Below are 60,948 nucleotides of genomic sequence, written 5' to 3' on the forward strand. Positions count from 1 at the left end.
GCCTTGCTATGGTTTATTCCGTCGCCATATCCAGGGCCAAGGGAATTTTCTCCTGCAAGCAAATAGGCCAGCTTGCAGGTTTTTGCCTACCTCACATCAGCTTTCACAACTTTGGCAAATAAGGCATTGGTCTGGATACTTAATCACAGGGGTCCTGTAAAAGGGGTCCAGGAGGGGTGACTCTGTCCGAGAGTCCACTGGGGGACCAATGAACCAAAACACCCCTCCCAATGGCAGCCTGTGCAGGGTTGGGGCATCCAATCCATGTTGGGGGGTGACTCCCCAGCATAAGTTCCACCCCACCAGGTTCCTATCAGGAATTTGGATGCTAAGTTCAATACCTTTTCCTGTTTAGTGCTGATAGATTGTAGTCTTAGCACACTTAATAGGCACAACTCAGACAGTAGATCTGCTTCATGTTCAAAAGGTACAGTGGTACCTCAGGTTACAGACGCTTCAGGTTACAGACTCCGCTAACCCAGAAATAGTGCTTCAGGTTAAGAACTTTGCTTCAGGATGAGAACAGAAATTGTGCTCCAGCGGCATGGCAGCAGCACGAGGCCGCATTAGCTAAAGTGGTCTTCAGGTTAAGAACAGTTTCAGGTTAAGTACGGACCTCTGGAAAGAATTAAGTACTTAACCCAAGGTACCACTGTATTGGCTTGTCCACGGGAGGTGAATCAACAAGGCTTCATGGTAACATAGTGGCTTCAATGTTCTCTTGTTGAGTTGCCCTCACCTCTTGAGTTGCCCACTACTCTGCCAGGAGTCTTCTTCTTTGGCAATCCCTCGTAGCCGAGTAAGATTGTCTTCCATAAACATGGTTTTAACAACGAGTCCATAAGTGATTGTGGAGGCCAATTCTGGATCCACACGTCCTTCCACAGTGGGGACATTGGTTTCCAGGTGGGAGTTGATCACAGTGTGGATTTGCCAAGCGTGCCTTCCTCTTGGCACAGTTCTCCCTTGCGTCCTGAGTTCAAGCATCTTCAAAGCCCATGACACCTTTGGTGAAGGCTGTTCTCCAATTGGAGCGCTCACAGGCCAGTGTTTCCCAGGATTGATAATTTTGGCATCCCTAAAATCTGCTAGGATCGCTTCTCTTTCCCAGATTTTTTCGATTAGCTTGTGAAGTTGTTGTGCAAGTTCGATTCCACCCACTTTGAAGATTTTAGCAGGTATCCCATCAGGTCCACTGGCTTTGTTGTTTTTCATTTGGTTAATAGCTGTACACAACTCTCCTAGATTTGGAGATACTGCAAGCTCGTCTCTAATTTGTTTTTGTGGAATTTGTGAGAGGACTTCAGCAGCTACGGGGGAGATGCAGTTAAGGAGATGTTGGTAGTGTTCTTTCCAGAGCAGTGCAATAGCTTCTTTATCTTTTAGAAGTGTGGTACTATCTGCTGTCTTTGTCCATGGAGTTTTCTTGGCACGGATACTGGAGTGGCTTGCCGGTTCCTCCTCCAGGTGGATCACATTTGGTCAAAACTCTCCACTATGACCTGTTCATCTTGGGTGCCCTGCTCGGCATAGTTCATAACTTCTCTGAGTTCTTCAAGCCCCTTCGCCACGGCAAGGCAGTGATCCATGAAGGGGAACCTGGAATGTAAGAACCATGAACCTGGGTAAGTTGGATGTGGTCAAAAATGAGATGGCAAGAATAAATATTGACATCCTGGGCATCAGTGAACTAAAATGGACGGGAATGGGCGAATTCAGTTCGGATGACCATCATATCTACTACTGTGGGCAAGAAACCCGCAAAAGAAATGGAGTGGCCCTCATAGTCAAGAAAAGAGTTGTGGTCGTGGAAAGAAGCTTTCATCACACTTATACCGAAATCTGAATCTGAAAAGACACAACTTAAGAACTACCGTCCCATATCCCTTTTAAATGTGGATTACAAAATTTTTGCAGATATTTTAGCTAATAGATTAAAAAGAGTCCTAAATGAAGTGATACATAAAGATCAGGCAGGCTTTCTCCCAGGCAGACACTTGTCTGATAATACAAGGAACATTATTGATATTTTGGAGTTATTACAAGAGAATATTAATACAAAAGCAGTTATAATTTTTATTGATGCGGAGAAGGCCTTTGATAACTGTCAGAGCTGCCCGAGGTCCCAGCTCACAAAGGACCAACGCCAGTCCGTTGTTGTATACAAAAGTCTGTATTGAAACGCAGTTTCGATTTCAAAGCCGCGGCGTGCAGCCCTACGTCTTAAAGCCTAGACCGCTGAAGCTCCATCTGAATCTCCACCCCCCAGACACCAGTTTAAGACTCTAGCCTTGCTCCACCTCTTCCTTTGCTCTTTCCTCCTCTGGGTCTGCCTGTCCGCTGGGGTCTTGCCCTTTCTAGACTCTTCTGATGCTGAGTCCCCTGAGTCTTCCCCCTCCCTCCGGCGGGCTTTAGGACCTGGTTCCCAATCCGGGTTACCTGCTGTGCCGCGCGCCTGTACATTCGAACTCGGCCCCTTTGAGGGCCCCTTTGAGGATGAGCAGTCCGTCGCGTATCTGGAACTCGTCGTCCTTCGCAGTGCCTCTGCGCACCTCCTCCATTTTGGATTGTGCGAACGAATCCACCTGCAGCGCGCGACGTACAAATGTGCTTGGCCGTCACCGGTGCCGCTTCTTCAAGATACTGCGGCTTCCTGGACAGCGCATCCGCCATGACGTTGCTGTCTCCCGGGATGTATTCTATCCGGAAGTCGAAATCCGCAAAGAACTCCGCCCAGCGGATGTGTCTCTGGTTCAGGAACCGCGCCGTGCACCAGTACTCCAGGTTCTTATGGTCCGTGCGGACTTGCACTGTGTGCTTGGCTCCAATGAGGAAGTGCCGCCACGCTTTGAAGGCTGCATGAATGGCCAGCAACTCCCTGTCCCAGATGGTGTAGTTCTGTTCCGACTTGCTGAGTTTCCTGGAGTAGAATGCGCATGGCCTCCAGTCCCCTTGCGGATCTTGCTGCAACAGGACCGCCCCCACCGCTCTGTCCGAGGCGTCCGTCTCAACCCTCATTGGTTTGCTGGGGTTGACGTGTAGCAGATGTTCTTCGGACGCGAAGAGACGCTTGAGTCTCTGAAAGGACTGCTCCGCCTGGTCCGTCCAGGTGAACTTCTTCTTCTTGGAGCAGAGGGTGTCCGTGATGGCTGCCGTCTCCATCGCGAACCCCTTGATGAACTTGCGATAAAAGTTGGCGAAGCCGACGAACTTCTGGAACTCCTTCCGATTGCGCGGGCTCTTCCAGTCCAACACCGATCGGACCTTGGCGCTGTCCATGGCGAGTCCCTTGTCGGACAGCTTGTAGCCTAGGAAATCCACCTCCGTCATGTCGAACTGGCACTTCTCCAGTTACAGATAGGTAGCCGTGTTGGTCTGCCATAGTCAAAACAAAAAAATTCCTTCCAGTAGCACCTTAAAGACCAACTAAGTCAGTTCTTGGTATGAGCTTTCGTGTGCATGCACACTTCTTCAGATACACGGTATCTGAAGAAGTTTGCATGCACACGAAAGCTCATACCAAGAACTGACTTAGCTGGTCTTTAAGGTGCTACTGGAAGGAATTTTTTTGTTTTCACTATGGCACTTCTCCAGTTTGGCGTAAAGTCTGTGCTCCCGTAGTCTCTGCAGGACCTCCTTGACGTCTCTGTCGTGAGCCTCCTGCTTTTCCGAGAAAATCACGATGTCGTCTAGGAAGCAGACGCACTTCTTGTAGAGGAGGCCCGCTAACACGTGGTGCATGAAGGCTTGGAAACAATGGGAGCCATTTTGTAAACCAAATGGCATAACTCGGTATTCATAGGTGCCCAAAGGCGTAAACATGGCCGTCTTCCACTCATCGCCCTCCCGCATGCATATAAAGTTGTACGCCCCTCGAAGATCCAGCTTGGTGAAGATGCGTCCCTTCCTCACCGTTGCGAGCAGGTCGTCGATCTTGGGCATGGGGAATGCCGTGGGCTTCGTCCTGGAATTGATAATTCTGTAATCAACTATCAATCTCAGTTGGGGCGTGTTTTTTTCTTCACGAAAAACACGGAACTGCCCCCCGCTGCTTTGGATTCTTGGATGAATCCCCGCTTCAAGTTGTGATCTATGAACTCTCTGTCTTCAGACATGGAATACAGTTTCCCAGTCGGCAGCGTCGCCCCCGGCAGGAGGTCAATCTTGCAGTCGTAGGGCCTATGGGGAGGCAGCTTGTCCGCTTCCTTCTCGCAGAAGACCTCCAAAAACGCCTTGTACTTGTGGGGTACCGCTTGCAGCATGCCTAAATGTAGCTGCGGTTCATCCTCTTGCCCCTCGTCTTCCTGGCTGGTCAGGATGCAGTGTTCTGCGCAGTAGGAGGAACAGAAGGTCAACTGACGCTGGTACCTTGCTGTCAGAGCTGCCTCTAGGTCCCAGCTCACAGAGGACCAACGCTAGGCTGTAATAATGTACAAAAGTCTTTATTGAAGTTCAGTTTCCATTTCAAAGCCACAGCGTGCAGCCCTACGTCTTAAAGCCTAGATCGGCGAAGTCCCGTCTGAGTCTCCTCCCCTATGACACCAGTTTAAGATCCTAGCCCTGCTCCACCTTTTCCGCTGCTCTCTCCTCCTCTGGGTCCTCCTGCCCGCTGGGGCATTGCCCTTTCTGGACTCTTCCGACGCTGAGTCGCTTAGCTCCTCCCCCTGCCTCCGGCGGGCTTTAGGACCCGGTTCCCAATCCTCATTCTCTGCTGTCCCGCGCTCCTGTACATTTGAACTTGCCTCTCGCGCCAACCCAGTGACCTTTCTCCTAACCGATACACTTCTTCGGTCACTGCTTCCCTCTTCCGGGATACTGGCCGGATCTGACCTCTCCTCCGTTGTCCGACTTTCTGATGGAGGCGTGGTCAGCCCTGCCTTATCTTCTCTCCCTGGTGGGGAATGCACTGGCCCCGATCCTTGGGACTCTTCCCCCCCACTATGCTCCGGTGGGGAAGCTGGTCCTGATTTCCAGCTACTGCTCTGGGAGTCCCTGCTGCCCCCTTGCTCCTGGGGTGTTCCCCTTGGGAACCCCCTACCCCTGGCCCCTGGCGCCCCCTTCTGTGAATCTTCCGATTCGCTGGAGAGGCTCATGGAATCCCTCGGTCCACTGTCCTCTTCTCCTACGCTCCCCTCGGATTCTTCCCCTTCGCTCTCCATCTCCTCTCTTCCCTGTGCCCCTGCTCCTGAGCCCCTGACACATGCTAATGCCGGGCTGTGCCTGTGCAGCCAACTCATGCCCAATACTATGGGCGTGTCTGACAGGTGGGTGACATTGAAGCTGATGACTTCCCGGTGATTTCCAATTTGCATCACCATCAGCGGCGTTTGCTGTACCACCTGTCCTCCCAGTAACTCTCTTCCATCGACCGTGACGACGTTCAGGGGCATCGTGGCTGGCTGGAGCGCTATGCGATGTTGGTTGATGAAATCCACTCCTATAAAGTCTGCATTACTACCACAGTCAATGGTAATAGGGACTTCCATAGTGAGTCCATTGGGCAGCTGGAGCGATGCAGTGAGATGCACCACTGGTTTGGGCGGGAGTGGGTCTGTGGGCTGTAAAATCTCTGGGGACTGCTTCACTGACTCGCCTGGCTGGGCCCCAGTGCCTCTGCCTCCAACCAGGCTTCGTCGTTTCCCTGTAGCTGTTCCCCCTGCTGAACTGCTCCTTTTACTGTTGCTGAAGCTGCAGTGTGCTTTTGGAGCCTCTGGGGACACTCTTTGGCCATGTGCTGTGCACTGTTGCAGATGTAACACTTCCTGCTCCCTCTAGGAGGCTTCGCCTTGACTGCTCCTGGTGTTTGGGCTATGGTTGCTGTCTGAGCCCTGGCACCACCTATCTCCATCGGCTCTTCTCCCCCTCCCAGTGGAGGCATGGACCGGGTGCGCGCTGTCTCTCTGGGTAGGAAAGGAGTTGATCTGGCTGGTGTGCGTCCCAAACGTCCTTCATCCTTGCTCCAAGGGCGTTCTTCCAGACGCACCCCAATCGCCAGCGCTCTTTGGACGACTTCCGTGGTGCTGTTGGGTCTTCCCCCCCTCGCAATTTCATCTTTCACAGCCCCATTCAGCCCCTCCCAGAACAGGTCTCGGACGGCAGCTGAGTCCTTCTCCCAGCCCAGCGCATTTACCAACGTAAAAAAGCGGGAGTGATATTGTCTCACAGTGGCTTTCCCCTGCTTCAAACCATGCATTTCCCTTCTGGCCACATCTACATCAACCGTTGATTTAAAACAAGCGTCCATAGCCTTGATAAAAGCTGTTGTCAGGGGTTCAGGAGCAGAAGCACAGGGAAGAGGGGAGATGGAGAGCGAAGGGGAAGAATCTGAGGGCAGCGTAGGAGAAGATGACAGTGGCCCGAGAGATTCCATGAGCCTCTCCAGCGAATCAGAAGATTCACAGAAGGGGGCGCCGGTGGCCAGGGCAAGGGGGGTCCCAAGGGGGACACCCCAGAAGCAAGGGGCCAGCAGGGACTCCCAGAGCAGCAGTTGGAAATCAGGACCAGCTTCCCCACCAGAGCAGAGTGGGGGGGAAGAGTCACAGGTATCGGGAGTAGCGTCTCCCCCAGCAGGGAGAGGAGAGGAGTCAGGGCTGACCACGCCTCCATCGGAGAGTCAGGCAACGGAGGGGAGGTCAGATCCGGCCAGTATCCCAGAAGAGGGAAGCAGTGACAGAAGTAGTGTAACGGTCAGGAGGAAGGTCACTGGGTTGGCGCGAGAGGCAAGTTCAAATGTACAGGAGCATGGGACAGCAGAGAATGAGGATTGGGAACCGAGTCCTAAAGCCCGCCGGAGGCAGGGGGAGGAGCTAAGCGACTCAGCGTCTGAGGAGTCCAGAAAGGGCAATGCCCCAGCGGGCAGGAGGACCCAGAGGAGAAGAGAGCAGCGGAAAAGGTGGAGCAGGGCTAGGATCTTAAACTGGTGTCAGAGGGGAGGAGACTCAGACGGGACTTCGCCGATCTAGGGTTTAAGATGTAGGGCTGCACGCTGTGGCTTTGAAATGGAAACTGAACTTCAATAAAGACTTTTGTACATTACTACAGCCTAGCATTGGTCCTCTGTGAGCTGGGACCTAGAGGCAGCTCTGACAGTAAGTCCCGTCTCTCTAAAAACCTCGCAACGTGAGTGGACGCAGCCAGGGGCGAAGATTGGTACTTCGCGAGCTCACGAAAGCAGCACAAGATGACTACCGAAGAACAAATGGCAGCCCTGCAAAATGCAGTGACACAACTTAACGCAGAAATACTAGCGTCCAGGAGGAGAGAAGAGGAAGCAGCTGCTGTCTGCAAGGATCTGCAAGCCAGGTTCGAAATGTTGACTAAACAGGGGCTACCGGGAGCGAGACCAGAGGGGATTGGGCTGGGAAAGAGAGGAGGCAGCCTTGTGTCTCATTTCGATGGGAGTCTGCAGCACTATCCTAACTTCAGAGCAGACGTGGTTTTTGCGCTAAAGTTACTGGAGAAGGACTTTAGAGATGAGCAGGAGAAAGTAGGCTTCATACTAACGCATCTCCATGGAGAAGCTAAAGCGTGGTTGCGCAATCTGTGGAGAGATAATGATCCAGCCCTCCAAAACGCGAATGCCTTCATTAAGGCAATGGATGCTTGTTTTTTATCAGCGATAGATGTAGATGTCGCCAGAAAAGAGATACATGGATTGTAACAAGGCAGAGCCACTGTGAGGCAATATCACTCCCGCTTTTTTGCATTGGTCAACGCGCTGGGATGGGAAAAAGATTCAGCGGCCGTCAGGGACCTGTTCTGGGAGGGGCTGAACGGGGCTGTGAAAGACGAAATCGCAAGGGGGGAGAGACCCCAGAGCACTCAAGAAGTTGTCCAGAGAGCGCTGACGATTGGGGTGCATCTGGAAGAACGTCCCTGGAGCAAAGACGAAGGGCGTTGGGGACGCACACCAGCGAGAGCACCTCCCTTCTTTCCCAGGGACTCAGCGCGCGCTCAATCCACGCCTCCACTGGGAGGGGGAGAGGAGTCGATGGAGATAGGTGGTGCCAAGGCTCAGTCAGCAACCAGAGCCCTAACACCGGGAGCAGCCAAAGCGAAGCCTCCTAGAGGGAACAGGAAGTGTTACATCTGCGACAGTGCTCAGCACATGGCAAAAGAGTGCCCCCAGAGGCTCCACAAGCACACTGCAGCCTCAGCAACAGTAAAGGAAGCAGTTCAGCAGAGAGAACCACAGCAGGGAAACGACGAAGTCTGGCTGGAAGCAGAGCCACTGGGGCCCAGCCAGACGAGTCAGTGAAGCAGTCCCCAGGCATCTTACAGCCCACAGACCCCCTCCCGCCCAAACCAGTGGTGCAGCTCACCGCAGCACTCCAGCTTCCCAATGGGCTCACCATGGAAGTCCCTATTACCATTGACTCTGGTAGCAATGCAGACTTTATAGGAGTGGATTTCATCAAGCAACATAGCATAGCGCTCCTGCCTGCCACGATGCCCCTGAAAGTAGTGACAGTCGATGGAAGAGAATTGCTGGGGGGACAGGTGGTACAGCAAACGCCGCCAATGGTGATGCGAATTGGAAATCACCGGGAAGTCATCAGCTTCAATGTCACCCGCCTGTCAGACACGCCCATAGTATTGGGCATGAGCTGGTTGGACAGGCACAGCCCGACACTGGCATGGTACCAGCGTAAATTGACCTTCTGCTCCTCCTACTGCGCAGAACTTTGCATCATGACTAACCAGGAAGACGAGGGGCAAGAGGATGACCCACAGCTGCAACTGGGCATGCTGCAAGCGGTACCAGACAAGTACAAGGCATTTTTGGAGGTCTTCTGCGAGAAGGAAGCAGACAAGCTGCCTCCCCACAGACCCTACGACTGCAAGATTGACCTCCTGCCGGGGGCGATGCTGCCGACTGGAAAACTGTATTCCATGTCTGAAGATGAACTGCAAGAGCTCAGGGAGTTCATAGATCACAACTTGAAGCGGGGATTCATCCGGGAATCCAAAGCAGTGGGGGGCAGTCCTGTGTTCTTCGTGAAGAAAAAAGACACGCCCCAAAAGAGGTTGGTAGTTGATTTCAGAATCTTGAACTCGAAAACCAAGCCCACGGCTTTCCCGATGCCCAAGATCGACGACTTGCTCGCGACGGTGAGGAAGGGACGCATCTTCACGAAGTTGGATCTACGAGGGGCGTACAATCTTATACGCATGCAGGAGGGCGACGAGTGGAAGACGGCCATGTTTACGCCCTTGGGCACCTATGAATATAGGGTTATGCCGTTCGGTTTACAAAATGGCTCCCACTGCTTCCAAGCCTTCATGCATCACGTGTTAGCGGGGCTCCTCTACAAGAAGTGCGTCTGCTTCCTGGACGACATTCTGATCTTCTCGGAATCGCAGGAGGCTCACGAGAGAGATGTCAAGGAAGTCCTGCAAAGACTACGGGAGCACAGACTTTACGCCAAACTGGAGAAGTGCCAGTTCGACATGACGGAGGTGGATTTCCTGGGCTACAAGCTGTCCGACAAGGGAATCGCCATGGACAGCGCCAAGGTACGCTCGGTACTGGACTGGAAAAGCCCGCTGTCAGAGCTGCCTCTAGGTCCCAGCTCACACAGGACCAACGCTAGGCTGTAGTTATGTACAAAAGTCTTTATTGAAGCTTAGTTTCCATTTCAAAGCCGTAGCGCGCAGCTCTACGTCTTAAAGCCTAGACCGGCGAAGTACCGTCTGAGTCTCCTCCCCTATGACACCAGTTTAAGATCCTAGCCCTGCTCCACCTTTTACGCTGCTCTCTCCTCCTTTGGGTCCTCCTGCCCGCTGGGGCATTGCCCTTTCTGGACTCTTCCGACGCTGAGTCGCTTAGCTCCTCCCCCTGCCTCCGGCGGGCTTTAGGACCCGGTTCCCAATCCTCACTCTCTGCTGTCCCGCGCTCCTGTACATTTGAACTTGCCTCTCGCGCCAACCCAGTGACCTTCCTCCTGACCGTTACACTACTTCTGTCACTGCTTCCCTCTTCCGGGATACTGGCCGGATCTGACCTCCCCTCCGTTGTCTGACTCTTTGATGGAGGTGTGGTCTGTGAAGATCTGATAAGATCTTAATTGCACTGGCCATCTAATTGCTTTATGGCCCCAATTAGCCCCAGTGGTCCGGCACGCTCCCCAGCAAGCTGCGCAGACCCTCTCTTTCTCCGGTTTCGTCTTGCAGAGTAAAAACACAGCGGATCAAAACTGTTGTAGTCTGCTTCAGATCCAGACAAACACACGAAGCACCTGTGTGTGTCCAAATTTCATCAGTTCTTTATTGTAGCAAATATTTACAGCTCAGCATTTCCCAAAATCTCCTGGACTGCTAGCATTCATGGCTTCCGTCCGTCTCTCTCAGAGACACAGAGAGAACAACAAGTAGAGCTCCTCCCTCCTTTCAAAACGTCAGAATGCGAGGCGTCACAGAACATCTTAACCCTATAAGTTCTGAACCCCAACACCCCCTCTCGCTGAGCATTCTGACAAGACCTGTGGATGTACCTTTGCAGACCTCTGTGAGATCAATTCCTTCCCCAATGCCTTGCGCCCTCTCCTGGCGTCCCTGTCAGGCATCTGTGGAACATCCTCACAACTCTCAGATTCGCACTGTGCGAAACTTACCCACGCACCTGTGGCCTGATACCTCTCAGGTGGAATTCCCTTCGTTGTGCGACTGGACCTCCTGGGCACAAACTCAGGCACTGCCTCTGACTCACTGTGGTCAGCAGGTGTGTCCTTTGCATCCTGGGATTCCCCCTCTGACTTAACGCGTCTTCGAACCCTTGGAATTACCCTCACAGGAGAACTAGGCTCACTCTTGGGCTCCCTTTTTACAACTTGTGGAGATGCCCCATCCTGCTCCTGACTTTGGTCAGTGAGCTGATCGTCATCAGCAGACTCAGCCCCTGGCTCTCCTTCCTCCTCATCAGAACCTTCCTGCTCTGAATCGGAAAGACATTCTGAAAGAATATCGCGTCTGGCAGGGGTCTTTGACCTTTCCTCCTGCTTACAGAACTCAGCGTGTTTACTGATCAGCAGCTTACTCTGATCACCTGACGGGTACGCAAACCTCCATGCACGAGCCGTTGGCTCATATCCACAGAAGATCATTTTCTGGAACTTGGGTTCACCTGGCCCTCGCAAAGCTTCAGGCACCAGCAGCGAGGCCGTTGATCTGAACGCACGGAGGAAGTGAACCTGTGGTTTCCTCCCGTGAAGCATGAAAAACGGTGTGTCTCCTACCACTGAATTGTAGGACCTATTCCAGGTGAAGCTCACATATTTAACTGCCTCCATCCAAAACTTTGGAGATAACCCAGAATCTGACAGCATCACCTGTGCAGCTTTAACCAGAGCCTCACTTCTGAGCTCTGCCACCCCCCTCTGTTGAGGAGAAGTCACTGTGTGACTTATCCCTTTCTTGTGAAAGAACTTCTGCAAAGCAGACCCAGTAAACTGTGAACCTCTGTCACTAGCAATTTCCCTGACTCTGGTGGAGAACATTAGTTCCACCTCCTCAATCCAACACCTAATCAGCTGTGCTGCATCTTCCTTGGATTTGAGACCATGTGTCCAGGTGTTCTGCGAAAAATCATCCTGCAGTGTCAGCAGAAACCTGGCCCCTCCCAAACTTGGTTCCTTCATGGGACCCAACAGATCTATGTGCACAAGATCAAAAGGTTTTGTGGTTACCCTCTCCACCCTGGGGTAACTGCACCCTCTTACCTTTGCCTGTCTGCAAGCCTGACAATCTAGGACTCTTGCACATTCTTCAATTTTACAGCCTTTGGAAACCTCAGGTAGCACCTGTAGTTCTTCAAGACAGGCATGCGCTGTCTTCTTATGCCACACACACGAACATGAAACATGAGTGGGAACTGTAGCACGCAGGGCTTGTGCTTTCTCAACCTTCCCCTCACCCTCCAGGGACGTTTTAAGAATGAAGAGATCATTCTGCCCCTTTGCAACTCTGACCAGTTGCTTCCCTCCTTTGGAGATTGTACAAACATCGTGTTCAAAGCAAACCTTAAACCCCTTTTTCAACAAATAAGGCACAGATAAAATACAGTGTTGCACTCCTGGCACAATGCACACTTCCATCTGCTCCTGCAAAACAGAAAACAACACATTTACAATTTTATTCACATTTTTCTTTTCCCCACTTGCAAACTGAACAGTTTTTCCAGCCGGAATTGCCTTGCAATTCCACATCTCGACTGCAGGGGTCTCTGAGATCAGGTTGCAGTTAGCTCCTGAGTCGATTAAAAAACGAAAATTAGTGTGTCTCTCAGAGCTGTTCTCAAACAAAACCATACTGGCAGCCAGCTGATAAGCTTCCTCTTCGCGTTTAGCACGTCCGCTCTGCTCAGCTCCACGTCTGGCTGCCTTGCCAGACTGGTTGCCATGGAAACCTGGCTGGTTCCCGTGGGAAGTGACCTTGGCAACATCCTGCCTTGCCTCTCTGCTCCGGTGGGGGCAGTTGCGACGCAGATGTTCAGTCGAATTACAGATGTAACAACGACGAACGGAAAAAGCCTGGACCGTGTATTCCGCTGGCTTGGCTCCGCCCTTACACCCAGAGCTCCCGGTGCCAGCTTTGCCCTCTCTGTGGCGGCGCTCTTCTTCATCTGATAAGCGTCCTGTGACGTAATTCAAAGTCAGCGTTTGGGGATCCATCGATTCCAGAGTTAGACACAGATTATCATAACTCTTGTCCAGAGAGCTGAGCAAAATGTACACTTTCAGCTCCTCTGAGAAGTTGACTTGTAACAGTCTCAGCTGGTTAAACACAGCCAGCATATCAGTCACATGCTTCCTGATGCTATCCCCAGGACGCAACTTCATCTCAAACAAGCGTCTGGTGGTGTGTATCTTTGCCCCAGCCGTGGTTCTGTGGTGCACCCTTTCCAACGCTTGGTAGGCCTCACATGCATTCTCCAGCCCCTCTACCAAAGGCAGCTGTGAGCCATCCACACTAAGCACAATAGCTCCCAGGGCTTTGTGGTTTTTTCTCTGTGAAGCACGAGCATCTGCAATTTCTGCAGCTGAAGCTCCTGCCGCTGGTGTGGGTAGTGGAGGTCCCTGAACAGCCTCCCACAGCCCCTTCGCTACCAGCCATGCCTTCAGCCTTCTGCTCCACTCTTGCCAATTTTTGCCGTCCAATTTTTCAAACGGAACTACGAATGACTCATGGCTGTCTGCCATTTTCTCCTCTTCCCCGGGGCCCCAGCTGCTGTACTCACGTTTCACCAGTCAGCCCTCCGGCACCCGATTCCTCAGCTGCTTTCTCAGCTCTCTGCCTCAGCGACTCTTGCCTCTCTGCAGCAGGCAAAACACAGAACGCAGACCTCTGCCGCCTCAGTAGCGTCTTCCAGCTATTGCCAAGCTGACTTCAAGACTTCAAAGCTCACCGGCAGACTCTTAGCAACAGTTTTATTAGCGGTAATTAGGTCCCCCATAACCTGTGAAACGATCTTGATAAGAGTCTGCCGGTCCAGGAGATTTTGGGAAATGCTGAGCTGTAAATATTTGCTACAATAAAGAACTGATGAAATTTGGACACACACAGGTGCTTCGTGTGTTTGTCTGGATCTGAAGCAGACTACAACAGTTTTGATCCGCTGTGTTTTTACTCTGCAAGACGAAACCGGAGAAAGAGAGGGTCTGCGCAGCGGAAGCGTGCTGGGCCCATAACCTGTGAAGATCTGATAAGATCTTAATTGCACTGGCCATCTAATTGCTTTATGGCCCCAATTAGCCCCAGTGGTCCGGCACGCTCCCCAGCAAGCTGCGCAGACCCTCTCTTTCTCCGGTTTCGTCTTGCAGAGTAAAAACACAGCGGATCAAAACTGTTGTAGTCTGCTTCAGATCCAGACAAACACACGAAGCACCTGTGTGTGTCCAAATTTCATCAGTTCTTTATTGTAGCAAATATTTACAGCTCAGCATTTCCCAAAATCTCCTGGACTGCTAGCATTCATGGCTTCCGTCCGTCTCTCTCAGAGACACAGAGAGAACAACAAGTAGAGCTCCTCCCTCCTTTCAAAACGTCAGAATGCGAGGCGTCACAGAACATCTTAACCCTATAAGTTCTGAACCCCAACATGGTCAGCCCTGCTTTATCTTCTCTCCCTGGTGGGGAATGCACTGGCCCCGATCCTTGGGACTCTTCCCCCCCACTCTGCTCTGGTGGGGAAGCTGGTCCTGATTTCCAACTACTGATCTGGGAGTCCCTGCTGCCCCCTTGCTCCTGGGGCATTCCCCTTGGGAACCCCTTACCCCTGGCCACTGGCGCCCCCTTCTGTGAATCTTCCGATTTGCTGGAGAGGCTCATGGAATCCCTCGGTTCACTGTCCTCTTCTCCTATGCTCTCCTCGGATTCCTCCCCCTCGCTCTCCATCTCCTCTCCTCCCTGTGCCTCTGCTCCTGAACCCCTGACACCCGCGCAATCGGAAGGAGGTCCAGAAGTTTGTCGGCTTTGCCAACTTTTATCGCAAGTTTATCAAGGGTTTCGCTATGCAGACGGCGGCCATCACGGACACCCTCAGCTCCAAGAAGAAGAAGTTCATCTGGACGGAGTAGGCGGAGCAGTCCTTTCAGAAACTCAAGCGTCTCTTCGCTTCCGAAGAACAACTGCTACATGTGAACCCCAGCAGACCCATGAGGGTTGAGACGGATGCCTCCGACAGAGCCGTGGGGGCAGTCCTGTTGCAGCAAGACCCGCAAGGGGATTGGAGGCCGTGCGCTTTCTACTCCAGGAAACTCAGCAAGTCGGAGCAGAACTACACCATCTGGGACAGAGAGTTGCTGGCCATTCATGCAGCCTTCAAGGCGTGGCGGCACTTCCTCATTGGAGCCAAACACACAGTGCAAGTTCGCACGGACCATAAGAACCTGGAATACTGGCGCACGGCGCGGTTCCTGAACCAGAGACACATCCGCTGGGCGGAGTTCTTTGCGGATTTCGACTTCAGGATAGAATATATCCCCGGAGACAACAACATCATGGCTGATGCGCTATCCAGGAAGCCGCAGTATCTGGAGGAAGCAGCACCGGCAGCGGCCAAACACATTTTCGCACCTAAGGCATGGGCATGCGCTTCGGCCACCGTGGACCTGGAAGCAATACGGCGCGAGCTGCGAACAGATTCCTTCGCACGATCCAAGATGGAGGAGGTGCGCAGTGGCACAGCGAAGGACGACAAGTTCCAGATACGCGACGGACTGCTCCTCCGCAAAGGGGCCATCTACGTGCCGGGAGATGAACTCCGCGCGAGAGTACTACAACAGCTACACGACGCACCCAGCGCTGGACATTTCGGCAAGGACAAGACGGTGGAATTAGTAGCCAGAGACTTTTGGTGGCCCAAGATGCGGGGAGAAGTCGCAGATTACAACACGAGGTGCGACACATGCCAAAGGGCCAAGCCAGTACACAGACCGCCGGCGGGACTGTTGGAACCGTTACAGACCCCGTCCGAACCGTGGGAGAGGGTGGCCTTGGACTTTGTCACTGATCTGCCCAGCTCGAGGGGCAAAACAGCAGTACTCGTGGTAGTCGACATGTTCACCAAGATGGCGCACTTCATTCCTTGCGCGAAGGTGGCCACAGCGGAACAGACAGCCAAGCTGTTCATAGACCACGTGTTCAAGGTGCACGGCCTGCCACGGTCTATCCTGTCCGACCGGGGGCGCCAGTTCATCTCGAGTTTCTGGCAGAAGCTGATGGGGATCCCGAACGTCAAGGTCAACCTAGCGTCGGCAAGACACCCGCAGACCAACGGACAAGCGGAGAGGGTCAACGCCATCATGCAGCAGTACCTGAGATGCTACGCGAACCAGCAGCCCTCGACCTGGGTGGACTACCTACCGCTGGCCGAGTTTGCCTACAACAAGACGAAACACGTGTCCACGGGGGTGACACCGTTTTTCGCCAACAATGGGCGACATCCCAGGACCTTCCCGGGCTTTGAGAAAGAGGGGGAAGGGGAGCCGCAGGGAGCAGAGGCATTGGCAGAGGAGTTACAGGAGGTCCATGAACAGCTCCGAAGGCAGTTGGAACTAGCAAAACACGTGTACAAGATGCAGGCAGACAGACACAGGAGAGTTGGGGAGGACATACGGGTAGGGGACTGGGTCTGGTTAGCAGCCCAGGCAGTGCCGGCCAGATCCTTAGCTAAGAAGAAGCTCGGACACAAGCAGCTAGGCCCTTACCTAGTCGAGGCACAGATCAACCCAGTGGCCTTCCGGTTGACACTACCGGAGGGCTCCAGAATGCACCCGGTCTTTCATAGATCGGTGCTCACGCCCTACAAGGCACCTCACAGGTTTCAGGCGCCAGGGACAGCTCCTAGCCCGCTTAGAGACGCACCCACGACAGGGGGGTCGCCGAGGGCGGAGCCGCTCAACGAGGTCACGGAGATTTTGGACTCAAGATGGGGGGAAGAGGGGGTTGAATATCTCCTCGCAAGGGAAGGTACCCCGGCCAGCGCCAACAGCTGGGTACCGTACTATGCGGTGGAGGAGCACTACCTCAAAGACGGGTTCCACGCACTCTTCCCACACAGGCCCATGCCGGAGGATTATTTCGATGAATATCTTTTCACACCCACACTTTCAGCCAGCACGTTCCGGGGTTTCTCTTCAGCTGAGGACACGGCGCCGGAGACTAGCTCCCCAGAGGGGTCCCTCTCAGGGTTTGGCACAGGCGGCTCTTATTGGTGGGAAGATCAACCTGAGGTGGGGTGGCGCAGAGAACTGCCGAGCGGGCCCGCGCACGCAGCGTCACCCCAGGCGACAGGGGGAGAGGGGGTCATGGACATGTTGGGGGAGGATCCGGGGTTCGAACACACCAGCAGAGAGCTGGAAGCAGAGGAGATCGACGTCGACGAGCCCATTGAGGACTGGCCGGATCCAGCCGGCTGGCTGCACACCACGGGGGAAGAACTGTATCCTGCACTCACCCCCACAACACTGGAGCACCCAGAACCCACACCAGAAGAGGGGGAGGGGGGAAGGGGTTCAGGAGCAGAAGCACAGGGAAGAGGGGAGATGGAGAACGAAGGGGAAGAATCTGAGGGCAGCGTAGGAGAAGATGACAGTGGCCCGAGAGATTCCATGAGCCTCTCCAGCGAATCGGAAGATTCACAGAAGGAGGCGCCGGTGGCCAGGGCAAGGGGGGTCCCAAGGGGGACACCCCAGAAGCAAGGGGCCAGCGGGGACTCCCAGAGCAGCAGTTGGAAATCAGGACCAGCTTCCCCACCGGAGCATAGTGGGGGGGGAAGAGTCACAGGTATCGGGAGTAGCGTCTCCCCCAGCAGGGAGAGGAGAGGAGTCAGGGCTGACCACGCCTCCATCGGAGAGTCAGGCAACGGAGGGGAGGTCAGATCCGGCCAGTATCCCGGAAGAGGGAAGCAGTGACCAAAGTAGTGTAACGGTTAGGAGAAAGGTCACTGGGTTGGCGCGAGAGGCAAGTTCAAATGTACAGGAGCGCGGGACAGCAGAGAATGAGGATTGGGAACCGGGTCCTAAAGCCCGCCGGAGGCAGGGGGAGGAGCTAAGCGACTCAGCGTCGGAAGAGTCCAGAAAGGGCAATGCCCCAGCGGGCAGGAGGACCCAGAGGAGGAGAGAGCAGCGGAAAAGGTGGAGCAGGGCTAGGATCTTAAACTGGTGTCATAGGGGAGGAGACTCAGACGGGACTTCGCCGATCTAGGGTTTAAGACGTAGGGCTGCACGCTGTGGCTTTGAAATGGAAACTGAACTTCAATAAAGACTTTTGTACATTACTACAGCCTAGCGTTGGTCCTCTGTGAGCTGGGACCTAGAGGCAGCTCTGACAGCTGTTGAATCTTTGAGGGCGGGGTCATTTTCGCGCCATAAATTCTGCAGCCACGATTTTGCTTCCCCATGCAGGTGAGTTATTATGAACCTCACTTTCTCCTCCTCATCTCTAAAGTCTTTCCGAAGCAAATTGAGCGCGAAAACTATGTCTGCCCTGAAGTTAGGATACTGCTGCAGGTTCCCGTCGAAATGGGATACGATGCTGCCCCCCCTCTTTCCGAGGCCAACCCCCTCCGGTTTGGGTCCTGGCAGCCCCTCCTTGCTCAAAAGTTCCCACCTGGTTTGCAGATCCTGGCAGAACGCTACCGCTTCCTCCTCTCTCTTTCTGGATGCTGCTATTTCCAAGGAGAGCCTCGTGACTGCTTCTTGCAGGGCTGTCACCTTCTCCTCTGTAGTCATCCTTGCCAATCTTCGTGAGCTCGCAAAACACCAAGTTTTGCCCCTCGCTGTGCCAACTCGTGCTGCGAGGGTTTTTGTGAGACGGAACTTACTGTCAGAGCTGCCCGAGGTCCCAGCTCACAAAGGACCAACGCCAGTTCTTGTTATATACAAAAGTCTTTATTGAAACGCAGTTTCGATTTCAAAGCCGTGGCGCGCAGCTCTACGTCTTAACTCTAGACCGCTGAAGTTCCGTCTGAATCTCCTCCCCCCAGACACTAGTTTAAGACTCTAGCCTTGCTCCACCTCCTCCTCTGCTCTTTCCTCCTCTGGGTCCGCCTGCCCGCTGGGGTGTCGCCCTTTCTGGACTCTTCTGATGCTGAGTCCCCGGATTCTTCCCGCTGCCTCCGGCGTGCTTTAGGACCTGGCTCCCAATCCGGGCTCCCTGCTGTCCCGCGCGCCTGTACATTTGAACTTGGCGCGCGCGCCCATCCGGCAACCTTCCTTCTGACCGTTTCACTGCTCCTGTCACTGCTTCCCCCCTCGGGGGGGGGGGGTAGCTGGACCTGACTTCCCCTCCGTTCCCTCACTCTCCGATGGAGGCGTGGCCAGCTCTGACTCATTTTCTCTCCCTACTGGAGGAGACGCTGGCCCTGATTCATGGGACTCTTCCTCCCCACTCCGCTTTGGTGGAGGAGCTGGTCCTGATCTCTCGCTGCTGCTTTGGGAGTCCCCGCTGGCCCCTTGCTTCTGGTGTGTCCCCCCTGGGACCCCCCTTGCCCTGGCCGTCGGCACCCCCCTCTGGGAATCTTCTGAATCACTGGAGAAGCTCATGGAATCTCTCGGGCCACTCTCATACTCCCCTACGCTGCCCTCAGATTCTTCCCCTTCGCTCTCCATTTCCTCTCTCCCCTGTGCCTCTGCTCCTGAGCCCCTGACAATAACATTTCTTGGAATTTTATGAAGAAAAATCTTAAGGGAATGGGAGTGGGACGGGGGTTTGAAAATGGTATAGAAGCAATCTATTCAGAACAAAAAGCAAAATTGATAGTCAATAATGTGGTGTCAGAAGAGTTTAGAATAGAAAAAGGAACACGACAGGGCTGTCCTATCTCTCCATTGTTATTTATTTCGGTCCTGGAGGTGCTCTTGAACATGATTAGAAGGGACCGGCTGATCCAAGGAATTAAGGTCGGAGCTAAACAATATAAACTTAAGGCTTTCGCAGATGACTTGGTTTTGACATTACAGGAGCCAGAATCCAGTACGAAAAGGGTGTTAGATTTAATTCAAGATTTTGGTCATGTGGCAGGATTTAAATTGAACAAGCTGGACATGAAGCTGTATTATGAATCAGCAGCATTCTGCTGGTTGAAAGACTGGCTACTTCTGAGAACACTGACATTTTGGATTTGGAAGGGTTCAACAATGCTTTTGGGTGGCATGCATACTTGTGGTACGACAAGGTAAAAGCTAATAGAGCATTCAAAAACCATATTGTCAGGAAAGCTGTGTTTAATGTCTGGACAAGATATAAAGACTTATTGGAAAACAAGACCCCAAGGTGGTTATCACCTATGGAGGCTAAGGCTTTGAAAAAACTCAGTATGGAGGCCAGGTGGCCGAAGTATTGGGAGATATTAGAACAAGATCGAGATACACTGAGACTGCAAAGTTTTGAGAAACTAAAAGACAAAGTGCGAGATTGGTTACATTACTATCAAATTAGAGAGGCTTTTAACTTGGATAAAAAAGTAGGCTTCCAGGTGGAAAAATCGAAACTAGAAACAGAATTGTTAGAACCGAAAACTAAGATTCTTTCAAGAATATATAATTTGCTGCTGAAATGGAATACCCAGGATGAAACAGTTAAATCAGCTATGATTAAATGGGCACAGGACATAGGTCATAACATTAAGTTTGCTGACTGGGAAAAGTTGTGGACCACCGGTATGAAGTTCACGGCATGTAATGCCTTAAGAGAGAACATTATGAAAATGATTTATAGGTGGTACATGACCCCAGTCAAGCTTGCAAAAATTTATCACCTGCCTGACAATAAATGTTGGAAATGTAAAGAAACTGAGGGAACATTCTTTCACCTTTGGTGGACATGCCCAAGGGTTAAGGCTTTCTGGGAAATGATCTATAATGAACTAAAAAAGGTATTTAAATATACCTTCCCCAAGAAACCAGAGGCCTTCCTTTTGGGCATTGTCGGCCAATTGGTGTTAAAGAAAGATAGAACATTTTTTATGTATGCAACAACCGCAGCAAGAATACTTATCACAAAGTATTGGAAGACACAAGATTTGCCCACTCTGGAAGAATGGCAGATGCAAGTGATAGACTATATGGAATTGGCAGAAATGACTGGCAGAATCCGAGACCTGGGAGAAGAGTCGGTGGAAGAAGACTGGAAGAAGTTCAAAGAATATCTCCAAAAACATTGTAAAATGTTTGAATGTTAAAATGATGTTGGATATAAAGATAATATGGCATCCGTGACATAGTAAAAAGAAACATGCAAAAAAAGTTTGAAGAAAAAAGGGTATGACCAGAGTAAAATTATGTCGAAGCTAAATAAATGATATAAGGGATTAAGTTATAAAGAATAGGTGATAAATGGATTTAAAAGGAAAGGGAAACCGAAGACATAATAGGTTGAAGTGTATAATACTAAATAAGATCGGAAAGAGGGCAAGGAATTGCTGAATTTGATTGTGTAAAGGGGAACGCAGAAAAGGGAGATGTGAGGAAGTCAGGAAAGAGGGTTATGAAGATGGTTAGTAAAAAACTAGATTTTTATGTTCCTTTTGTTTGTTTTTTCTGTTATGTCTTTTATTGTGTTTAAATGTTTATGTTGAATATTTGTTTTATTATGCAAAACTTTAATAAATACTTGTATTAAAAAAAAAAAAAGAGTTGCGAAAGCAGTAAAAAGGTAAAGGTACCCCTGCCCGTAAGGGCCAGTCTTGACAGACTCTGGGGTTGTGCGCCCATCTCACTTAAGAGGCCAGGGGCCAGCGCTGTCCGGAGACACTTCCGGGTCACGTGGCCAGCGTGACATCGCTGCTCTGGCGAGCCAGAGCCGCACACGGAAACGCCGTTTACCTTCCCGCTGGTAAGCGGTCCCTATTTATCTACTTGCACCTGGAGGTGCTTTCGAACTGCTAGGTTGGCAGGCGCTGGGACCGAGCAGCGGGAGTGCACCCCGCCACAGGGATTCGAACCGCCGACCTTTCGATCGGCAAGTCCTAGGCGCTGAGGCTTTAACCCACAGCGCCACCTGCGTCCCTTGCGAAAGCAGTACTGGGATGCAGTCTCAAAAATGATCTCGATACGAATCCAAGGCAGACCTTTTAACATAACAGTAATCCAAGTTTATGCACCAACTACTGGTGCGGAAGAAACTGAAATTGACCAGTTCTATGAAGACTTACAACACCTTATAGAAGTGACACCAAAGAAGGATGTTCTTCTCATTATAGGGGATTGGAATGCTAAAGTAGGGAACCAAGAGATAAAAGGAACAACTGGCAAGTTTGGCCTTGGAGAGCAAAATGAAGCAGGGCAAAGGCTAATAGAGTTCTGTCAAGAGAACAAGCTGGTCATCACAAACACACTTTTCCAACAACACAAGAGACGACTCTACACGTGGACATCACCAGATGGGCAGCATCGAAATCAGATTGATTATATTCTCTGCAGCCAAAGATGGAGAAGCTCGATACAGTCAGCAAAAACAAGACCTGGAGCTGACTGTGGCTCAGATAATCACCTTCTTATAGCAAAATTCAAGCTTAAACTGAAGAAAGTAGGAAAAACCACTGGGCCGGTAAGATACAATCTAAATCAAATCCCTTATGAATACACAGAAATGGGAGTGCCTGATCACCTCATCTGTCTCCTGAGAAATCTCTATGTGGGACAAGAAGCTACAGTTAGAACTGGATATGGAACAACTGACTGGTTCAAAATTGGGAAAGGAGTACGACAAGGCTGCATTTTGTCTCCCTGCTTATTTAACTTATATGCAGAATTCATCATGCGAAAGGCTGGGCTGGATGAATCCGAAGCCGGAATTAAGATTGCCGGAAGAAATATCAACAACCTCAGATATGCAGATGACACAACCTTGATGGCAGAAAGTGAGGAGGAATTAAAGAACCTTTTATTGAGGGTGAAAGAGGAGAGCGCAAAATATGGTCTGAAGCTCAACATCAAAAAAACGAAGATCATGGCCACTGGTCCCATCACCTCCTAGCAAATAGAAGGAGAAGAAATGGAGGCAGTGAGAGATTTTACTTTCTTAGGCTCCATGATCACTGCAGATGGTGACAGCAGCCACAAAATTAAGAGATGCCTGCTTCTTGGGAGGAAAGCAATGACAAACCTAGACAGCATCTTAAAAAGTAGAGAAATCACCTTGCCAACAAAGGTCCATATAGTAAAAGCTATGGTTTTCCCAGTAGTGATGTATGGAAGTGAGAGCTGGACCATAAAGAAGGCAGATCGCCGAAGAATTGATGCTTTTGAATTATGGTGCTGGAGGAGACTCTTGAGAGTCCCATGGACTGCAAGAAGAACAAACCGATCCATTCTTAAGGAAATCAGCCCTGAGTGCTCACTGGAAGGACAGATTGTGAAGCTGAAGCTCCAATACTTTGGCCACCTCATGAGAAGAGAAGACTCCCTGGAAAAGACCCTGATGTTGGGAAAGATGGAGGGCACAAGAAGAAGGGGACGACAGAGGATGAGATGGTTGGATAGTGTCTTCGAAGCTACAAACATGAGTCTGACCAAACTGCGGGAGGCAGTGGAAGACAGAAGTGCCTGGGGTGCTCTGGTCCATGGGGTCACGAAGAGTCGGACAAAACTAAACGACTAAACAACAACAACAACTAATCTGCTGAATGAGATACGGATATGCTCGTACCCCTTCTAATCTGCGCCCCATCCCGAGAGACGAGGGTAGGGTGAGCAAGGATTACTCACCTCCGTCACTGGTGTTGTGCAATGCCAGGTCTATAGGCAACAAAACCGCCACCCTGCGAGATTTCTTCACCTCGCAGGGGGTTGACCTGGCATGTGTGACTGAGACCTGGGTGCGCGAAGGGGATACTGTTACCTTACGAGAGATGGCGCCCCCGGGTTTCTCCATCCTCCACCAGTCGCGGACTGTGGGCCGGGGGGGAGGGGTGGCGTTATTAATCCGGGAAGATTCTTCTTTCAGGGCTCTACCATCGCCATCGATCCCCGGCATTGAATGTGTTGGCCTAGTGTGGGGCTCCGAGGTGAGCTTGGCTGTCTGCCTGGTGTACTGGCCACCTAGCGCACCAGCAGCCACCCTGTCAGGCCTGCTGGAGGCGGTGGCCGGCTGGGCCTTGGAGTTCCCTAACCTATTGGTATTGGGGGACTTCAACATCCATGCTGATGCCACTCCCTCCTCACAGGCTCTGGACCTGGTGTCTTCCATGGCGACACTAGGGCTCTCCCAGTTTGTTTCGGGCCCCACACATCAAGCAGGCCACACGCTGGATTTGATCTTTGGCATCGGTATAGATGTGATCATGTTTCCTTCGATGAAGGTGCCATGGTCTGATCACTATGCTCTGAAAGCCAGGATTGACGTTCCACCCCCACCCTGCTTGGGTGGCGAGCCAATTTGGGCTCGCCCGCAGAGGCTGATGGACCCTGATAGATTCCGTCAAGCCTTGCGGGACCTTTCTCCCCCTGGCGACTCATTGACTGAGCTTGTTGAGGCCTGGAATACCCAGCTCCTAGCAGCCATCAATGAGATCGCACCTAAGCGCCCTCTGCGACCCCGCAGAAACCGGGCTCCCTGGTTTACCGAGGAGCTCCGGAAAATGAAGTGGGACCTCAGACGGCTAGAGCGAGTATGGCGGGGTGCCCGTGACGGAGCTTCAAGAACATCTTATAGGGTTTTTATGAAAACCTACGAGATGGCAGTGAAGGCCGCTACGAAGTCCTACTTCTCGGCCTCCATTGCATCCGCTAGCTCTCGCCCGGTGCAATTATTTAGTATAATTCGGTCTTTAACGTCCCTTGAAGGACAGCCAAATTTAAATAACAATTTGACACACAGCTGTGAGGCATTTGCGAGCTTTTTTGCGGAGAAGGTCTTGTTGCTCCGCCATGACCTCCCTGCCAATTTGGATACAATAAAGGAACTGGAGGCCCCTCGACTGTCCTCGGGTTCAGTATTAGACCACTTTGACTGGATATCCCCAGCCGATGTGGACAGACTCCTCCGAGCTGGAAAGCCCACCACCTGTCCTCTCGACCCATGCCCGTCCTGGCTGATTAGAGCGTGTCCAGACGAGGTGCGGGCCCCCCTGGGGGATATCATCAATCTGTCCCTTGGCACCGGGACATTCCCAGGGGAACTGAAGGAGGCAGTGGTGCGCCCGCTCTTAAAGAAAACATCATTAGATCCCTTAGATCTATCCAATTACCGCCCGGTTTCGAATCTACCATTCCTGGGTAAGGTGATTGAGAGAGCGGTTGCTGAACAGCTTGGTAGGTTTCTGGATGAAACATCACTCTGGATCCATTCCAGTCTGGCTTCCGCGCTGGTCATGGGACCGAGACGGCTCTGGTCGCCCTAACAGATGATCTCCGCAGGCAGCTGGATCGAGGCAGGTCGGGGCTGCTGATTCTTCTAGACCTGTCAGCAGCCTTCGACATGGTCGATCACGAACTCCTGGACCACCGCCTTGCCGACGTGGGGATCCAGGGCACAGTCCTTCAATGGCTGCGCTCGTTTCTCTCTGGTCGGGGACAGAGGGTGGCGCTTGGGGGGGAATTGTCATCCCGCCACTCCTTGGTGTGTGGTGTGCCCCAGGGTGCAATACTCTCCCCGATGCTTTTTAACATCTTTATGCGCCCCCTCGCCCAGCTTGTCCGGAGTTTTGGGCTGGGCTGCCATCAGTATGCTGATGACACCCAACTCTATCTGTTGATGGACGGCCACCCGGACTCGGCCCCAGACACACTGATCAGATGCTTGGAGGCTGTGGCTGGATGGTTACGTGGGAGCCGGCTGAAGTTAAATCCTTCGAAGACAGAGGTCCTCTGGCTGGGACGGGACGACATGGGACTGAGGGGGCAACTCCCATCTCTTGCGGGGGTGCAATTAGTGCCAGCACCATCCGTTAAGAGTTTGGGTGTAATCTTCGATACCTCCCTCTCCATGGAGGCGCAGATTGCAGCTATAACAAAGGCGGCATTTTTTCATCTCCGCCAAGCTAAGCAGTTGGCTCCTTACCTCTCTCGCCCTGACCTAGCCACTGTGATCCACGCGACGGTCACCTCCAGACTGGATTATTGTAACTCGCTCTACGTGGGGCTGCCCTTGAGACTGACCCAGAAACTCCAGTGGGTGCAGAATGCCGCAGCGAGACTCCTTACGGGGTCTTCGCTTAGAGATCACATTCATCCGGTGCTATACAAGCTGCACTGGCTCCCGGTGGAGTACAGGATCAGGTTTAAGGTGCTGGTTTTAACCTTCAAAGCCCTATACGGCCTAGGGCCCTCGTACCTACGGGACCGCCTCTCCTGGTATGCCCCACAGAGGAACTTACGGTCTTCAAATAAAAACACCTTGAAGGTCCCAAGCCACAGAGAGGTTAGGCTGGCCTCAACTAGAGCCAGGGCTTTTTCGGCTGTGGCTCCAACCTGGTGGAACGCTCTGTCACAAGAGACAAGGGCCCTGCAGGACTTGACATCTTTCCGCAGGGCCTGCAAGACAGAGCTGTTCCACCTGGCCTTTGGTCAGGGCGCAGCCTGACTCCCTCCTTTGGCAATCTTTACAAGACTTTAGTTTATGGTTGCCATCAATTTTGATTTTAATTCATTTTTATAATGTTTTATAATGTTGTACTGTTTTAGTGTTGTTAGCCGCCCTGAGCCCGGCTTCGGCTGGGGAGGGCGGGATATAAATAAAATTTATTATTATTATTATTATTATTATTATTATTATTATTATTATTATGTAGGGGGCATATGCCATGATTTATTGGCCCATAGATGGTCTTTGGGGCTCTAAAGAAACTCTGTACATCATGAGTGTTGGCTAAGTGCTGGATCTCTTGAGCACTTAGGTAAGGGTAAAGGGACCCCTGATGATTAGGTCCAGTCATGGCCGACTCTGGGGTTGCACGCTCATCTTACTTTACTGGCCGAGGGAGCTGGTGTACAGCTTCCGGGTCATGGCGAACCAGAGCAGCGCACGGAAACGCCGTTTACCTTACCGCTGGAGCGGTACCTATTTATCTAATTGCATTTTGATGTGCTTTCAAACTGCTAGGTTGGCAGGAGCAGGGACCGAGCAACGGGAGCTCACCCAGTCGCGGGGATTCAAACTGCCGACCTTCCAATTGGCAAGTCCTAGGCTCTGTGGTTTAACCCACAGCGCCACCCATGTCCCCTTGAGCACTTAGTATAAACCTATTGGATATAGGTAACCCAGAGCAGAGGGAAGGTGTCCCACAATGAAGTCATCTAATCTGCTTTTTTTGGAATTGGGCAGATTACTCAAGCTCTGTGCAATCTTTTCCTCCTTTTGATCATATTAGGGAACAAACGCTGTTCTTATATAGGGCAGCAAAATTCCAGATTCTGTGGAGTCCTGTCTAGCTGCTAAGCCAAAATTGGTGTCTTTGCTGTTGTTAAATTAGGCAAGCAGTCAATAAGCAGTAGAGGCACAATAGTCTTGCAATAGTTTTGCAGGTGTCAGCAAATAACTTGGCAGTGAGACCTTAAGTCAGAGCTGCCCGAGGTCCCAGCTCACAAAGGACCAACGCCAGTCCGTTGTTATATACAAAAGTCTTTAATGAAACGCAGTTTCGATTTCAAAGCCGCGGCGTGCAGCCCTACGTCTTAAACCCTAGACCGCTGAAGCTCCGTCTGAATCTCCACCCCCCAGACACCAGTTTAAGACTCTAGCCTTGCTCCACCTCTTCCTTTGCTCTTTCCTCCTCTGGGTCCGCCTGTCCGCTGGGGTCTTGCCCTTTCTAGACTCTTCTGACGCTGAGTCCCCTGAGTCTTCCCCCTCCCTCCGGCGGGCTTTAGGACCTGGTTCCCAATCCGGGTCTCCTGCTGTGCCGCGCGCCTGTACATTCGAACTTGGCGTGCACGCCCAGCCGGCAACCTTCCTTCTGACCGTTACACTGCTCCTGTCACTGCTTCCCCCTTCGGAGAGGCTAGCTGGACCTGACTTCCCCTCCGTTCCCTCACTCTGCGATGGAGGCGTGGTCAGTCCTGATTCATCTTCTCTCCCTGCTGGAGGAGAAGCTGGTCCTGATACATGGGACTCTTCCCCCCCACTACGCTCTGGTGGAGGAGCTGGTCCTGATCTCTCGCTGCTGCTTTGGGAGTCCCCGCTGGCCCCTTGCTTCTGGTGTGTCCCCCCTGGGACCCCCCTTGCCCTGGCCGTCGGTGCCCCCCTCTGGGAATCTTCTGATTCGCTGGAGAAGCTCATGGAATCTCTCGGGCCACTCTCATACTCCCCTACGCTGCCCTCAGATTCTTCCCCTTCGCTCTCCATTTCCTCTCTCCCCTGTGCCTCTGCTCCTGAGCCCCTGACAGGTGTCTTTGCTGTTGTTAAATTAGGCAAGCAGTCAATAAGCAGTAGAGGCACAATAGTCTTGCAATAGTTTTGCAGGTGTCAGCAAATAACTTGGCAGTGAGACCTTAAGTCATAAACTATTGAGTTGCAGTGAAGGCAATAACATCTGCAAAACAACAGGCAAACGCAGTGGCAGAGCAGTAAAACAGTAAAATTAAGCAAGAAAACAATAAACACTAAAACCAGTCCATAAAACAATAAAACTTAAGTATAAAATCGGAAACTCGGTTGGGGCTGCTGGCACTGTCACCATCTGACTGGAAGTCTTGCATTTTATGATTCTAATGGCAGAGGTTCACACACACACACACACAGAGAGAGAGAGAGAGAGAGAGAGAGAGAGAGAGAGTTATATAGATAGATAGATTGATTGATATTTCTTTCTTTGATGGTGTCTGTATGGTACTGTCATGGCCTTGGGCTAGTAAAATAAAGCTTATCTTCTAAAAGGTTCTTATCAGGTAGCAGGTGGGCTGCCTGATGCTGGATACGTACATGCCCAATGCCATAGCCAAACATACTGTTTCCTGTAATCAATAAAGCTGTGGCTTAATTCTGTCCGATCGATATTGATCCAGAGTAGATTCCAATGTATAGCTAGCAGACTAAAAACTTAAACACATTGCAGGAGTCCCAAAAAATAGACCAGAGGCAATTGTATTTCATCCAGCAGAGCTTTACTACTACTGAAGGCAAATGAGCATCATGGTCACAAATCCAATACAATCAGGATTGGCCCTGTCCATAAGAAATCCAGTTGCAGCAGACTTAACTTAAATTTACAACTTAACTTATAATAAGACTAAAGCCTTAACACTAAGCATACTATATACAGAACAGTACACCAGAAGGAAAGAGAGGTAGAAAGTGAAACCCAGGCTCTTTCTGGCCTTATTATTATAGTCAACATGACCTTGACAGAAAGAGATAACAGAACTAATTTAACCCAGCTGTACTCAGCTTCTTTGAAGGAATAACCCAAACATCATGAACCTTCTGCTTGCTTCTTTCACACAGAGAAGCTTCCAGTAGCTTCCAGAACCATCTCTACACATCAGATCAATACTTTCTGCACTAAGAAATGCAAAGTGACAAATTCAACCCAATGACAGTCTCCTTGTGGCATTATTGCGGCCCTCCCTTCATCTGCTGTGACCATTATGCACCTGTGTGGGAAATACTGGATAAGACTCACACAGTGCTGTTGGGGACTTCAATATCCATGTCAAGGATGCCTCAAATGGGCTGGTTCAGGACTTCATGGCCTCCATGACAACCATGGGGCTGACTCAGGGCATCGATGGTCCAACACATGTAGCTGTGCTTACCCTCAACCTGGTCTTTGCCTTAGAGGGGATTGGTAATACTCCATTGACTGTTTTAAAACCACTGTACTGGTTGCCAGTTTGTTTCTGGGCCCCATTCAAGGTGCTCACATTATTCTTTAAAGCCCTAACTGATTTAGGCCCCAAATATCTGAAAGACCACCTCCTACCCTACCGACCCTCTTAGGTCCTTAAATGGCAGTTCCTCCTCCACCCCACTCTGCATGGCCCCTAGTGAGAGATGAGGGGAGCTGATTTGTTTATGTTTATCTTACAAATTTATAAACCACATCACAGCCTGTCTGTAACAAGATTTTAAAAAGATGAAATAACAAAAAAAGAAATAAGCATTCCAAAAACTGAACCATTTCTACAAATTTTATTTATAAAATAGGAAGTATTACATTAAAGGAATTCAAAAGAGCATTCAGGCACTCAAGAGGTGTATTCAGATACATTTAAAGGGGGCTAGGGATCCATTTTCCTGCCCATTACCCTCCACAAGGCTCCTTTCACATCCTTGTTCCTCAAACTATAGATCAGAGGGTTCAGCATTGGAGTGACCACAGCATAGAAGACAGCAACAAATTTGTCCTGGTTTGAAGATCTGCCTGGCGACCTCAAGTACATGGCCATAGCTGTGCCATAAAAGATCCCAACCACTGTAAGATGGGAGCCACAGGTAGAAAGAGCCTTGCTCCAATGCTGAGCTGAGCGAATCCTCAGCACTGCCAGACTAATGCGAACGTAAGTCAGCAAAATGAAGGCAAAGGGTACTAAGAGAGTGAAAACACTGCTGCCTAGTGAGAAACCTGCATTGGCTGAGATATCAGAACATGCTAGTTTCACAACAGCCTGAACTTCACATGCAAAATGGTTGATGACATTGTGCCCACATAGTTTGATCTTCATGGTGAAGGATGGTACAAGGGTCAACAGGGAGGCCAAGACCCACGAGGAGACAGCCAGACAGCCACACAGCCTTCTGTTCATGATCAGCGTATAGTGGAGTGGCATGCATATCGCCACAAAGCGGTCATAAGCCATGACAGCCAACAGAATGCATTCCGTTGTCCCAAGGAAGAGCGAGATACACATCTGGGCAAAACATATGGCATTGGAGATAGTGGGCCTCTCCGTGAAGCTGTGGGCCAGCATCTGTGGGACTGTGCTGGTAGTATAACAGATGTCAAGAAGGGAGAGGTTGCCTAGAAAGAAATACATGGGGGTGTGGAGGCGAGGATCTGCTATGATCAAGAGGACAATAAGGCCATTCCCAAGAAGAGTCATTAGATAGAGGAGGAGAAACGCGACAAAGAGCACCCTGCGCATGAGTGGCTGGCTGGAGAGCCCAGTCAGGAGGAAGATCTCTGGAGTCGTTTCATTATCATCTTGAGGAACCATGGCGTTGTAAATCCTTCCCAAGATGTGGAATTATCTGCCGGGATAGTAAAGATGCCCCCAAACTATATTAATTGGAGTGTGACTCAATCCTATTACCATTATTGTTGGTGAAATGATAATTTTATAATGGTGAAATGCTTATTTTATAATGTCATCAAATAATTCATGTTTCTTTGAACAAGGGATGGATGAATATTTCAGATTCAATTTCTCACTGTTTCTAAACCTTTTCAGTTTTAAATTCAGTTCTCCATATATCAACATTAGTTTGTGATTGATTGATTGATTGATTGATTGATTGATTGATTGATTGATTGATTTAAAAGTCATTGTGAAATTTCATTAGCATCTTGGCTCTAATTTTTCCTAATATACACATTTTCTATGTGAAGAAAATTACACTCTGTGTGGAAAATGTATCCTTGGAGCAGAGCTATGAAACCCCAATCTTGCTACATACAATGGTGGTACAATTCCACCCCCTATGCAAATATCATATATACAGTGTATTTAAATGTTCTAGGGAAATCTGTGACTCTCCAGATGTTGCTGGACTACAACTCCCATCATCCCTGACCATCCTGGCTAGGGCTGATTTCCAACCATATGCAGGAGGGCCATGCATTTGTGCCACCACTGTAAGTAAACTGTGCCAACATACTTCCAGTGCTCCTTGCAAATTGAAGTGACCCAGAAAGGAGTTAAGTGCCAGTGGTGTAGCGTGGGTTGTCAGCACCCGGGGCAAGGCAAGTAATTTGCGCCCCCTAACCCGTGGATTTGCGCCCCCTACCCCTACCCCTAACCCTAACCCCCAGATGTTGTGCCCGGTGCGGCTGGCCCCCCCTGCACCCCCCACGCTACGCCACTGTTAAGTGCTAAGAACTTAACATCTGAAGGAGGATTCCCACTCCTTTGCTGTTTTATATTACCCTTCTCCTAGAGCAGCATTCATTGCTTTCTCTCCAAACATGTTGGTACCATCAGATGTAACAAGCATGATATTTGACGAACGTGTTCTTGTTAATTGTCCTGTTTTATGTTGTACTCCACATGGAGCAGTGGACATACCATTCTTTAAGTTATATTTGCTGCCACAAAAATTCTTACAGTCATAGGGGTCACATCCAAATGCAGATGGAAGAAATTGTCATGTTTGGTTCTCTCAGGTTCTCATTTTCCCCATCTTAAAGTCAGTTCTCCACATGTCTGCTACAATTTGCATTATTATTATTTTAACAATCCTCATGAAAATTCTTCAGCATTTTAGTTTGAATTTCTCCTAAAAAAATAAATTTTATATGCAATTTTGACTGACGTTCACATTTGTGCAAGGACCTTCCCTATATATAATGCTTTTTTATTATCAGTTCCACATTCTTTTTACATACATTTTCTTCTAATGTATGCATTTCTGTGAACATTGCTTGCTTAGAGAACTGCACCATAAAATTTGGATAAGTGCAAGTTCTGGAAGAAGGCTGTGTTTCAGTTCTCATATTGATTCAGAAAGTGCAATTTTTTTTGGGGGGGAGTATAGCCAGGTACTTTAAATGTATGCTGTGGGTGTGACTATAGTATGATATTGTGTGGTATTAATAGGGTGGTGAACATCTCTAATGGAAAAAAAAATTATGGGTGTTCTCCTAAAAGAATCAATTACAAAAGTCAGCTTGCTATATTACAGTTTAAATTTTTGACAAAAAAAATGTAAAATACATACAAAAGAAACTTGAAATATTTACCTTATGGGGTGTCCTGTTGGATAACATTTGTTGAAAGGGAAAATAGGTTGCCTGATGGATCTGAATCAAATAGCCTTGTGCAGCCTAATCTCATACACATTTCCTTAAAATTAAGTTCCATTAACCTCCATGCGGCTTCCTCCCAAGTAAATGTGCCTATAATTGCAGCTTTAGGAACACTTCTAAAAGAACATAAGAAGATCTAATCCACTAACATCGCGAGGGGATTTCAAATGTTTTGATTAAATTAAAGAAATAAAACACTTTTCTGGTTATGACACCAGTCTAAGAAACAGCTTCTTATATCATCTGACTTAATTAGGCTGTGTTAACAATTTTTGGGGGGCAGGCAGAATATCTCTGCTGATTCAAATGGCAACAATGGAAAGCTGAATCTATCTTCTCAACCAAGTTTCTGATCACAAGTGGTTAATTCTTGTCTTCATGGCCTAAGGAACCATCAGGTCTAGGCCCCCATCTGAACAGAATAAAATCCAATCTCTGTGTGTGACTAGAAAATAACATTTTTTATAATTAAAACTTGAAAACTCATTTATCATGAGTCTTTATATCCCTGAGAGATTTCAAAAGTTATCTGTACAGACTTCATACCTCTGAGAATATATCCTAGACAGGCAATTAAGAGCAAACTTAGCATGGGTTATTTATTTATTTGAATGGGTTTTTAAAGACATATTTTTGTCCATATGGCATTGAAAGCAGCATACAACAAAGCAGTAACAGAGCAGAACACAAAAATTGGCACGTCATAACATTGAAATTGGGCATATTTATATAAATTATACCAGTTCATATATGTAAAAAGAAATCTTTAAGCAGTTTACATAAGATATAACCAGGAAAGAAAAAGTCAATATGAATTCATATAAAAATAAAAGCAAAGAGTCATTTTGTTGTTGACATTTAAAGCCCTTGAGTAACTTGAGACCAAAATACTGTACAGTGGTACCTCAAGTACTTAATTCGTTCTGGAGGTCCGTTCTTAACCTGAAACTGTTCTTAACCTAAAGCACCACATTAGCTAATGGGGCCTCCTGCTGCTGCCGCGCCGCCAGAGCATGATTTCTGTCCTCATCCTGAAGCAAAGTTCTTAACCTGAAGCACTATTTCTGGATTAGCGGAGTCTGTAACCTGATGTGTATGTAACCTGAGGTACCACTTGTCAGGGGCTCAGGAGCAGAGGCACAGGGGAGAGAGGAAGAGGAGAGCGAAGGGGAACAATCCGAGGGCAGCGTAGGAGAGTATGACAGTGAGACGAGAGATTCCATGAGCTTATCCAGCGATTCGGAAGATTCCCAGAGGGGGGCACCGACGGCCAGGGCAAGGGGCGGTCCCGGGAGGGACGCACCAGAAGCTAGGGGCCAGCAGCGACTCCCAAAGCAGCAGCTGGAGATCGGGACCAGTTTCCCCACCAGAGCGTAGCGGGGGGGAAGAGTCCCATGTGTCAGGGCAGGCTTCCCCTCCAGTGGGGAGGGAAGATGAGTCAGGGCTGACCACGCCCCTATCGCTGAGTGAGGGAACGGAGGGGAAGTCAGATCCAGCTAGCCCCCCTGAAGGGGGAAGCAGTGACAGGAGCAGTGTAACGGTCAGGAGGAAGGTGGCCGGGTGGGCGCGCGCGCCAAGTTCAAATGTACAGGCGCGCGGGACAGCAGGGAGCTCGGATTGGGAGCCAGGTCCTAAAGCACGCCGGAGGCAGGGGGAAGAATCCGGGGACCCTTCAGCATCAGAAGAGTCCAGAAAGGGCAACACCCCGGCGGGCAGACGGACCCAGAGGAGGAAAGAACAACGGAAGAGGTGGAGTAAGGCTAGAGTCTTAAACTGGTGTCTAGGGGGCGGAGACTCAGACAGAGCTTCGGCGGTCTAGGGTCTAAGACGTAGGGCTGCACGCTGTGGCTTTGAAATGGAAACTGAACTTTAATAAAGACTTTTGCACATAACGACGACCTGGCGTTGGTCCTCTGTGAGCTGGGACCTTGGGGCAGCTCTGACAGCTTGGGGCAGCTGGGACCTTGGGGCAGCTCTCTGTATTGGAAAATCATGAAAGACCATTGTTATCTTGGGGAGATTTGAGTCAAGCCCAGTGATTGCCCCTCACATGCCCAGACAATTCCTAGGCATGAGTCAACTAAGCAGTTCATTCTGTTTCTTGTCGTCAGCATGATTCTGTGAAAGAGAGTACAGCTTAGTACCACTTGTCAAATTCTGGGCTATTCTTTATGCAGAGTCTGACACTAACACACTGGATGGCACCGGAGGCTTGTCAGGCATTTAAGAGCATCTAGATGGAGAGCCAGAGAGGGATCTCCTTTGGCCCTTGCCACCTCTGGGGAGGAATCCTCTGGCCTTGCCCTCCAAAAGGGGCTCTCAGGCAGCCACGTTACCTTACAAACAGCCATAAACACAATCTGATTTCCCTAACTCTAGTTATAACCCTAAAGTCAAGGTTTTTTATTAGAATTACTTGTAACTTTTAAGAGATCACATATATCTATAGTTTTAATTCTATTAATGTTTAATTGCTTTTAATGATTGCTTCCCTCTATGCTTTTAGTTGTTTCTATTTTATCTGTCATCTTGAGTCCCTGTCAGAGAAAAGGGGGGGGGGATATAAATCACAATAATTATTATTTTAGAGTCACTGACCTATGTCCATTTACCCATAAAATACATCTTCCAGCAAAGTTGCTTTTGTAGCCTAAGATCTCACCTGGCTCTGCACATCTTTTGTGTGAGTTCCTCTGCTCATCTGTACATGCCAACTGTTACGTCTTCAATTCATTTTTGTTGGTATTTGGTTAATATTAAAAAGAATTTCCCGGAAGTCTTAAATCACAAAAGCAAACAGCAAAGAGAAGTGACTTAACATGACTTATCAGAGCTTATCAGAGCTTGCAGGGCAGCAGCTGCAGAAAAAGGATTTTCTTGTGTGTATTTCTTGTGGCTGATTAACTGCTCTTCCTGTGCAAAGGTCAGAGGGGGCAGGGTTTCTGTTGAGGCAGGTGATTAGCTGCAGGTGAGGCAGGTGATTAGATTTAGGGGAGCTAGTCTCAAACGTTTGTTGGGGGAGACCTAGGTTTTTTTGGGGGGATTTATTTGTCCTGTCTTCACGCTTTTTATGATGGAGGACTGCTGTAGTCACCCCCAACGACACGTTCTCAAGATGGAGGGTGAGGGAACAGCTGCAGTCGCCTGCGGTTCCTGCGCAATGTTTGCCATCTTGCCAAAGGTTGCAGGCAGCTTTACCTGCAGCAATTGCATGTTGATTGCCCTCTTAAAAGACAAAGTCCAGCAACTGGAGGAACGTGTAGCTACGCTCCAAAGAATTAGAGAGCTGGAGCTCTTCTTGGAAGCAACAGAGCACACCGTCTCCACCAAGGAGGAGACAGGGGACTCCCCTGAGAAGGAGGCTAGTTCACCAACACAGGAGCCAGATATATGGAGAAACATGACTCAAAGAAGTAGGAAGCCCAGGGTTCGCTCTGATTGTTTAGAAATACACAATCGCTTTGAGGTCCTCTCCCCTAGCATGGAAGACGAAGAGCAGACTCCATTTGAGGATCTCTCCCTCATTACAGTCGATCAGGTATATGAAGATGAGCAGCAAAGTCAGTCCTCAGGGAATGTGCAGGCGACCTTGGAACGGACAGACCACGGAAGAACCCCGACCAGACCTAAGAGGAGGCGTGTAGTGGTGATAGGGGATTCCCTACTGAGGGGAACAGAAGCAGTGATCTGTGGACCTGACAAGATGTCTCGGGAAGTGTGCTGTCTCCCCGGGGCTAAGATCCAAGATGTAACTGAATGACTGCAAGGAATCATAAAACCCACTGACAAATACCCTTCCTCTTGGTTCATGTGGGAACCAATGACACTGCAAGCAATAGCCTCCAGAAGATCAAAAGAGATTATGAGGCTCTGGGCAGGAAATTGAAGCAATTAAATGCACAAATTGTCATCGCATCTGTCCTCCCAGTTGAACGACGTGGCCCAGGGAGAGAGGGAAAAATAGTGGAAGTGAACAACTGGCTTCGCAAATGGTGTAAACAGGAACGGTTTGGATTCTTAGATCACGGACTACAGTTTCTTGAAGATGGACTTCTGGCAAGCGATGGGCTGCACTTCACAACAGTTGGGAGGAATGTTTTTGCAAAAAATCTCAGAAACCTCATCAGGAGGGCTTTAAACTGACTAATGTGGGGGAGGGAGACAGTGCTCCTGAAGGTAGGAGTCTATCAATTGATGAAGATGATCATCCAAATGTCATAGACCGAATGGAGCAAACAGCACGCAGACCTAGTGGTGGGAGGAAAAAATCCTTAAATAAGAGACACGGGGGAATGATTAATGGACTTCAATGTCTGTACACTAATGCGCAAAGCATGGGAAATAAACAAGATGAGCTTGAGCTCTTGGTACAGCAAACTAAATATGACACAATAGGCATCACTGAAACCTGGTGGGATAAGTCCCACGATTGGAATGTAATAATGGAGGGATACAATCTATTTCAGAGAAACAGACCAGACAAGAAAGGAGGAGGAGTGGCGTTATATGTCAGGGATGTATATAGCTGTGAAGAGATCCAAGATTTAGAACCTCAAAGCCAAAGTGAGAGCATTTGGGTCAAAATTAAGGGAGAGAAGAATAACAGGGACCTCATTGTGGGAGTTTACTATAGATCCCCAAGCCAAACGGAGGACATAGATGAATCTTCCGATTCGCTGGAGAGGCTCATGGAATCCCTCGGGCCACTGTCATCTTCTCCTACGCTGCCCTCAGATTCTTCCCCTTCGCTCTCCATCTCCCCTCTTCCCTGTGCTTCTGCTCCTGAGCCCCTGACAATGGTGAAATGCAAACAGGGGACACAGAAAGGGCTGGACTCCTCAATGCCTTCTTTGCCTCAGTCTTCTCCGATAAAGAAAACAATGCCCGACCTGAAGAATTTGGAGCAAATGATTCAACAGAGGAAACACAGCCCAGAATAACTAAGGAGATAGTACAAGAATATTTGGCTAGTTTAAATGTATTCAAGTCTCCAGGGACAGATGAACTGCATCCAAGAGTATTAAAAGAACTGGCAGATGTGATCTCAGAACCACTGGCAGTCATCTTAGAGAATTCCTGGAGAACAGGCGAAGTCCCATCAGACTGGAGGAGGGCAAATGTTGTCCCCTTTTCAAAAAGGGGAAAAGAGAGGACCCAAATAATTACCGCCCAGTCAGTCTGACATCAATACCAGGGAAGATTCTGGAGCAGATCATTAAGCAAACAGACTGTGAGCACCTAGAAAGGAATGCTGTGATCACCAATAGTCAGCATGGATTTCTGAAAAATAAGTCATGTCAGACTAACCTGATCTCGTTTTTTGACAGAATTACAAGCCTGGTAGATGAAGGGAACACAGTGGATGTAGCCTACCTTGATTTCAGCAAGGCATTTGACAAGGTGCCCCATGATATTCTTGTAAAGAAGCTGGTAAAATGCGGAATTGACTATGCTACCACTCAGTGGATTTGTAACTGGCTGACTGACCGAACCCCAAGGGTGCTCATCAATGGTTCCTCTTCATCCTGGAGAAGAGTGACTAGTGGGGTGCCACAGGGTTCTGTCTTGGGCCCGGTCTTATTCAACATCTTTATCAATGACTTGGATGATGGACTCAAGGGCATCCTGATCAAATTTGCAGATGACACCTGTCAGAGCTGCCCCTAGGTCCCAGCTCACAGAGGACCAACGCCAGGCTGTCGTTATGTACAAAAGTCTTTACTGAGGTTCAGTTTCCATTTCAAAGCCGCAGCGCGCAGCTCTATGTCTTAACCCTAGACCGGCGAAGTACCGTCTGAGTCTCCTCCCCTATGACACCAGTTTAAGATCCTAGCCTTGCTCCACCTTTTACGCTGCTCTCTCCTCCTCTGGGTCCTCCTGCCCGCTGGGGCATTGCCCTTTCTGGACTCTTCCGACGCTGAGTCGCTCAGCTCCTCCCCCTCCCTCCGGCGGGCTTTAGGACCCGGTTCCCAATCCTCATTCTCTGCTGTCCCGCGCTCCTGTACATTTGAACTTGCCTCTCGCGCCAACCCAGTGACCTTCCTCCTGACCGTTACACTACTTCTGTCACTGCTTCCCTCTTCCGGGATACTGGCCGGATCTGACCTCCCCTCCATTGTCTGACTCTCCGATGGAGGTGTGGTCAGCCCTGCCTTATCTTCTCTCCCTGGTGGGGAATGCACTGGCCCCGATCCTTGGGACTCTTCCCCCCCACTCTGCTCTGTTGGGGAAGCTGGTCCTGATTTCCAACTACTGCTCTGGGAGTCCCTGCTGCCCCCTTGCTCCTGGGGCGTTCCCCTTGGGAACCCCCTACCCCTGGCCACCGGCGCCCCCTTCTGTGAATCTTCCGATTCGCTGGAGAGGCTCATGGAATCCCTCGGTCCACTGTCCTCTTCTCCTACGCTCCCCTCGGATTCTTCCCCTTCGCTCTCCATCTCCTCTCTTCCCTGTGCCTCTGCTCCTGAACCCCTGACAACACCAAACTGGGAGGGGTGGCTAACACCCCAGAGGACAGGATCACACTTCAAAACGACCTTGACAGATTAGAGAACTGGGCCAAAACAAACAAGATGAATTTTAACAGGGAGAAATGTAAAGTATTGCACTTGGGCAAAAAAAATGAGAGGCACAAATACAAGATGGGTGACACCTGGCTTGAGAGCAGTACATGTGAAAAGGATCTAGGAGTCTTGGTTGACCACAAACTTGACATGAGCCAACAGTGTGACGCGGCAGCTAAAAAAGCTAATGCAATTCTGGGCTGCATCAATAGGAGTATAGCATCTAGATCAAGGGAAGTAATAGTGCCACTGTATTCTGCTCTGGTCAGACCTCACCTGGAGTACTGTGTCCAGTTCTGGGCACCACAGTTCAAGAAGGACACTGACAAACTGGAACGTGTCCAGAGGAGGGCAACCAAAATGGTCAAAGGCCTGGAAACGATGCCTTATGAGGAACGGCTAAGGGAGCTGGGCATGTTCAGCCTGGAGAAGAAGAGGTTAAGGGGTGATATGATAGCCATGTTCAAATATATAAAAGGATGTCACATAGAGGAGGGAGAAAGGTTGTTTTCTGCTGCTCCAGAGAAGCAGACACGGAGAAATGGATCCAAACTACAAGAAAGAAGATTCCACCTAAACATTAGGAAGAACTTCCTGACAGTAAGAGCTGTTTGACAGTGGAATTTGCTGCCAAGGAGTGTGGTGGAGTCTCCTTCTTTGGAGGTCTTTAAGCAGAGGCTTGACAACCATATGTCAGGAGTGCTCTCATGGTGTTTCCTGCTTGGCAGGGGGTTGGACTCGATGGCCCTTGTGGTCTCTTCCAACTCTATGATTCTATGATTCTATGATTCTATGATTCTATGATTCTATGACTAAGTTAGGTCCATTAATTTCAGTGGGTCTACTCTGAGTAACAGTTGAATACCACCCATATTCTTCCCACTTGCCCTTCTCACCTTCTTCTGTTGTCCCCATTGTATTCAAGTATACATTATGAGCCCCTCTGAGCAGAGACCTGACATTGAAGTGTCTGTAAGCAACATGTATCAATTAAAATTTTTAAAGCCCGGTCATGCTGCTCCACTTACAGTGTAGTTTAAGACTAAGTCCAACATGCCATCTAAAAAAATTACCCTGCATGTTCTATGGCTATTTTTCTTTTCCCCCTGCACTGTCATGTATTTGTATATGATTAAACATTAGAATCATAACCTATTTATTGTTTAGAATATTCATATAACTACTTTTCAACAAAAAGTGTTCCAAGTGGCTTATATCGTAGAACAGAGGGACTTTGGAAACATTCCAAAAGAGTTTTCACCTACATGATGTTCACTCCCAGTTGGTGCTGGACTACATCTCCCTCCAGCTCTCTCTCTTACCCATACTGGCTGGGGCTGATGGGATTTGTAGTCCAAAATAGCTGGAGAGCAGCAGGCTGAGGAAGGCTGTTTTAAAACATTTTAATCTTAATTATGGTTCCCTCTAGTGTCTCACTCTAACTTGAGCCTTGTAGATTTCATGGAGCAGATGGTATCAACCACTTACGCCTCACAAAACTAGGCAGAGGAGGTAGTGGGAAGTGTTTGGCAAGTATTTGTTCCAAAAGTCCTCTCCTCAGCCCTCATCTTCCTGCTGTCTTCTTGCTGGGCCACAGGGCTTTGCACCCTGGAGGCACATAACCAAGCACCAGACCCAGGCAATGCATGGTGATAGTTGTCAAGAACACCACTAAGACAAGCTTTTTATTTGTATTTTTTATTTTTTATTTTTATGCCACCTCCCCACACCCCATGAGCTCAAGGTGGTGTACATGGTTAGACTATGAGATGGTGAAAGGCCTAAGGTCACCCAGTGAGCTTCATGGCTGAAGGGGGGTCGAACCCTGGTCTCCCAGGTACAGTGGTGCCTCGCAAGACGAAATTAATTCGTTCTGTGAGTTGTTTCGTCTTGCGATTTTTTCGTCTTGTGGAGCGCGGATTCCCTGGGTATTAACGGCTTTAAGAAAAAGGAAACAAACTCACAAGATGTTTTCGTCTTGCGAAGCAAGCCCATAGGGAAAATCGTCTTGCGAAGCAACTCAAAAAACGAAAAACCCTTTCGTCTTGCGCGTTTTTCGTCTAGCGAGGCATTCGTCTTGCGAGGTACCACTGTAATAGTCCAACACTCTATCAAACAACAGGATAGCAGCTTCCCTGTAGAAAAATATCAGACCAGTTCACAAAGGCATTAGAAACTATCAAAAACAGATAGTAAAACACAACCAAACGTTTAACTCCACACCAGTACAGTAACAGCTTATTTCTTTCAAGCAAGTTTTCAGGCCACCATGATAAATAAATAAACCATTTCCCTCCAGTTATCCAAATTCAGTTTATGTGTTAAAAACACAAAGCTTTCTTGAAAAATAATCCCTGCGTCATGCTCACTACACATTAGGAACCACACACTCCTGCTCACCTTTCTGTAAAAGCATCTGAGGTGAGCAGCCAGAGGGGTGATCCTAGCCTTGTCTGTTCATTTTGTGAAAGAGCAGAACAGCATTTTATACTGTTTTTATATGTTTTAAGAACATGAAGTGGTTAGTGCATTTTTCAGATGAATGAGTAAGATAAAATAGTGGTTGGATCCCCAAGGATCGTCAGAGAAGCATCTTCACACTGGAACCAAGTTGTATCTTTCTCTTCTCCAGTTGGGCTGTGACAGGAGAGCAGGCTCTGCGTCTCAGCCAGGCTTTCTTTAGTTCTTATAAATACAATCTGTGAAACACTGAATTATTACACGTACTTTTGCAAAACAATGCACTTGGAATCTACTTCACAATGTACATTATAGAAATGGAACTGAACTGAAACACAAAAAGACAGGGAAATGCAGAACTGTCCATCTGGAGTCCATTTTCAGTAGAAGGTTTCATCTATCCCTTAGGAAGAAGGCAACCCCGACACATCATCTTCCTAAGTGCTCCCTTGACTTCATTGTTCCTTAGAGTGTAGATCAGAGGGTTGAGCATGGGAATGAGAACAGTGTAAGACACCGCAAGGATATGGTCCTGGCCTTCAATATAGCTGCCTTTAGGTCTGGCATATGAGAAGATGGCACAGCCATAGTGAAGAAAGACCACTGTCAAGTGGGCTCCACAGGTGGAGAAGGCCTTGCGACAGTACTGAGACGAGCTCATGTTCAGGGAAGCCATCAAAATGCACCCGTAAGACAGCATGATGAAGGAGAAAGGGACAATGAGGATCATGGCAACCAAGGCTGTAACAGTAACTTCAATAGTTCCATAGCCAGGACATATCCTGCTCAGCACAGGAGGGATGTCACAGAAGAAATGGGGGATATGGTTGGGCGCACAAAATGGCAAAGAGAAAATCACTCCAGTGAGGAAGGAAGAAAGAATGAAACCACCACAGACAGACCCCATCACTAGGCCCCAACAAATCCGTTGGCTCATGAAGGTCCCATAGTGTAGTGGGTGGCAAATGGCCACATAGCGGTCCCATGCCATGGCTGTCAACAGCAGACAGTCAGCCACACCTAAGGCCACAAAGAAGAACATCTGAGCAGCACACGATGCCAAGGGAAAGGGCTTATGGGGAGCCAGCAGGTCACAAAGCATTTGTGGTATGACCACCAAAGTGTAGGCTGTCTCAGAGCATGAAAGGCTGCCCAGGAAGAGGTACATGGGTGTATGGAGGAGAGGATCAGTCCACACCACAGTCATAATCAGCCCGTTGCCTGCCAAGGTCACTGCATACATCAGGAGGAAGAGTCCAAACAGCAGTCGGGCCAAGCCTGGGTGACTAGTGAACCCCAACAGGACAAACTCGGTCACCATGGTACAGTTGACAGAAGGATCATGAACCATCCCTGAGCTGTAGCGGAAGTAACACAGAGTGACATATCCCTACATCAGTTATGAATGCCATTAGCAGAAATATGTAAGATGATTGGTAAACCTGAACTGTCATTGTGGGTTTGACCCTCTAGTCCAGGAGTCACCAATTTTGAGGGGCCCAGGTGCACATTAGAATCCTGTGAAACTATCATGAGAACCACAAATTACCCATGTTATGGAAGAAAAACCAAGGACATTCTCACACACACAAACCCAGTCAAAACAGCTAGCTATAACATCAGCCAATTAGAATACAGTCAAAAAATTGAGGCCAAACCTGCCAAAAAATAAGCCAACTAATTTGGGTTTGGCAATATTCTCTCATGCACCACAGTAGTTATAACTGTAGTATATAACTCTGCTGTGCTTTATCATGTAAAACAGGCTATGACCTGTGTTAGTAGTGAAGCAGAGGCGAAGCAAGGTGTCAGAGCTGCCCAAGGTCCCAGCTCACAGAGGACCAACGCCAGGTCGTCGTTATATACAAAAGTCTTTATTGAAGTTCAGTTTCCATTTCAAAGCCGTGGCGTGCAGCTCTACGTCTTAAACCTTAGACCGCCGAACTTCCGTCTGAATCTCCTCCCCCCTGACACCAGTTTAAGACTCTAGCCCTGCTCCACCTCTTCCTCTGCTCTCTCCTCCTCTGGGTCCTCCTGTCCGCTGGGGCATTCCCCTTTCTGGACTCTTCTGACGCTGAGTCCCCTGACTCCTCCCCCTGCCTCCGGCGGGCTTTAGGACCTGGTTCCCAATCCTGGTTCTCTGCTGTCCCGCGCGCCTGTACATTTGAACTTGGCTCTCGCGCCAACCCAGTGACCTTCCTCCTGACCGTTACACTGCTTCTGTCACTGCTTCCCTCTTCCGGGATGCTAGCTGGACACCTGACCTCCCCTCCGTTGCCTGACTCTCCGAGGGAGGCGTGGTCAGCCCTGACTCATCTTCTCTCCCTGCTGGCCCCGATACCTGGGATTCTTCCCCCCCACTATGCTCTGGTGGGGAAGCTGGTCCTGATCTCCAACTGCTGCTCTGAGAGTCCCCGCTGGCCCCTTGCTTCTGGAGTGTCCCCCTTGGGACCCCCCTTGCCCTGGCCACCGGCGCCCCCTTCTGTGAATCTTCCGATTCTCTGGAGAGGCTCATGGAATCTCTCGGGCCACTGTCATCTTCTCCTACGCTGCCCTCAGATTCTTCCCCTTTGCTCTCCATTTCCTCTCTTCCCTGTGCTTCTGCTCCTGAGCCTCTGACACAAGGTTTCACACAGCAGAAAAATGCTTTGCAGCTATGGAAAACTCTCATTTACCAGATTCAGTCCAGTGTTCACCACTTGGTAACTGTTCATATAACCCCTATGAGCAATCACCTTGTGGAAGATTTTTTCTGCGCATGAGCAAAAATAGCCTCCAAAATTATCCATCCTGCTTGTGAGCAGCAAACTGGTGCATGTTCTCTGTTGACCTGTGGAATTTTGAAAGAGTTGGGGAGGAGGCAAAAAGGAAAATTCTCTTCAGCCCCACTCACCTCACAGAGTGTTTGTTGTGGGGGAGGAAGGGAAAGGAGAATGTTAGCCGCTTTGAGACTCCTTAAAGGGAGTGAAAGGCGGGATATCAAATCCAAACTCTTCTCTTCTCTTCTTCTAAGAAATTTCAGCTCAGTTAATAAGGAGGGGTACTATTTACTATTTTGTGAATTCATGCTGTTAGATGAATGAAGCAATGGGCTAAGGAAGAAAGGGATAGGAGCCATTCTTCCTGTCAAAAACAAGAGTAAGCAATATTTACGCAGGATCCCTATTCTCCACTTTGGGGGGGGGGAATTGGTGTGGGCCATTTTGCTAAATATTCTCAGGATGATGGTGATATATGGCTGAAATTTTCCATCAGTTCAACAAGAGCCTCCAAAAGAAAACCCTCAGAAAAATGGAAATGCTTTTCTGAGCAGATTTAAGCCCAGCTCTGGGTGGATGTGCATTCACCAAACTGGAGCTCATATTAATATGAACTTTGCAAGCAGCATTAGAGCATGGGGGAAATGATGGTATGCTGGAGAGATATAGAACCAGTGCACCACAAGGTTGCCAGGGGCTCAGCTAGGACTTTTTACTGGACTCTGTTCCTGTGCCTCTAGCTGTAGTCTGGCTTCATTTCACACCAGGACTCTCTGCCAGGCCCCTCACTGCCCATGCTTTGCACCCTCCTTGAGTGCTTTGTCCTGGTTGGAATGTGTCCTCAAAGTCTGAAAATGACTCTTGCTTCCTTGAATGGGGCATAGAGGGGGGTGTGTGTGTGTAGAAACTAATCTGTACAAATGTAAAATGTATAGTCACTGTTCTCCTGCTTTTGCTTCTGGCCTCACCCACCACTGGCATTTGGCCCTCAGAAGGGAATGTGACCCTTCATCCGAGAAACACCCCCCAGTGTCTCCTCAGTTCAGGACAGATGGAGAAGTTGTCCTTTTGCAATTTCCCATATGAACTGACCTGACCGGCTCTGACTCAACCTGCAGCTCCTGGGCTAATGGGCAAATCCTTCCGATTTCACCCTTCTCCAAATGTTGCAATGCAGGTCTCCACTCAAGAAGGCATTTTCAGTTGCACACTACAGAATAAAATGCATAGATTTGCTATAAAAGTAGTCTAGAAAAGGACTGGTGAAGGAACAGGTGGGAAGCACAACAGTCGTTGGATTCAGACCTGGGTTAGGAATACTTTCATATTTTCACTCTTTTCAGGTGGAATTCAATCATATAGCAACATATTCAGGTTTTGCAATTTTTTATTTGGCAAAAGTTGATTGAGCATTATTGTGCAAAAAATTTTTTCCTCTTCCCGCCCCCCACCCCACCCCCACCAAAACCCCAGACATTTTGCAATACAAAAAGTGGTAGAGAAATGCACTGGGAAATGGAGGGCAGCAACTGTTTGATGCAACCTCGAATAAGCTCCCCCAAAATTATTCAGAATGAACGTTCAGTGACTAGTTAATGTTATCTAATTTGCTCACAAATTTTGTGTAAAAAAACAACAACACTAAACCACTGGGATGTATAATCAATAAATAGGTCATTTTGCCTTTGGGGCAAAATATGTTTAGAATATATTTAAATATGAATGTTTGTGGAATTTTTTAAGGCAAATGAGGCAACAGGGCAGAAAGGATTTAGGAATGAACACATGCAAAAGTGGCACATGGGAAATAGACTGTTCATTCAGGTTTTCCAGGTTTTGCAACAATGCAAAAAACAAACAAACCTGCACAAGCTGGTGAAACTGGATGTGTGTGGGGGGGTGGCTGCATATTACAAGAAATGATCCCTCTTTTGAAATGCCTTCAGCTTTCTTCGGGGAAATGTTACACACCCTTCAGCATTTCTCTGATGAAAATAGAGATGTCCTGTTCAATTATTATTATTATTATTATTATTATTATTATTATTATTATTATTATTTTACTATTTATACCCCACCCAGCTGATTGGGTTGCCACTTTAGGCAGCTTCCAACACATATAAAAACATAATAAAACATTAAACATTTTTTAAGATTCCCTATACTATTCAGATGGCTCAGCAGTTGAATAACTCCATACCCTTCAACATTTCTCTGATAAAATAGGGACATTGTAAGGGAAAACGAGACAGTCTAGGATCAAATCAGAAACTGGGACGGCTTCTGTAAATCTGGGACATCCCTGGAAAATAGGGACACTTGGAGGGTTTGATGTTAGTGGTCTCCAGTAGGAGTGGTGGAAGGTTGTCAATTCCGTTAGCATTTTAAAGACAAATCTATTCACACTTTATGACACAGTACACAAATAGAAAAACAGGTACCCTTTGAAATCTGCACTTACCTGAATGTTGTGCTGCACTTCTCCAACTAATGTTTGCAAAAATGCATATATTAAAGAAAGTGTGCATAAAGATTAATGTATTAGTGAAAATAACATACTAAACTGCCTTCTATTAGAGGAAATTGCTTTCAAAAATGTGTACATAATTTCAAAGTGCATACAAAAATGTGTTTTTATGAGAAATCCACACTAAAATACTAATGAATTTTCATTAGGAATTTTTTATTATTATTATTTTTGCAAATTGCTGAAGAATTTGAGGTTACAAAAATGTGAAACTGAGGAAACCAAAATGGACAAATCCTTCTACTCCTAGTCTCCTTCAATCACTAGAACAGTGGATCTCAAATATGATGATGGGACATCCAGAAAGTAGAAAACAATGAATCCTTCCCCAAATATAATATTGTCCTTGAATCGTCCCACCCCAGTTGCCATCCTCTGCCACCACACCCTTTGAGAGCCTCTGCACTAGAATAACAGAGCAGAGCCCTAAAAGCAGAAGGCAGCTGGCCAAGAATGACATTGTTCATGGCTGATATATATATATATATATATATATATATATATATATATATATTATTTTTTTATTTTTTTGTCCAGTAGCATCTTAGAGACCAACTAAGTTTGTTCTGGGCATAAGCTTGCATGTGCATGCACACTTCTTCAGATACACACACTGTTCATGGCTGCGATATTAAAGTTCTGTACTGGTCCCTTTTTCGTCTACAAAAGCTTCTATTTTTTCTCTGTCTATTGGTCACCTCACAATAATTTCCATCCCCAGACTCCCTTCTGCCAGCCCCATAGCCTCAAATCCCCTAAATGTGCAGCTCAGGAAGTTTGAGTGGCCGAGGAGAGTGACAGATGAATATATACATGTTGCTGGTCCTTACCTCCAAGTATCTTGGGAGATAGTACATAAGATCTGTGCAGAAAATGAGAAATTGCCCAGCTACAAAGTATACCCTCCAACATTTATCTGATGAAAATAGGAACGTCCCATTCCATAACGATAATTTTGCTATTTATACCCCACAAATCTTACTGGGTTGCCCCAGTCATTCTGGGCAGCTTCCAACATATATAAAAACACAATAAAACATTAAATGTAAGAAACTTCCCTGTACAGGATTGCCTTCAGACGGCTTGGGGGGTCAGATAACTCCATACCCTCCAACATTTCTCCAATGAAAATAGGGACATCCTAAGGAAAAGTGGGACTTTCCGGGGTCAAATCAGAAACTGGGATGGCTTCTCTAAATCAGGGACATCTCTGAAATAGGAACACTTGGAGGGTCTGGTAATGTATCTATTTTTAAAATAATTATTCATATGTTCTAAGATAAGTCATCTAACCTTGTGTGAAGCCTCCAAGCTGGTTGGTTGTATATATCACCTCTGGGGCCACAACAGTTCAACCCTTAAACAGTAGTTGCTGGGAGGGAAAATTATAGCTGGAGTATTCTGGGATTCCAGCCTCTGGGAATATAAATATGAGATTGTATCAGTTCTCATGTAATATGTGGCAATGGATGATTAAATGATTTGTTAATTAAGGCACTTTTAAAACTTGTGATTCTGTGTTTAGTTTTTCTGCCTATTTTAATTTTATTCCATGATGAGTACCGGTAAATGTTGAGATTTTGTTTTGTGTGCAGGTCAACTCAGAACTGCAACATTTTTTGCTATTGCCACACATGCACATATCGCAATCACCATCCTGTTTACCGTTTGGACACTCCAGGAACTCTGGACTATAAAAGCCACTGGGAATCCACTTGGAACCCAAACATCACTCTCCAGGGACTTGCAGAGATGAAGGTTCTGGCCCTCACTCTCTTCTGCCTCCTCATTTCGGTGAATGAAGCCAAAGTATTTGAGAAATGTGAACTGGCTGCACTTCTGAAACAGCATGGGCTGGATGGATACCATGGCATTAGCCTGGCCGACTGTGAGTTTGCTCTTCCTTTCCCTCCATCTTTGCATTTTTAGGTGTTTGGGGACAAATCCTGCCCAACCAGGATCCAGCCCAGAATCATTTTCAGTATGAGGCTAATGTTTAACTAGAGTTTTTGAAACCCTGATTAAACATACTAGTGGGGTGGGAGAGTGGGAAATAATGCCAATATAAAAAAGAAGAAGTAAAGGACCCCTGGATGGTCAAGTCCAGTCTAAGGCAACTCTGGGGTTGTGGTGCTCATCTCTCTTCAGGCTGAGGGAGCCAGCGTTTCTCCACAGTCAGCTTTCCAAGTCATGTGGCTAGCATGACAAAACCACTTCTGGCGCAACAGGACACCATGACGGAAATGCTGTTTACTTTCCTGCCACAGCGGTACCTATTTATCTACTTTCACTGGTGTGCTTTCGAACTGCTAGGTTGGCAGGAGCTGGGACAGAGCAACGGGAGCTCACCTCATTGAAGGGATTTGAACCACTGACCTTCTGGTTGGCAAGCTCAAGAGGCTCAGTGGTTTAGACCACAGCGCCACCCACGTAGCCAATATATTTCACTCCTGGCAACAAATGCACCCCTTTGCTTTCAGATAGCACATGGGTAGATGAGCCTAAAAAGCCTGGGACATAGATTTTCATGGCCCTCTTGCAGCTATGGAGGCTCACTTAGCAGAAGTAATGTATTTAGCATTAACTCTGGAAGTGTACACTCGATTCCAACCTAACTAAGGCTCCTGGTGTGTATTTTGCTCTAGAAGGCTGAGTTTTGTCAGAATCGACTATACATTTCCAGAGTTAATGCTAAATAAATTATTTCTGCTAAATAGGCCACCATAGCTGCTTAAGGCCGTAAAAAATTGTGTCCTGGGCTTCTTAGATTCATCTACCCATGTACTATCTGAAAGCAAAGGGAAGCACTGATTGCCAGATGCGATTCCCCCCCCCCCACTCTCTTACCCAACTAGTATACCCCATTGTGTCCAGCTGTAGGCAGCACAATTTACGAAGGATATTCACAAGCTGGATATTCATGAGCAAGATTACCAAGGATCTGGAAGCCAAGCTTTATGAGGAATGGTTGAGGGAGTTGGGTATGTTTGGCCTGGATAAGAGGAGACTGAGAGGAGATATGATAGCTATCTTCAAATATCTAAAGGGCTGTCACAGGGAAGATGGAGCAAGCTTGTTTCCTCCTGCTCCAGAGAGTAGAACCCAAACCAATGGATTCAAATTACAAGGAAGGAGATTCCAACTAAACATCAGGAAGTGCTTCCTGATGGGAAGAGCTGTTTGACAGTGGAACAGTCTCCCTCAGAAGGTAAAGGACTCTCCTTTGTAGGGAGTTTTTAAGCAGAGGTTGGATGGCCAGAGATACAATAGCACAGCAGGAGGTTGGACTAGATGACTCTTCCAACTCTACAGTTCTATCATTCTGTGATTCTAAGAGCTGTGTCTCCTCCCCGCTTCCACCTTCACTGAGGATTCAAGGGGGGGGGCTGCTTTGCAAAGCACACCACTCCAGGGCACAGTAGCATCAAATCCTTTGCTCATCAGCTGGTAAACGGAGGATTCGTTCCTCCTGGGTACTGGTTTACAAGTGCTAGGGTATGGGTAGGCAACCTAAGACATGGGGGCCGGATGCGGCCCAATCGCCTTCTCAATCCGGCCCACAAACGGTCCAGGAATCAGTGTGTTTTTACAGGAGTAGAATGTGTCCTTTTATTTAAAATGCACCTCTGGGTTATTTGTGGGGCATAGGAATTCGTTCATTATTTTTTCTCCAAAATATAGTCCGGCCCCCCACAAGATCTGAGGGACAGTGGACGAGCCCACGGTTGAAAAAGGTTGCTGACCCCTGTGCTAGGGTTACCTGCCTCTCCCTCTCCCTGCTGGATGCCCCACCCAATAGCCCCATATATGCAGCAGTCCAGGGCTGCCTCCACTCATCTTGGCAAAAGCCCAGATCAGTCGGGTTCAGTTCAGGCAGTGCCTGAATCCGATGCACAACCTTAAACATTTCTTTTCAATGCTGGTTTTTTTAAAGTCACACACATTTGCTACAGTTAACTGACAGAATGTTTTACCTTGTTTCAAGTTATTGCAGAATGAGTTACCTTGTTTCAAGTTATTGCAACTTTGAAGGGGGGAAAATAATCTCCCTCTCTCCTCTGCCCCCTCACACGATGGCCCTTTTCCTTCTCACTTTGTTCCAGGGATCTGCACAGCTTATCATGAAAGCAAATACGAAAGTAGCGCTGTGGGGCCACCAAACACAGATGGCAGCCAGGACTATGGGGTTTTTCAAATAAACAGTCGCTATTGGTGTGACAATCAACAGGGCGAAACAGCCAATGGATGCAGAATCTCCTGCAGTGGTAAGCAACTTGGTGCCATACAGATGGCCAGCAAAAGGCCTCTGCAATTTTCCAGAGAGGATGGGTTGTGTTTTTGAAGGAAGCACCCAATATGTCTCCCTTCAGTTACCATTCTCCCTCTGCAATCCACACGCTCACTTAGAAACCTCATTCCCCACCTTATCACTACATTTCTATTGCCACCCACCCCCAAGACATCCCAGCTTGTGCCTCTATTCTAATAAGCAAAGACCAGGGACAGGCCTAGCCTTGCTTTGTCCACCTCAACAACCTCGGGCTTCTCTCTTGTTGCCCTGACCCACCATCTATCTTGGGGGCCGGGGCTCCCTGCAGTTCAGAAGGTGAGGCCAGCCTGCTTGGGAGACCTGCCTCGTCATAGGTTCACAGAAGCAACGACGAGGGAGGACAAATCTGTCAATTCCAGTCATTATTATTGTTAATACTATTATTGTTAATATTATAACATTATTATTCTTTAAAAGGCTCTAGATTGTTTAATCAGCCAAAGGGGGTGGGCAGGTGTGGGGGACTCCCTGGTCCTGAATAGGGTCACTGTGTCCCTGAAGGACCAGGTGCAGAGCCTAGGAGTCATTCTGGACTCACGGCTGTCCATGGAGGCACAGGTCAATTCTGTGTCCAGGGCAGCTGTTTATCAGCTCCACCTGGTACGCAGGATGAGACCCTCCCTGCCCACAGACTGTCTTGCCAGAGTGGTGTATGCCAGATGGGTGGGGTATAAATTATTATTATTATTATTATTATTATTATTATTATTATTATTATTGCGGCAGTGAAATCTTCTTGCTGAATGGCAGGAGATGCTGTCATACCCACTTCCCCCCCGCCATACAGTGATATGCATATAGCAATAGCATAGCTATTGTCTTGCTTCTTCCTGGTGTCTGTGGTGCCCTATAGAGGTCTCATCTGTTGCTCATACATCCTGCCCCTGTGTCCTTTGCCTCACCCTTGCAACTCCACCACCACAGCAATGGCCATTTAGAAATAGCCTTACAGTAAGGCAGTTTCTCATTTTCCCTGTCTAAAGTTCAGTTCTCCATATTTCTGCCTAAAATTGTTTTGTTTTTTTTAAGAGTAGCACATTCCTTTGCATTTTTGGTTGCATTTGTATGCAACTGTAACTAATGTAATGCATCTTTCTATGTTGTTCTCATTAATATATGGGTTTTCCCCTACCATGCATATTATTTGGCTGGAGAACTGCATTGAAAGATTAGGAATGATAACTGGATTTAGAGATTTTGAAACTGTGTTTTGAAAGGCATCTGTCTTTAAGATTGCATATTATTTCAGGAAGTGCAAATAAGTTCACCCCCTGTTCCTTGCCAACAGCTGTGTCTTGCTGGAGAATCAAATAAAAACCATTACCTATCCCTCTCTGATGAATAGTTCTGAAGAATTGCTCCTCTTTGCCCCCAAATCCAGTTCTTGAACTTAGATGGGAAAGCATCATCAACACAGTGGCTCCTTCTGCTCCCCTTTCTCCAAGCGTCAGCCAAGAATGGAAGGGGAGGCAGTGCATCTTGAATGCCCCCCCCATTAAAAAACCCACTACCTATTCCCAGACACACTCTTTAGCCCCCCATGATTCTAATGTAAGAAAATACATTTTCAGGCTTTCACCCATCCATAATGACAGCCAGACTGCTTTGAGTAAGGTGAATTAATTGTGTGAATAAGTAGCGCTGTTAGGATTCCTACAGCTGTTACTGAGTAACTAGCACAGGGTGGAATCTAACACAGCCCTAAATAAATGTTCCATAAGCCAAGGATTTCTGTTTCCACATTGGAACATTATGCCCCTCTCCTCTCCCAGCACGACCCCTCAATCTGTTCTAAGGGTCCCCCTGACCCTCTGAAGCAGATTTGGCAAGGGCATGGGGCACATAAGATGAGGGGAGAGGGGAAACCTTTCTCTTGAACTTGCAGTCACTATAATTAACCCCCACACAGGGAGGGAGAACTTCATTTTTTTTTATAATGATTTTTATTCGTTTTTCAAACAGATAACAAAAGCAATACAAAACAATATAATTTCCAACTCATCGTTTCATACCCTTCTTTCTTTTGACTTCCCCATACCTCCCCATCCCTGCATCCTTGTTTAATGGTTCTTTAGCAACCCTTAGGTCCATTATCTTAATTCCCTTTCATAAAAGTTCCTTTAGTTTTTTTGATTACTGCTGCAATTTCTTTACCTCTTACCCCCTGACATCTTAACATTCCTCAATTTTACAATTGTTTTTAAGATATATTTTAAATTTCTTCCAGTCCTCTTCCACTGTCTCTTTCCCCTGGTCACGGATTCTGCCCGTCATCTCGGCCAGTCCCATAAAGTCAATCACCTTTGTTTGCCATTCTTCCAGAGTAGGTAGTTCTTGCGTCTTCCAATACTTTGCCAGTAGAATTCTTGCTGCTGTAGTGGCGTACATAAAAAAAATCCTATCCTTCCTTAACACCACTTGGCCAACCATGCCCAAAAGGAAAGCCTCTGGTTTCTTAGGAAAAGTCCACTTAAGGACCTTCTTAATTTCATTATAGATCATTTCCCAGAAAGCTTTAACCCTTGGGCAGGTCCACCAAAGGTGGTAGAAAGTGCCTTCAACAGGGAGGGAGAACTTCAGGGCAAATGTGGCCTTCCAGACCTATCTGTCCACCTCACATGACTTTCCCTTGACCATGCCCTCTCTCATGGCCCTGTTCTGTGTGCAGCCCAAGCGCTTCACCTGAATGTGCCCTTGAACTGTGATGAGACCCCCTTGCTTGCCTGCCTGGAGGATAAAGAGACAAGATGGTGGTTGAAAACTCTGACTGTTCTGTGGCTACTGTAGCTGGCTGCATAAAGAGTCTATCCTTTGACCCACCCACTTTTGGCTCTGCACTAGCATGTGGCCCCCATAAGACTTCCCAAGAGGAATTGTGGCCCTCAGGCTGAAACATACTCTCCAGCCCTGCCCTAATATCTGAAGGCCAGTTCAAAGGGGAAATGCTCTAAATGCTCCCCCAAAGTATTCCGGCTTTGAGTTTGAAAGGAAAAGCACTTCCACATTTCTGAGGCAACCCAATGTATCCTTCCTGAGTGCAAAGGCAGGATGTGCTTTATGGGGTTGGAAAAAAGCTCTTTAGAAAACCAAACACCCTCCTTTTCTTTCTGCTAATTTTGTCAACAGCTTTCACAAATGACGACATCACAGATGACATTGAGTGCACTAAGACAGTTGTTCGTGACCCTCAAGGGATGGATGCCTGGTGAGTCTTGCTAACTTCTCACTGCTGGCAAGACTCAAAAGCAGCTGAGATTTCAATTGTTGTGACTGCTTAGAGACGTGTCTTTCACTGGGCTTTGTTGCAGCTAGCAGCTAAAGATGCTTCCTCACTAGGCACTGGTGGTGCCTCCAAGATGCTTCCTTAAACATACAGCAATGACTTTTGGTGGCTCTTGCCTGTTGGGAGCTGTAAGTACCCAGGTGTGAGTTTAAGGGAACAGTCTAACAACTGAGCCACTGTAAAGCAGTGGTCAAAAGTGATGGACCTGGGAGGCCTGAGTTCAAATCCCAGCTTACAGTGGAGTAGCATGGGTTGCCAGCACCCTGGCTGTGCAGAGGGGTCAGTGGGAGGGAGGGAAATGGATGAAGTACACATGCGCACTGCCTAACAGTGTTGGTGTCACGCTGGAGATTGCAGCTGCAGAGATTAGAAGAGTTGTTCCCTTGTCTGGAGAGGTCACTTCCTGGTTCACACGGATAAATCATTTCCAAGAGAGCCCTGCAACAGAAGGGCACAGCAGTATTGAGGCAGCACTTGAGGTGGTCCTTGAGGTATTGCAGTCTTGAGCCAGTGGGAGAGTCTGATTTCTTTCAAAGCAAAGTCCTAATAAATGCCTGGCAAATTGCTGGGGAACATGTTCTTACATTCAAGGCCACTACAAGGCATGGCATTGCACAGCACAGCAAGCGGTTTAGGATGCTGCCAGAGATGGTCCTTCCAGTGGCGTAGCATGGGGGTGCAGGGGGGGGCTGGCCGCACCGGGCGCAACATCTGGGGGGGCCGCGCTCGCACTCAAGTGCTAAAATCCACGGGTTAGGGGGTGCAAATTACTTGCCTTGCCCCGGGTGCTGACAACCCATGCTACGCCACTGGGTCCTTCCACCTGACCCAGCTGGGCTCTTATTAGGCTCATGTACTGCAGCTTTCCCATTTGCTCTTGGCCCTGGGGGTAAAATGTGGTTTATGAGAAAACTAGGAGAAGGGAAACAAAACCAAGGATCTTGAGCAGCTTTCCCCAGTCTGGCGCCTCCCAATAGTTTGAACTCTAATTTCCATCACCTTCAGCCAGTGTGGCCAACGGTCAGGGATGATGGGAGTTATGGTCCAAAATATACAGAAGGCACCAGGTTTGAGAAAGCTGGTTTTTAGCATGCTTAAAGTTCCATGACAAATAAGGTTTCATCAGGTAATTCTGGGGTGTGGATAGGTAGACTCTACATTGACCACCAGCACTGATCATTCTTCTGATGGAATTGCACCTCAATATGAAGGTTCTGGTCTAATGTCCAAAGGGAACTGATTAGCATTACAAGTGATAATATTGAATTTACTCCAGAATGTTTTTGGCTTTCTATGTTTACAGGGTATAATGAGCTTATCAAGTTGAAGAACTTAATTTTGCATTTTCTAATTGCAGCCAGATAAATCATCACCTGACAGGGGGGGAAATCTGGGTAGCTTAAACATAACAGTATAGTACAGACCAGTTTGGATTTTAGCAATAGAAAGAAAATTGCCCTTAAAATGCAGATTATGCAAGGAAAAGAGGAAAATAATCATTTTACACCACTGGAAGAACCTTGTTACACATGCATCTTGTAAGACTTACAAAAATACACCACAAGGGCAGGTATAGGCATTTGGCAACTTTAATGTATGTAACATGAACTTGGGAATGATTCATTTCTTGAAGAAGCCATGATGTGCCTTGTAAATTGCACCAGTCCCTTTGTTGTTAAAAGAAAAAAGAAAAAAATCAGGGATGGGTTTTAAATAGATTGCAAGGGAGCAGAAGGGGGACCAGGGGGCAAAACATTATGTGATTCTGTGGTTAGTCTGGCCCAGTCAAGGTCACACAGTGAACAGGAAGAAGGAATGAGCAGCTGGTGCTGAGGCCTCACTGGGACGCTTTCTGAGGTTCTTAAAAGCAATCCATTCCACCCACTGCAGTCCAAAGAGCAGTCGCCTTACTCCCCACCATCCTCATTTTTTGCTTTCATTTTTCTTTCTTTCAGGGTTGCTTGGAAGAACCATTGCAAAGGAAAGGATCTCTCCGAGTGGACAGCTGGCTGCAGCCTTTGAGCTCCATAGTCCTGTATGAGATCCAGCATTTCTCTGGATTTTCCCTTTAGTGACAGTGATCTCTACAAGCAAAATCCAGCTGCTTCTTTCTATACAAGCAGTTACATACTGTAACTCCCATGGTGCAGTAGAATAGCTTTCTTTCTACAGGAAGGAGAGAATGTATTTTTAAAAAATGTGTCTGGAGTGGGCAGCGATCTTGCTTGCCATTGTGGGTTTCTCTGCTTTAAGAACTTCAATAAATTGAGTCCAGTTAGAACTCTTTTCCTGTTTGATGGGTGAATGGGAGGGATAAGAAGCAAGAAGCAATCAAACATTGCTCTGTTCCCTGATTCCACTGAGTACTTATTGATTATTAAGGGAATATTATTATTATTATTATTATTATTATTATTATTATTATTATTATTTCATAATTGAGAGGCAAGGTAAAAAAAAAAAAAGATAAAGGACCCCTGGACGGTAAAGTCCAGTCAAAGGCGAATATGGGGTTGCAGTGCTCATCTTGCTTTCAGGCCGAGGGAGCCGGAGTTTGTCCACAGACAGCTTTCCGGGTCATGGGGCCGGCAGGACTAACCCACTTCTGGAGCAACGGAACACAGTGGCTGAAGCTAGAGCACACGGAAACACCATTTACCTTCCCACCGCAGCAGTACCTATTTATTTACTTGTTCTGGCATGTTTTTGAACTGCTAGGTTGGCAGCAAATTGAGAGGTAATTTGGGCTGCACCACAATACCTGTGCAATAGTATCCAATAACCAGCATGGACAAGCTGATGAATTGCTGATTACTTTCATAACCATGCTAGTCTCTGGGAGGTACAACCTGTGTAGATACAGAGCACTTCCGCCTGACCCAGGCCTGGAAAGCACAGGCCCGGAAGTTTTCTGCTTTCCCTGTGCTTTCTAGACACAGGTTTTGCCTTGGCCCTGCTGCTTTCCCCTGGGAAACCTGCTCTTTAGCTCTAAATCAGAACAAATAGCATTCCACAGAAAATCCCATTGCTGTTTGTTTCAATTCAGCACAGTTCTCTTTAGCTGATTGCAGTCTCTGGGAGCTCGAATCCAGGAGTTTGAGAGGGAGACCCGGAGTGCTATTTCACAGTGTGCATAGGACCAAGAGACATGAACAAAAAGGGAGCTGATGCAGTCACCTGCAATATCTGTGCCATGTTTCATGGGTATAGCCAGGATTTTTGTTAAGCTTTTTGGGATAGATTACTCCACCCACCCCTTGGCTACGCTCATTCCATGTTTGTCCTCCTGCCTGTGAACGTGCAAAACTACTCCTCCAGCAAGTGCAAGCTGGTTGCCTTGCTGGAAGAGAAGGTACAGCAACTTGAGGCCCATCTATCCACACTTTGAGCTAATGGGAAAGATGAGGAATTTCTCGATAGAACAGAGTGAACTGTCCTGGAACAGAGATGACAACAACAACAACAACAACAACAACAACAACAACAACTTATTATTTATACCCCACCCACTTTGTGCGGTTCCCAACAGAATATTAAAAACACGATAAAACATCAAACATTAAAATCTTCCCTAAACAAAGCTGTTTTCAAATGTCTTCTAAAAGTCAGATAGTTGTTTATTTCCTTGACATTTCTGTGGGATGTAATCCACTGGGAGCAGTCAAGTACAACATTCCTTGTTCTGCTAGAGTGGACATGCAAGGGGATGTTGGACCAGCCAGTTGAAACTTCCTGTTCCTCCTGGCCTGGAGCATCCTTCCTTTTGCATGTGACTAGTGGGTGGGAGTGACCTGGTCAAAGGCCAAGGCATGCTGCCACTCTCTCCTCTTTTCCATCTTCTTTTCATCCTGCAAACTTCCTGGACTGAACTCCTGGCTGCCAGCCAAGCAGTTCCCCAGGTCAACTCCCTTAAGGGATAAACCTGTTAGTATACAGTAAGTTTGTAACTTTAAGCTTAAAACCTGCCTTCAGGGGTCACACTGTGCTCTGCTTGATCATGAGTAAATTTAAAAGGGGATCTTACCAGGAACATACAATTCAATCTGAGGCAGATTGAATTGCATAATAGTAAAAGGTTCTTACAAGCCTGTAACCAGCTTTCTACTGAAGGGGAATGTGAAACTCTGCTAAGTAAAGGAACTTGCTAGTGCAAGTCAGGAAGGATATTAATAAACAATATATCCTCTCCTGCAACCCTGAAGATTCCTGCAATCTGATGGGAGGGCATTCCACATGGCGGGTGTCACTACCAAGAAGGCCCTCTGCCTGGTTTCCTGTAACTTCGCTTCTTGCAGGAAGGGAACCGCCAGAGAGCCCTCAGAGCTGGAGCTCAGTGTCTGGCCTGAATGATGGGGGTGGAGACACTCCTTCAGATATACTGGACTGAGGCCGTTTAGGGCTTTAAAGGTCAGCACCAACACTTTGAACTGTGCTTGGAAACGTACTGGGAGCCAAAGTAGGTCTTTCAGGACCGGTGTTATATGGTCTCGGCAGCCGCCCCCAGTCACCAGTCTAGCCGCTGCATTCTGGATTAGTTCTGGTTTCCAAGTCAGCTTCAAAGGTAGCCCCAAGCAGAGCGCATTGCAGTAGTCCAAGCGGGAGATAACCAGAGCATGCACCACTCTGGCGAGACAGTCCACGGGCAGGGAGGGTCTCTTTTTTATAAAAAATAAATAAATTTTTATTAAGATTTTAAAGGTTACGGAAAAAAAGAAAAAGAAAAAGAAAACAATCAAGGAAAAGAAAGAAAAAACAGTACATATAAAAAAACCATCCACAAAAAACATAAAAAAGAAAAAAAAGAAAGAAGTAAAAAACAAGTCAAACCTTTAACTCACTTACTTACATTCACTTATTTCCTTGACTTCCTCACGACTCCCATTTTTGTATTCTAATTCAATTAGATATTCCAGCAAATCCTTCCAACTTTGTTTTTATCCTAATAATTTATCTTAACATACTATAATTCCCCTCTTTGTATTCTAATTCATATAGATATTTCAGCAAATCCTTCATCTTATTTTTATCCTTATATCTTATCTTAATATACTATAATTTTCCATTCTTTCTTTCACCAAATAACCATCCACTTTTACTTTATTTAATCTTATTTCTCATTAAAACTTATTGTCAGAGCTGCCCGAGGTCCCAGCTCACAAAGGACCAACGCCAGTCCGTTGTTATATACAAAAGTCTTTATTGAAACGCAGTTTCAATTTCAAAGCCGCGGCGTGCAGCCCTACGTCTTCTTTGGGAGTCCCCGCTGGCCCCTTGCTTCTGGTGTGTCCCCCCTGGGACCCCCCTTGCCCTGGCCGTCGGTGCCCCCCTCCGGGAATCTTCTGAATCACTGGAGAAGCTCATGGAATCTCTCGGGCCACTTTCATACTCCCCTACGCTGCCCTCCGATTCTTCCCCTTCGCTCTCCATTTCCTCTCTCCCCTGTGCCTCTGCTCCTGAGCCTCTGACATCCATCCCCCCTCGAAGCCCCCCTTCCCCCCTCCCCCTCTTCGGGTGTGGGTTCCGGGTGCTCCAGTGCTGTGGGGGTGAGTGCGGGATACAGTTCTTCCCCCCTGGTGTGCAGCCGGCCAGCTGGATCCGGCCAGTCCGTAATGGGCTCGTCGACGTCGATCTCCTCTGCTTCCATTTCTCTGCAGCTGTGCTCGAACCCAGGATCCTCCCCCAACACGTCCATGTCCCTCTCTCCCCCTGTTGCCTCGGGTGATGCTGCGTGTAAGGGCCCCTTCAGCAGTTCCCTGCTCCACCCCACCTCCAGTTGATTGTCCCACCAGTAAGAGCGGTTTGTGGCAAACCCCGAGAGCGATCCCTCTGGGGAGCTTGTTTCTGGCGCCGTTTCCTCAGCTGATGAGAACCCCTGGAACGTGCTGGCTGAAAGTGTGGGTGTGAAAAGATAGTCGTCGAAAAAATCCGCCGGCATAGGTCTGTGTGGGAAGAGTGCATGGAACTCGTCTTTGAGGTAGTGCTCCTCCACGGCATAGTACGGTACCCACCTGTTGGCGCTGGCCGGGGTACCTTCCCTGGCGAGGAGATATTCAACCCCCTCTTCCCCCCCATCTCGAGTCTAAAATCTCCGTGACCTCGTTGAGTGGCGCCGCCCTCGGTGACCCCCCCTTGTTGGCGATTTGCGGGGTGGGTCTGGTGCGTTCCCTGGCGCCTGAAACCTGTGGGGTTCCTTGTAGGGTGTAAGCACTGACCTATGAAAGACCGGGTGCATTCTGGAGCCCTCCGGGAGTGTCAACCGGAAGGCTACCGGATTGATTTGTGCCTCGACTTGGTAAGGCCCTTGCTGCTTGTGTCCGAGCTTCTTCTTAGCTAACCTTCTGGCCGGCACTGCCTGGGCTGCTAACCAGACCCAGTCCCCCACTTGGATGTCTTCCCTGACTCTCCTGTGCCTGTCTGCCTGCACTTTGTAGGCGTGTTTTGCTAGTTCTAAGTGCCTTCGGAGTTGCTCGTGGACCTCCTGTAATTCCGCTGACAAAGGCCTCTGCTCCCTGTGTCTCCCCCTCCCCCACTTTCTCTAATCCCGGGAAGGTTCTGGGATGCCGTCCATTGTTGGCGAAGAATGGTGTCACCCCCGTGGACACGTGCTTCGTGTTGTTGTAGGCAAACTCGG

The 60,948-nt window shown here is 48.3% G+C and overlaps 3 protein-coding genes across 3 annotated transcripts; 1 reads left to right on the plus strand and 2 right to left on the minus strand.

The window, feature by feature from the left end:
• Positions 1–29,654: 29,654 nt before the first annotated feature.
• On the minus strand, positions 29,655–30,590 carry LOC307225753 (olfactory receptor 13H1-like; the record flags this gene model as incomplete). The annotated part of the gene is made up of 1 exon (XM_079993865.1): positions 29,655–30,590. One exon carries the CDS (start codon positions 30,588–30,590, stop codon positions 29,655–29,657), a length of 936 nt encoding a protein of 311 aa, XP_079849991.1.
• An 11,225-nt stretch (positions 30,591–41,815) lies between these two features.
• On the minus strand, positions 41,816–42,739 carry LOC307225184 (olfactory receptor 10R2-like; the record flags this gene model as incomplete). Its single annotated transcript, XM_079993031.1, has 1 exon — positions 41,816–42,739. One exon carries the CDS (start codon positions 42,737–42,739, stop codon positions 41,816–41,818), a length of 924 nt encoding a protein of 307 aa, XP_079849157.1.
• Positions 42,740–48,410: 5,671 nt separating this feature from the next.
• On the plus strand, positions 48,411–56,586 carry LOC307225274 (lysozyme C, milk isozyme-like). The gene is made up of 4 exons (XM_079993203.1): positions 48,411–48,592; positions 50,808–50,969; positions 54,161–54,239; positions 56,273–56,586. The coding sequence occupies exons 1-4, from the start codon at positions 48,457–48,459 to the stop codon at positions 56,337–56,339; spliced, it is 444 nt and encodes a 147-aa protein (XP_079849329.1). The 5' UTR covers positions 48,411–48,456; the 3' UTR covers positions 56,340–56,586.
• Positions 56,587–60,948: the final 4,362 nt, after the last annotated feature.

The sequence above is a fragment of the Podarcis cretensis genome (assembly GCF_951804945.1).
Source record: "Podarcis cretensis genome assembly, chromosome: 10".
Taxonomy (NCBI): Eukaryota; Metazoa; Chordata; class Lepidosauria; order Squamata; family Lacertidae; genus Podarcis; species Podarcis cretensis.

Excerpts from the sequence above, each read along its gene's own strand:
- LOC307225274 (XM_079993203.1), top strand. The coding sequence starts at position 48,457 with ATGAAGGTTCTGGCCCTCACTCTCTTCTGCCTCCTCATTTCGGTGAAT. Across the intron at positions 50,970-54,160 it reads ATGCAGAATCTCCTGCAGTG|CTTTCACAAATGACGACATC; the intron begins GTAAGCAACTTG and ends TTTTGTCAACAG. Across the intron at positions 54,240-56,272 it reads CCTCAAGGGATGGATGCCTG|GGTTGCTTGGAAGAACCATT; the intron begins GTGAGTCTTGCT and ends TCTTTCTTTCAG.